General features: G+C 38.4%; 5 protein-coding genes across 13 annotated transcripts; 3 read left to right on the top strand and 2 right to left on the bottom strand.

Annotated features, from left to right (window-relative positions):
- Positions 1-642: 642 nt before the first annotated feature.
- Positions 643-18,465, top strand: LOC131306581 (pleiotropic drug resistance protein 3-like). Of its 7 annotated transcripts, XM_058332903.1 has the most exons (25): positions 643-902; positions 2,478-2,939; positions 3,317-3,440; positions 4,210-4,295; positions 5,750-5,834; positions 6,553-6,712; positions 6,816-6,892; positions 7,775-7,828; positions 7,930-8,020; positions 8,208-8,509; positions 8,589-8,870; positions 9,004-9,317; positions 9,573-9,733; positions 9,815-9,918; positions 10,258-10,411; positions 10,542-10,670; positions 10,795-10,868; positions 10,972-11,304; positions 11,424-11,714; positions 15,396-15,479; positions 15,605-15,738; positions 16,828-17,052; positions 17,269-17,440; positions 17,590-17,844; positions 18,123-18,465. In XM_058332903.1, exons 1-25 carry the CDS (start codon positions 874-876, stop codon positions 18,387-18,389), a joined length of 4,449 nt encoding a protein of 1,482 aa, XP_058188886.1. In that variant the 5' UTR covers positions 643-873; the 3' UTR covers positions 18,390-18,465. The 7 variants fall into 7 exon arrangements, with proteins under 7 accessions (XP_058188886.1, XP_058188887.1, XP_058188885.1 ...); XM_058332904.1 differs by having other exon boundaries at positions 9,573-9,918; positions 17,590-17,682; XM_058332902.1 differs by having other exon boundaries at positions 9,573-9,918.
- Positions 18,466-19,550: 1,085 nt separating this feature from the next.
- On the bottom strand, positions 19,551-24,046 carry LOC131306580 (pentatricopeptide repeat-containing protein At1g43980, mitochondrial-like). Its single transcript, XM_058332900.1, has one exon. The coding sequence runs from the start codon at positions 23,961-23,963 to the stop codon at positions 22,044-22,046; it is 1,920 nt and encodes a 639-aa protein (XP_058188883.1). The 5' UTR covers positions 23,964-24,046; the 3' UTR covers positions 19,551-22,043.
- A 6,197-nt stretch (positions 24,047-30,243) lies between these two features.
- LOC131306579 (uncharacterized) lies at positions 30,244-33,468 on the top strand. Its single transcript, XM_058332899.1, has 2 exons — positions 30,244-31,100; positions 32,987-33,468. The coding sequence occupies exons 1-2, from the start codon at positions 30,403-30,405 to the stop codon at positions 33,054-33,056; spliced, it is 768 nt and encodes a 255-aa protein (XP_058188882.1). The 5' UTR covers positions 30,244-30,402; the 3' UTR covers positions 33,057-33,468.
- A 2,601-nt stretch (positions 33,469-36,069) lies between these two features.
- Positions 36,070-47,040, top strand: LOC131306578 (TOM1-like protein 4). Of its 3 annotated transcripts, none has more exons than XM_058332897.1 (10): positions 36,070-36,315; positions 37,391-37,549; positions 38,899-38,977; positions 40,466-40,564; positions 40,660-40,773; positions 42,090-42,235; positions 43,322-43,403; positions 44,586-44,671; positions 44,766-44,957; positions 46,208-47,040. In XM_058332897.1, exons 2-10 carry the CDS (start codon positions 37,440-37,442, stop codon positions 46,806-46,808), a joined length of 1,509 nt encoding a protein of 502 aa, XP_058188880.1. In that variant the 5' UTR covers positions 36,070-36,315; positions 37,391-37,439; the 3' UTR covers positions 46,809-47,040. The 3 variants fall into 3 exon arrangements, with proteins under 3 accessions (XP_058188880.1, XP_058188879.1, XP_058188881.1); XM_058332896.1 differs by having other exon boundaries at positions 36,186-36,315; positions 37,375-37,549; XM_058332898.1 differs by lacking the exon at positions 36,070-36,315 and adding an exon at positions 36,415-36,566.
- Positions 47,041-52,638: 5,598 nt separating this feature from the next.
- On the bottom strand, positions 52,639-53,871 carry LOC131306577 (uncharacterized). Its single transcript, XM_058332895.1, has one exon. The coding sequence runs from the start codon at positions 53,755-53,757 to the stop codon at positions 52,867-52,869; it is 891 nt and encodes a 296-aa protein (XP_058188878.1). The 5' UTR covers positions 53,758-53,871; the 3' UTR covers positions 52,639-52,866.
- Positions 53,872-60,948: the final 7,077 nt, after the last annotated feature.

The raw sequence follows: 60,948 nt of genomic DNA, 5'->3' as shown, positions 1-60,948 counted from the left end.
TTCAAACTCAAAAATAATTGAAATGAAAAATAATTTTTTAATTTTTTTTTCACCGTATTAAAGATCTCAATGAGATCTTTCAAACAAAATCCATATTACATATTTTTAGATTTCAATAAACCTATAATTTTTTAGCTTGAAATTACCTTCTTAAAAAATAAGTACTTATTTAGCGTTAGAGAAAAAGTTAATTTTCCCGTTTCCGTGCAAGAAGCCTGGACCTGTTGGTTTTGGGTGGTGTTTCAACTAACCTCCCTTTTTAAAAAGTTTTTTTTCTTCAATTTTCAAACTTAAATATAATGAAAATGAAAAATAATTTTTTGATTTTTCTTGCACCGTATAAAAGATCTCAATGAAATCTATCAAACAATATCCATATTGGCAGAAAAATTATTTGCATAAACATATGATTTTTGGGTTTGAAATTACGTTTTTTTTTCAAAACTTTCTTTTTTTGAAGTTGGAACACCCCCAAGGTATTTTTGATTTGGACGAGAGTAGAGATAAATAGAGTAATAATTGAAAATGATGATAAAGATTAGAAAGAAATAAAAGAGAAAAATGAAAATAATAATAGAACTGAAATAAGATAACGATTAAAATTCAAAATTCAAAACCATAAAACCAACTGTGTCCTACGTCGACCCTAGCTAGCTAATTCTGCTCCAATGGGGAAGACACGAGCCAGAGATCACATCCCATTGGGTTACCGTCTCCAATGGGGAAGATCCGACGCCGGGGACTTTCTTGCGGCGGAGGAGATTAGCTCCAGGGTGGACGTGGAAGTGGTCACCGAGAGAGAGCGAGAGAGAGAGAGAGAGCAGAAATCGACATGGGCATATTTTCAATGAACAAAAGAAATAATTCAGCTCAATGGTCCCACCATGCCTTGATTCCGACAGGTATTTGTAGTTAGTTTATTGCAGAGTAACCTACACTCTATTGAAATTATGCATGCATGCTTTTCATTTTTAACTCTTTGACTCTTTGTTATGCTGAATATGGTGATGTGTCATTGACTCAGTAAAATAGATTCATGTAGTCAGAACCGAACGGGTTGGGCACAATGCCGGACACAAGGGGGTGCCCGGTCCCTTCACAACTCCAAATGTTTCCACTTGGTATACTAGTTTTTAAGGTTATCAATCATTTTTAGACCGCGCGTAGCCTACGACGTTGTAATGAAAAATAGGCGGCGCATGCTTGCCAGTGGAGATCTGTTATAGAAGGATTGCACGAACTTGCTTCTCAATTGCTTGGGGCCTTGGGCTGCCTGTGGGTTTTGTTCATCTTGCCGGTGGTATCACTTAGCCAGAAGATAGTGTAGTAGCGCCTATGGCGCAAGGCGCAATCGCGACGGTGTTGTGATGCCAAGGGCTTGTGGGCTTAGGTTTTCTTGCGGCTTGTAGTGCCCGACTTCAGTCTTGGATCTCCTTTGGCTACACATATATACATCAATCTCGTCTCTTCCTTTTCCTTAGACCTCGCAAGTCCTGCTAGGCGCAAATCTTGGGTCCGCTATTGATTGGGCTTAGGGCTAGCTTTGGTTGTGCTAAATGTGTCTCCCAGTCTTCGGATGCATTGCTCTTCCAAAAAGTCTGTGTGCACATATATTGTTGGATGCACTTGGATCCCATAAAATAATAAGGCCCTACTTGCATTCAGGATACAAATGTGTCCGAATCTGTGTGCTTTATCCATGGTCATTTTTTTTAATTCTTTATTCTAGGACGTATGTGGTTACATCATCATACTTGACAATTGAATTATGTGGGTTATACCATCAGGTAACGTATGTGCGCATCTATATGATCGTTTAGTTTGCGGGATTAAGCCTATTAAACCTGGTTGCCCAATTCAAATGTAAGAGATTGGATGGTTTCATAAGTTTTGTTCTCATCTATATGACAGTTTAGTTTACGGAATTAAACCTGGTTGCCCAATTCAATTGTAAGAGATTGGATGGTTTCATAAGTTTTGTTCTCTGACTTTTGAGTTCAAGAGTTGTAAGAGATTGGATGGTTTCAGAAGTATTGTTCTTTGACTGTCCTCTCTGCTTGATTCCAATAGTCAACTGTCACAAAATCTTGTGTATTACTAGGATTTAGATATGATGGCCCCACCTAATTCTGGTTGCGCCTAAATGACTTGACTAAGTTTCGGTTGGAGTAAGTAATAATGAAAATATTATCTGCTGAGATAGAAACTGTTGGATCTATTCTTTTTTGGGCCATAGGAGCTATATACAGTATAGCATCTTCAACTTATTTGTTACGAAAAATAAGCATATTAGTAGCCTTACCTCACAAATCCTTTCAGTTTAAAGTAAAGATAGTTGTGTGCACACACGTGATCAACGAATTTTTAGACATTTATTTCTATATGTTATTCATATGTGCTTGTATATGTAGCTCTATAAATTGCGTGCATGTCTACTTGTCCTACCATCCCACCTGAGTCCCTGCCTATTTGTGCAGTATGGCTCAATCGGCTGGTTATGATGAGATAGAGTCACTGGGAATTGAGCTAGCTGAGAGAGGAAGTAGTTTGGGATCATCGTTCCAGCACCATACCTCTAGTTTCAGAAGCATTGAGATAGAGCCAGTGGGAATTGAGCTAGCTGAGAGTGGAAGAAGTTTGGGATCATCGTTCGGGCACCATACCTCTAGTTTCAGAAGCTGCTCTGGTTTGACCTCTGTGAAGGATGACGATAATGAATTTTCCTTACAGTGTGCTGAGATTGACAATCTGCCTACAATTGAGAGGTTGAGATCACCTTTGTTTGATGATAATGATGGGAGCAATGTTAAGGGAAAAAGGGTTGTCGATGTTAATAAGCTTGGTGCTCTAGAACGACATATGTTTGTTGAGAAACTCATCAAACACATTGAGAATGACAACCTTCGATTGTTACAGAAAATGAGAACAAGAGTAGATGAGTAAGTCTTCTTTTCCGATAATATATCTTGCACATCAAAGAGCTACATATATATACATATAAAGGATCTCTGATTGCACATGCATTTGGATACCTTGTTGTCTTTATTATACGTATTTTCACTTCTTGATGCAATACAATGGAATGGATATTTGAAGTTCTCTTCATCAAGCAATGAGGTTTTTAGTCTTGAGTTTCAACTCTTTTTTTTTATTTTTTTACCACAGCATTACGGATTGTTCATACAAACTGTTTATTCCTCATTTGTGCTGTTGGTTCTTCTTTTTCATCTCTAATTGGCTGCATGGACATACTTGTTCATGATTTCTTTTTAAGCCTCTATTGATGGGTTGTTGGGACTTTAATTTATTGTGCTAGGGTTGGTGTAGAATTGCCGAGAGTGGAAGTGAGATATAGCAATCTACGAGTGGAAGCAGAGTGTGAGGTGGTTCATGGCAAGCCTCTCCCGACTCTATGGAATTCACTCAAAAGCATTATTTGTGTAAGTCTTTCATTTCTTTACGTGAATTTAAAGCTAATCATAGTCCTGTGTAGGCATGAATTTGGGTGGTTTTCTCTACCTGCCAGTGATTTCTGTGCTCAAGGTTGTAATGGATATGAGTTGATTCTGCACCAAAAAGCGACAATACTTTATCTTCGAGCTACTTAAGGCACTTTTTAACAAACCAAAGCTACAGGCGCACAGTTTGGCAAGCAAAGCAAATGGGAATCAATCAATCAAGACGCTGCATATAAAGAAGTGATCTATGATTATCAATCTAGTTCATGTTAATTAGTCAAATCTTGCTGTTAGATCTACCTTTTGAGAAAATATTAAAAATTTGGACAATTTCTAACTTCAGAGTTGCTGGCAGTTCAATATAAACGGCCTAGACTTGATCTGTATAAAATTATCATTTCAACCAAATTTATACAAATCATTGTATGCAAGCGTGAAAGGAATTCATGTGCAACTGAATCTTCCCTCACAATTATGTTTCCATTTAAGACTAGAGAGGCTAGTGCTTCAGCCAAGTATTGGGTGGTTCTTAAATCTACAGTCTTCAACTACAAACTCAAAGGTTTGTGTATGTATAACTTACTCAAAGGTTTATCATTTCTTGCTTGACTGGCTATTTTATTACCATAAAATTAATATTAAATGGGTCAATGTCTTGTGCAGTTAATGTCCAAAAGCAGCACTTAGTTGAGTAGATCCGTCTTAGTCCTTGTACAGGCGTAACTAATATTTGTTATTTTTTTCTTAATAGGACTGTGCTAAGCTACCTGGTTTGAAGTTGCAGGAGGCCAAGATAACCATCATTAATGATCTCAGCGGTATTGTTAAGCCTGGAAGGTGCGATTAATTTGAAGCATAATCTCAGTTGATTTTACTTGATTTGTTTTGCCCTAGGAATATTAATATCCCTCCAAAGTCAATGGGTATATAATCATAACATGGAGCTCAAGAAATTTAGAGCTTCTATCGGGTTTGAATCAATTTAGACTTGTGATTTTGTTGAGTAAAACAACTCAATCTACACACACACTCAAATGATGCTAATTTGGAAGTTCCACTGCATTGATCTATCCATTCCTTTATATCCCAAAACTGAATAATGGTGCATAATTTCAATATTTGGAGTTTGGACTTTTTGGATGCATAACAATAACCAAAGAAATTATGTGGTTGAATTATTCATTAAATTCAAATTACCTTACCATGGGTAAACAAATGTATTGTGGATTTAGCTTAGCGTTATGTGCTTAACATGAGTTCCATACTCCTTGTCTTCATTGTTGGGTCCACCCATGCGATGGGTGACTCATTGTAACTGATTTGGTAAAGAAAACCAAATTTACTGAAGAATTATTCATGCCTTAGGAGTCTTCATTAGGAAGACAATTGAGAAGACTAATTGGTTAAGGAAATTTCCAAGAAAAGGAATATTGTCAAAAGAGTTTTGTCAAGTTGGGAATCATTGTAGGCAACCCAGACTTAACGGGAAAGGAATCCCTGGGGCATGGATTTCGTCGAATTGGTCCCACATTGCATAATTATCCCCTCGAAATCTAGTATATGAGCCTTTGTCAGCCTCTCCACTCATTGCCAATTAGTTTTGAGTTTGATGCTTTAACATGGTATTGGAGCTAGATTTTCGGAGGCTCTTCCCCTTTATTTGTGCCATAGCTGCACTTTGCTTCATTGTGATCCGTATGTTGTGCCAGTTAGGGGTCGCAGGGAAATATTTGGCCTACATAGGTTAATTATCACCTTGAAAACTAGTATATCAGCTTAGGTGGTCCCTCCACTCATTGCCAATTGGTTTTGAGTTGGATACTTTAACATATAACAAAGGGTACAAGGGTGTGAGAGGAAAAAATATTGGTGAGCACGGGGGGTAAGCGAGGTCTCTAACTACCTTTGAGCGGAGGGAGTTCTGTAGGGATGTGTGGGTTTACGGACTTTGTCCATCTCGTGTTGTCATCTTTATTTTTATCATAGTGAATATATATATATATATATATATATATATATATATATATATATATATATATATATATCTTGGAGTAAGCAAGTGGGGCCGAACCACGTAACTTGGTGTTTCTTCCGCTCGCTTGGACGAGATTTGCGGTTAATAGTCCCAGACATTTAGTAAGTGTTTCCTAATAATATTTTTGTGTGTGTGGAAAGATACATGTGTAAGGTTTCATAAGCATAAGAAGAAATCCTTTCCATCCTTTTTTGCTTGGAAATTTTCCTGTTTTACTAGTCTACTCAAGTAGGCCTATGGGCTATGGTTGCTGCAGGATGACTTTGCTCCTTGGTCCTCCAGGATGCGGAAAGACTACTTTATTAAAAGCACTTTCAGGAAATCTGGACAAGTCTCTCAAGGTTTTTCTTCTTTCTAATAATTGGTATAGTTAGTGAGAGAAATGTGGAAGATCTTTTATTAATAATCAAATGAACAATTATGACCCACGGGTTAATTACAAGTGCAAATTTGCAAAGTTTACAACATAGGGAAAGCTCACAGTGGCGACTGCTTTACAAACTTGTGCTTTTGGTTTCAATTTTCTGTATCTTCTTTTAAGAAGTTGCATTGGTGGTTTGCAAGCATTGTCATAACATCTTATAAAGTTGTCTTGAATATCACTTTTCGCACACTCATGTACAAAGAAAAAAACATTGGATGCCTTCATTCAAGTTTGTGATGCAAGTTTGGATACAAGAAAAAATGATTCTGGTGGTCTCATGTCTAGCATCTGTCCCTCATTTTGTCTTGCTTTGCGTTATGGGTAGCTTTCAACTCTTAGTAGATCAACAATGGGCAAAAATGCCCTCCTGAATTTCTTGTGTCTAAAGTGGATGATGAATTGCATAAAAGTTGTGTTATTTTACTGGAAAGTTATTCTACTACCCATAAGAGACCAAAAAAAAAAAAAAAATTCAGTTGTTGTATTGATTAATGTGCTCGCATTGTGTGTTTGGCCAAACATTTTACACATCATTGCTTGATCAATTGAGCTCTAATTTGGTATTTTTCAAGAGCTTCCTCCCTTCATCTTCCCTCATTTGAACTTATTTTTTATTTGTTAACTTGCCTGCACAGGTTGCAGGGGAAGTTTTATACAATGGATACAAACTGGAAGAGTTCATTCCCCAGAAAACTTCTTCTTATATAAGTCAAAATGACCTACACATGCCTGAAATGACTGTAAGGGAAACACTTGATTTTTCAGCTTGCTGTCAGGGGGTTGGAAGCCGAGCAGGTCTGGAGTCTGGACTCGAGCAAACAAAGGATAGTTGATTTGTTGATTGTTTCATAACTTACTGTACTTATGACACTTGAAGTAAATTATATATGCCTGCCAGAGATTATGGTTGAGGTCAGCACAAAGGAGAAACAAGCTGGAGTTGTTCCAGACCCAGATATCGATACTTACATGAAGGTGCTATTAGTTTCTCTCTTCCTCTCTCCCCTTGTTTCTGGTGTTGCCAATATGTTTCATGAGGCATTGAATGTCCAGAGCCTCCACTTCACTGTTACCCTGCGATAAGCTGCAACCTCCATACTGGCTTTTATTGGTTATGCAGGAGTACAAAGATAATCACTTTGCTTGGTTTGAAGTTTTTGATGTAATGAGTGGTAATGAGTGGAGAGAGATAGAGAAACTTATTGAGAATCGTATAGAGAGTAAAAAAGTTTCTGAAAACTTCAAAAAGAACAAAGTGATATGAATGATATTTTCTCTGTTTGTTGATGATCGGAGTCAAATTCTCTCTCTCTCTCTCTCTCTGATATTTATTCCAATAGTTTTCACAGAAGGCTTGAAAGTGTTGCACTCCAGTGCCTAATTACATTCTCCACTTTCAATGATGGAGTATCAGGAAGACTGAAGGGAGATAAAATCGTTGGTAGAAATTTGCGAGCTTAATCTTCTGGGAATGAATTGTGTTTAATAATTATAATGTAACAAGTTGATCTGCAATGACGGGGTTAAGGGCAGAAATTGAGTTATGTTACGGCTAATGATTGGAAGCTCTTTACAACTCAATAAGGACCTTAAATTAGGTACATATCAATAGTTGGGTATATTTTTGCGGGCTGGCATGATATGTCTGCATTATGTTGTCCCTAATTGATATGAACTAGTTGGTGGGCTGTTTCTTTCATTGACGCACATCCAGATCTTTATCACACGGATTAGAAAACGATCTAAAAATTCAAGCTAACTTCACATAAAAAGTTTAGGTCGTGAATTACATTTCTTATAACCTTTATTTTAGTGGTTTAGCTTATCTGTTTAAATGTTTATGGTTTGTTTTACCAGGCAATTTCTGTAGAAGGACAAAAGACTACCCTCCAGACTGACTACATGTTGAAAGTAACTTTTTGCAACTGAGTTTTCCTTGATCTTCTTCTGTGTTATTGCTAGGAAAATGCTTTACCCATTGATTTTCTCCGATCATTTCCTTGGTTACTCAGATTTTAGGACTTGATATCTGTGCCGATACGCTAATTGGAGATGCCATGATAAGAGGTATCTCAGGTGGTCAAAAGAAAAGATTGACTACAGGTAGTCTTCCTTATTTTTTTCTGTTGTACATGGATTAGGGGGAGTTTGAATGCTTGAGTTTGATGCAACCAAACTCACAACTACATCATGTTTGCCATGGTGCAAGTCCTTGGAAAAATATATTGCCACCTTTCAAGACTTGCATTTAATATGTAAATAAGAAAATAGTTTGGTCCGTGTTTTGCAGGTGAGCTGATTATAGGTCCTACAAAAGCTTTGTTTATGGATGAAATATCAAATGGCTTAGACAGTTCTACGGCGTATCAAATTGTTGCTTGTCTTAAACAGCTAGCACATATATCAAATGTTACTATACTTGCGGCACTTCTTCAACCAGCACCAGAAATCTTTGATCTCTTTGATGACATCATCTTGATGGCAGAAGGGAAGATTGTGTATCACGGACTTCGTCGTCATGTTCTAAATTTTTTTGAGGATTGTGGGTTTAGATGTCCTGAAAGGAAAGGGGTTGCTGACTTCCTCCAAGAGGTAACTTTATTGTGGTTCATCTGTAATTCTTTCTTGATCTCTTATTTTCTTCAATGGCATTACATCTTGACCATTGCAGGTAATATCTAGAAAAGATCAAGCACAATACTGGCACCAAGCTGAACAATCTTGGAGTTACATTTCCGTTGATTTGTTTTGCAAGAAATTTAAGGAATCTACTTATGGGGAGAAGTTAGATGCAGAGCTATCAAAGCCATTTACGAAGTCTCAGTGCCATAAGAATGCCATTTCGTTCAGCAAGTATTCACTTTCTAAATGGGCGCTCTTTCAAGCTTGCATGTCAAGGGAATATCTTCTCATGAGGAGGAATTCATTTGTTTATGTATTCAAATCATTTCAGGTCAAGATCGACAATCTCTTATTCCCTCCCCTTTTAGTTTCTCGCAAAATACAACATTTAACCTTTCATTCTTTTGTGTGCTAGAACTCTTGATTTTTTTTTTTCCCTAAGCTTCAATTCTTCTTATTTGCAGATTGTTATAATAGCAGTTATGACAATGACTTTGTTATTGAGAACTCAAATGGGTGTTGATGTCATTCATGCAAACAATTATCTGGGTGCTTTGTTCTTTGCTCTCGTGGTTCTTTTTTTTGATGGGTTTCCGGAGTTGTTCATGACTGTTACAAGACTTGATGTCTTCTACAAGCAGAGAGACTTATACTTCTATCCAGCATGGTCATACGCAATCCCGTCCACAATTCTCAAAGTTCCTCTTTCATTGTTTGAAGCTCTGATTTGGACTTCTCTTACTTATTATGTGATAGGATACAGTCCTGAGCCTGGGAGGTTAGTACTAGACATATATTGTGTATTCCTTTAAGTATGAAATTGATTGGAGGAAGTTACCCCTATATTTTTCCACAAATATTTGAATCAACTAATTAACAATAAAAAAGGTCAATTTTCACTGATTACACATTTAGGTAAAAAGGTTCATTGGTACTTCCACACACACGCGCACATGCACACGCACACACACGCACTCCTTATAAAATATTAAACTTATTGGGATTGACTTTCTGCCATTCCTCTGTATCTTAGGTTCTTTCGACAGTGGATTCTACTTTTTGCTGTGCACTTTGTTGCAATATCCATGTTTCGTTTCGTGGCATCTGTTTGTCGTACCATGGTTGCTTCTGTAGCAGTCGGTAGTATGTTGATATTATCTGCCTTTTCATTTAGTGGCTTTGTTATCCCAAAATGTAAGGTTCATCACCTCTTTCAAATTGAAGTTTTGGAAAGTTATTGGGGAAAACAAAGTTCAAACCTCTTGTTGCTTGCAGCCTTTATGCCAACTTGGTTGAAGTGGGGATTTTGGGTTTTCCCATTGAGTTATGGTGAGATAGGCCTTGTTGTAAACGAATTTCTTGCTCCAAGATGGCAAAAGGTTAGTATCTACCCAGATGCAAGATTTGCTGCGTCTTCCAATTAACAATATTTTCAAGTTCCTTCTTTTTTATGTTATGATATGATAAGTGAATTTCATGCTCATACAGTGGTTAATTCATCATCTGTACAGTGGTTCACTCATTATTCCAAAACCGCATACGTATAGGGCCATTTTTATATAGTATTAAACAATATTCAGTTACCACCATTAGCAACTTCATCGACAACAATGGCAGCAAGTGTCTCAATTGATTGGATAGGCAACAATATGGAAAGAACACTAGGTTTCTTCACTATATCAGCTTATTCGTTCTATGATTATTCTGTTTTTCTGTAGACACTTTCAGGGAATACGACAGTAGGGAACGAAACACTTGAAAGCCGTGGACTTAACTTTAGTGCATATTTCTTCTGGCTAACACTTGGTGCTTTACTTGGGTTTGCAATACTCTTCAACATCGGGTTTACCTTGGCTTTAACCTTCTTAAACTGTAAGTTCATCATTGGATTACATGATATCAATATTATAATAAGATAATCATATGTGCTTGCTTGATTACATGAAGTCAATATTAGAATAACATAATGATATGTTCTTGTTCCACTTCTAAATGAAATCAGCTCCTGGTTCTCGTGCTATTATTTCAAATGAAAAGCTGTCCCAGATTAAGGAAAGTAAAGATTCCTCCAATGGTGCCGATAAATTAAGGTCAAAGAGCTGCCAGAAAACTGGGTCAAAACCTCATAAAGGTAGTTTTTTGCATTATTCGTCAATCTCTTCTAATTACTTTTGAAACAATGCATCAAATTAACTTCCTTTGGTTATTATCATTCAATTTTATTTCTATTGCAATTGACTAATCTATTTTTACAGATCGGCTTGTTTTACCTTTCAAGCCCCTAACTTTAGCATTTAAAGATGTTCAATACTACGTTGAAACTCCTTTGGTATGCACTCACCAAATCTCTTAGTTATGTTGGGTGGTTGTTAGATATCTATAATTGTCAGATGATCTTACCTCCTCTGATTTTCCAATTTGATTGATCTCAGGCAATGAAAGAAAGGGGTTTTACCCCGAAAAAACTCCAACTACTCTGTGATATTACTGGTGCGTTAAGGCCCGGTGTTCTTACAGCATTAATGGGTGTGACTGGAGCTGGTAAAACAACTCTTTTGGATGTTATTGCTGGAAGGAAAACTAGTGGCACCGTTGAAGGAGATATTAGAATTGGAGGATATCCTAAGGTTCAAGACACTTTTGCTAGGATTTCGGGTTACTGTGAGCAAAGTGACATTCATTCCCCACAAATTACAGTGGAAGAATCCGTCATTTATTCTGCTTGGCTACGTCTGCATCCTGAAATTGATTCTGAAACTAAATTTGTATGACCTACTTTTCTCACGTACATATCTGTAGATTCTATGTATAGATGTTGAATGTTCCCTTTGACTCTTCTGAGAGGTTTAAATCACTTTTATAGCTTATGCATTTGTCTTCACAGGAATTTGTGGGAGAGGTCCTGGAGATCATTGAGCTTGATGAAATAAGAGATTGTTTAGTTGGCATGCCAGGTGTTAGTGGTTTATCAACTGAACAGCGAAAGCGGCTTACAATAGCAGTGGAAATTGTTGCTAACCCCTCCATTATTTTCATGGATGAACCTACAACTGGATTGGATGCACGAGCAGCTGCAATTGTTATGCGGGCCGTGAAGAATGTCGCTGATACGGGAAGAACAATTGTTTGCACCATTCACCAACCAAGTATTGACCAATTTGAAGCATTTGATGAGGTAGGAAACCAATTAACAAATTATGTTAACAGTATTTGGGACATGAATCAACTTAGATGTTGAACTGGAATTGAGAATTTGGACCTTAAAGTTGTTTCATCGCCAATTGCAACTCATAGAATTTTGTAACTCTATAGCTTAAGTATGGCTTAGAAAGCTTTCTAAATTATCCTGAATTGACGAAAAAATTGGAAAATGAACATCTACTGAAAATGGAGCAACAAGGAGACAAGCTCAACAATCTTTCCTCCCAACAATCTACTTTCCTCTTGATATGAAGCCAACTATTTTTTTTTGGTGGTGGCGTTATTATTACTATTGTTAGACTTTGTCCCACCTTGGTTAATTATAACCTCCAAAACTAGTATATGAGCCTGGGTGGCCTCTCAACTCATTGCCAATTAGTTTTGAGTTGAATGCTTTAACAACTATCATTATTATTGTGAGACTTAGAGCATATACATCGGAGGAAACAAACACCAAAAGTTAAGAAATTTGAGAGTTTAGTCAAGTTTTAGGTGCTTTAGCAGAACCTTCAAATGTAACCCACCCGTTAAATTTCTATCCTCTCTCTTCATGTGTATCAAATGATTAATAAAACAAATGGTTACTATCCAATCAGTAAGTATATAAGAAAATTTTAAATTGTGAATAAATAAATATTAGTACAAAAAGATGATAGCAAAAAATTTAAAAAAATTACTTATCAAAAAAAAAAAAAAAAACTGTAGATTATACTAGAGTGCATGCCACAAATCACCCTTCAAGTAAGGTAGCAAAGTACAATATCGGAACCTAACTTTTGGAACTTCCGCCAAAGATGCTCTTAATATACTTGTGGGCCTATCCTCCAACAGCTTGAGCTTTTATCGCGAACTTGTCAACACCATATTCCTCTCTTGTAAGAGGTACTGGGGTTTCTTTACATCCAACATTAGTTATATGATAGATTGTGCAAGTCCATGTGTTCGTATTAGCCGTTCTTGTTGTTTCTCTTGTTTGCAAGCTCAATATGCACTGATAGGCCTACCCTTACTGTCACACCCCAAAAATGAGAAGTGACCGGCCGTGTACCACAAGGCCAACTCATGGAACACGTAGCCTAGAATAAAATAAATTGTCAAACAATAATGATTTTTTTTTTATTAAATAAATCCAAAACCAAATAAATCTCAATCATAAACATGGGGCAAAACCATCCCATGAACCAGCCAATAAAAATTTACCATCAACAATATAGTAATCCCATTTTACTCAAAATCTATACAAAGTGCAGAAGCGATGATTAAAATCTTTATACTAAATGCAACATCCTATGGAGGTCAATAAAAAGAAATCCCCGAGATGCCGCCAGAGTCCTTGCCTAACTCGCCAACTTGCCTGAAAGAGAAGTTGGAATAAATCCGTCAGCTGACGAGCTCAGTGAATAGCAAGTATGTATAATAAATAAAGTTGAAAGTGAGGATTAAAATAATTTACCATTAAATCATAATTTGGCATACGAGGTGTCCAATAGAATAATAAATTAATCAATGAAGCATTTAACCAAATAAATATTCTTGGTGGTGATCACAACAATAACTCCATCAACAATGGAGAACCACAATCAAACAGTACCATGGCCAAAATAAATCTCATCAAAATTGGATCCAATATCGAACTTAGAGTCACCAGGGTTGGCAGCCCGTGGTACTTTTCCCTAAGACGATCCGGCGAAAGAAAGCCGTTGAGCATTAGGGTCACCGGCCTAACACGGACTTTTCCCCAATGGCCAGGGTCACCAACACGAGAAGGAATAATTTCCCTGGACTTCCGAAATAAAAGTTCCCATTAATATCCACCAAATTCTCACCAAAAAGAATATTAACAATTGATTTTAGAAAATTCATCGCATGCCAATTTATAGAACAGCTTATAAACAGTTTTGAGTCTCCAAATAACATTCATATAAATTTCTGAAGGAAATACTTTTAAGGGACACAGGGATCTTTCGAAAATACGTAACATACATAACTACTCACCTGGATCCAAAAGTAATGCAATCGAACAACGCAAAACAAGTCTAGCCTGAACAAAGAATCATAGAAATATAATTATAACTGACTGGGTCAATATATCTCAATAGCAAAGAAAGACCACCTAAAAGAATATTTTACTAACCTAGACTAATTACCCAAGTTTTTAGACAACTAGCAACCCAAGACTCTAATTTACTATAACCACAGTAGCAACCAAAATCCACCCACGGAAACTCCAAGGATTTCTTTGTTTTCAAAAAAAACAATACCATGAGTACGTACCTGTTACCCCTTCAAAATACTCACCTTTGTTCACCAATAAATATGTATAAACCTCATGTACTCATATCAGTTCAAAACCATTCATTCGGAAATTACTATTGCAATTAGTATCAAAATAAGAACTCTCCACGACCAATACTAGAGCACCATGCACTGCCACACCTGACACCACACAACCCGCACATCACGCACGCCCTCCTTCTCTCTCTCTCTCTCTCTCTCTCTCTCTCTCTCTCCACACATCCATGGACCCGATTCCTTTTCAACAGAAAACAGAGAGATCAAGATGGAAAATAATATTACCTCAATTGAAACCCAAAGAAATCTTCTTCCAAGTTTTGGCCGCTGTGCTTCTCAAAAGTCAGAAGTTCTTTTTCCAATATTCTCTCAAGATATAACCCTAGTAGGTTGTGATTATCTCTAACTTTATAAAACTACCGTCTAACTCTCAAAATTCCTAATTTGTAGTTAACTGATTTATTAAAGTAATTAAACGTGGAACTAAGCTATTACCAAATATTAATTAGACTTATACCCTCAAAACTATTATAATGACAATTGTACCCATATTGCGCGCAAAATAATTAATTAAGATTCGACCATAACACCCAAATATTAAAATGGCAATATAATTAAATAAAAATGCTAGGGCGTAACACTTACCTCTTTAACTTTTGAGGAACAATCTGTCTGTTAATATTGGAGGGGAAAATCAAAAAATCCTAGCTCTAAGTTCGTTGGTGGGTATGTCTAATTAACAAAATGTTGATAGTTAAACAAAATTGTGGAGCACAGGAACAACTTGTTACATAGCGAAATTATAATCCTTGCTATATGTTAAGAGTGGTGCACTAGGAAAACTCGCAACTTTTCCTCCATTAGAATCAACGCAAAAATGGAATGTAATTTTGAGCAATATTCTCTTGGATGGAAGTGCATAGTTACTTTTCACAAAATAGGAAGACGTATTTGTTTAGATCGATTGCGTGAAGATTTGAGAGTTTTATTTTGGTTGCTGGTTTCTTGTTTTGTCTTCTTGTTGTCAGTAGTCTAGTCCAGTCAGACTAGCATAGAGCTAGAACCTTTGAGATGATTAGCAAGTAGTCCAATAAGCCAAATGCCTGCTTATAAGCTGTAAAGTATACATGATTAGCAAGTATTAGCTTATAAGCCAATACCAAAATCTTTCAAATTATTCCTTTCTTTAACAGTTAATAGCAATAAATTCTAACTTCACCCCGTCTATTGATTTTGGCGCTTGTGAAATCATAAATGATCAAGACACATTTAAAAGTTGTTCATGGGGACCATTCAGTTCATAATTTTCACTATTGAAACCATGAACAATTTATGTTTGATACCTACTCGGAATCTATTGCAGTTAGTTCTATTGAAATCTGGCGGACATATTATCTATTGTGGACCAGTGGGTCACCATTCAAACAGTGTCATCAAATACTTTGAGGTTGGTTTGCTACAAAAGGGAAGGGGCATTTTTGACATTTTCCTTTCACTACTTGTACAGGTTATGCATATGATGTCAGAAAATTAACTACGATTCACCCAATTTCTACCATTTCCCTCTAATAGGATATCTCTGGAGTTCCAAGGATTAGAAGTAATTACAACCCAGCAACATGGATGTTAGAGGTCACTTCCACAACAACAGAAGCTAATCTTGGCATCAATTTTGCCCAAGTTTACAAGAATTCTGTCTTGTATCAGTGAGTTCAACTGCTAATCACTTGTTTAATTGTTTCGAGTTGTGATGGTCATTGTGGACTTGCTTGACATGTCTGGAATGCAAAGTTTCTCAAAATAAGCATTGTATGAAGTTGTTTAAGCATGTCAACACATTTCCTAGGTTGTCTGCCAAACTTTTAGCTTTCTGTACTTCTCGATGATTTTACATATTTTATGGTCATTGAACATATTGGATAGCCAATAAACCGCCGCAAAACTCATACCATTAAGACTGTAGGTCTGCGTCCTTATGGTGAGGGGGTTTTGGTTTTGGTTTTGAAGCAGGGATTTTCGATTACTACCAACTCTATGGGAGAAGCAGGAAGCTCATACTTTCTGTTGACTGAGTTGTGGCCGTCCGACAATGCATTGTTGTCCTTTCCTTACCTTCTCATTCTTTGCCTTTTCATTTTCAGTGCCTTTTCTTTTGTGTGCCTTTTTTTTTTTTTTTACCCCAATGGTTGTTGGACCGTTCCACCATTCATGGTCATTGTGGCAAAGACTAGACTGTGGTTGATTGTCATTAAAGCAGTCTAATCAGGCATTATACTATGGTAAGCTTTAACATCAGTCCTTGATATTTACTTATTGTGCATTGGAGGAGTGCTAATTGCTAAGCTACAATATGTGGATCAAATAATGGGCGGTACATGAAGGGGGAGGAGGGAATAGTTAGCTTTAAGGACTTCATTTATGTATTTTAACCTTAAACAAAATATTGGAATGGCAGATTGAACATCGTGCTTTAGAATAGATGTACACTAAAGAGTAAAGACAGTGGGGCAAATAAAAACACAAGTCAAGATACAGTGCCACATGGATGCCAAATAAGAAAGAGAGTACAAATTTGGGCGCATGTTACTTTATGTCTTATATATGTTATGCTGTGACCCATTCACATTTACATGAAGTTTATTCCGAGGATGGACTCATTAATTTGATGCGACACTTTGTTCATGGTAGCGTTATCATAACGAAGGAAAATATATTGTTCATGGAACTACTGCATTAATTGTTTTGACACTAGTCTTCACTTCTATAGGACTCATTTCTGCTCATTGCGATTGTAGGAACAATAAAGCACTTGTGGATTCTCTAAGTACTCCTTCCGATACAGAAGAGTTGCATTTTAAAACCCGCTTCTCACAAAATACTTGGGGACAGTTCAAGTCCTGCCTTTGGAAACAATACTTGTCTTACTGGAGAAGTCCTTCGTACAACTTGTTGCGCTCCATGTATTTGTTGTTCACATCTTTGCTTTATGGTATTCTATTTTGGGATCAAGGGAGGAAAATGTAAGTAAACTAAATTGAACATTGTTGACAATAAACGAGAAGTTAAGTAGGGAATTAGGTATTTCCTAGACAAAGAATCACCATAAGATTGGTCTGGTTTGCTAATTCCCTCAACCTATAATGAGTACATTAATAGGTTCCGGGATTAAATTTTCATGCTCATCAGTTATCAGTAGACTTCTTCATGTTTGACATAGAAATCACTTTATTGGACAGAAATAACCAGCAAAGTCTTTTCAATATTCTTGGGGCAATGTTCTCTGCTGCAATGTTCTTGGGCATAAATAATTCTTCGTCAGTTTTACCATATGTGTCAACTGAACGATCAGTTTTCTACCGGGAAAGGTTTGCAGGAATGTATGGCTCATGGGCTTATGCACTTGCTCAGGTAACCTCTTAAGTACCTAAAGCTTAGGTATCTTAGTTGAACTATTGCCATGTTGCCAACGTTTTTGGTACTACTTGAAACCTAACGTCTTAATCAGCTTTTTATTACCAGCACTTTCTACACATTTATATACCTGCTTAATTTTGTAGGTCACAATTGAGGTTCCATATCTCATGGCCCTAGCAATTGTTTTCTCGACCATCACGTATCCGATGATTGGGTATTATTGGTCAGCTTATAAGGTTTTATGGTACTTCTACGCCATATTTTGTACATTGATGTACTTCACTTATCTTGGAATGCTGATTGTTGCAATTACACCAAGCTTTCCAATAGCGGCAACTTTACAGTCACTGTTCTACATGATTTTGAACCTGTTCGCTGGTTTTTTGATTCCTCAACCAGTAAGCTACTGACTTCTACTTGGTTTGGTACACTAGTTGTATTTTGCATTATTAGGCGGGTGTACATTTTATAGTGGTGAATTAATGGTCATAGCAGATCTAGGGGGGGAAAACATCATGTTCACTAGGCGACTCGGTAAAAATCCGAATTGAAACATTATCTTCCATGATCACCTTGTAAAATTTAAAGGACATTACCAGTTGGTTTTCGAACTTCCTGTTATTTCTGTTTCTTTCTAATGTTACTGACCTAGCTGTATTTATATTGCCTCTTGCAGCAATTTCCCAAGTGGTGGCTCTGGATGTATTATCTAACCCCTACATCTTGGACCCTAAATGGGATGTTCACTTCACAGTATGGAGATGTCCACGACAAGATTATGGTGTTTGGTGAAACTAAAACCGTATCTTCCTTTTTAAAAGATTACTTTGGGTATCACCATGATCAATTACCCATTGTGGGTGTTGTTCTCACTATTTACCCCATTCTTTTTGCTTTTCTATTTGCATCCTGCATAGAGAAGAAAAATTTTCAGAAGAGATGAATGTTGTCAAACCATTTGATTTGTACTTCAAATGAACAGATTGTTACTGTAATGACTTATGGACTTCATATTAAGATGTGTTGTACTTGGGTTTAGTGTTATTCACTAAATCGCAGTGGATGAAAGGCAACTAGAGAAAGAGAGAAATTAGTTGAAGTGGGAGAGTAAACCTAAGTGTGCATTTGCAGGGCTGTGACCATGGTGGGAAGTCGCCGGAAAAGCCATACGTCAAGAAATCGCAAGAGAAATTTGTACTGAGAGAAAAAGGCATATACCCTTAGGCACAACAAGCTCCTCCATTCCGAAGATGAGGACTTGGGGGCTTGTTGTGCCTAGCAGGGTAGTCGTGCCCAAAAATTAGGAATGGTCCCGAGCCAAAAAATGTGATCCAAACCGTTCACTATGTAGAGCTTGACATAGACTAAACTTGGAAGAATCAAATCGATCGGATATCAATGAACAAACGACATTTTGGGAAAGACAATGGCAGGTGAGGATGATGGAGACCACCCAATGTAAAGTCAGAAGGAAAACGTGGAGATGGATTTTGAGTTTGCTTACATGGACTCTCCACCCTTCTCCTGGTTATCTTCTCCTGCTTCCATGTATTTTGTTTGTTATTTTAATTTTAAATTTTTTTGGATTAATATAACTAGGATGATTTTTCCACTCGAAAAAAAAAAAAAAAAGAATTAGGAGTTTTTGAAGTTGATATTTCATACAAACGCACTTAGAAAATTATTTAACGTGTTTTGACTAATGAAAGCAATTTTGCGTCATTTTGAAAGTTGAGGGTAAAAAAAAACATTTTTTGAGTGCTTTTATACAACCAAGCCGCTAGTGTCAAAATCATTTTTCAAAAAATAATGCAATATCTTATTCGGCCAGCTTAACAAAATAAACATTACTACCATTTATTTTTATGAAGACACAAATGGTAAGAAAATTTCTTGTAAAATCTACCACATCATCTCTTCAAAGTGGCCTTTGAGTTGATGAAGAAAAGTCTGCAGAGAGTAGATAACTGAGTTTGAACCATTGAGTAAAATTACGATATAAAAAATAAAAAAAAAAGATTCGTAGGTCATTAGATAAACCCACAAGAAACTAATATAATTAGTAATTACCTATAAATAAATATAATACAAAAACCCACCATTTCTTGGAACCGGAAAAGGACTCCACATATCAGTATGAACTATTATGAAAGGGTAAATCATGACATACTTACAACCTCCGCACTCATAAATGTCACTAACAAAAATATAACCCCAAATAGCTAACTTTAAGTTGAAGTTTTCAAATGTTCGCTAGAGGAATGACCTAATCTAGAATGTCGAAGATAAACAAGACAAGACAAGACATCTAATCTGAAAAGAAAGTCCATAAGGTAGTGGAAGACGACTCGATAGCGATGTGCAAGCGTTTCATTTTATAGAAATCAGTAACTCTACACCAAATCTCAATCTGCTTCTTGGACGCTCAATCCAGAACAAGACTACCATAGAAGAGAATAAGACATAAAAAAATAAGAAAAAGAAAAAAGAAATCAGATAATTGACTAATTGAAAGAATGGTTACAGATAATTGAGAAGCATAGAAAACAAACATGAAAAGCAAAACAACGATGCACTACAAAGAACAAAACCAATAGAATCAACGTGCAAGGGGAAGCCATTTACCGTCGCAATACAAATGGGGGAGACAGGGAAACACAGAGTTATTGAGTGAGACAATGGGAGTCATATGATGGGAAGAATCAGAATTAAAAAATCATGTGGTAGGTGAGATACCTGTGGTATAAGAACCATGTAAATTGTTAGCACCACTGAAGCTTGTGGATGATTCCTTGAGTAGTAGCCACGAACTGCTCAAACAATGGAGGTGAAACACCCCCAGAGGTAAGAGAGAACAAAGGGCGAGAAAGCTAATCTGATTCTGACCTCTAGAGGATGACACAGTAATCAAGGGAGAAGAACGGAATCCCTTTGACTGCAAAGCTTCAGGCGTGCATTCTTTCAATGTCCCTTTTGATGGCAAAAATTGCGCTCATCCACAGTAACTCGAGGCTTGGTCTTACCCGTGACACTAATAACATGCATTTGTTAGTCCGACATGGTGGCCAAGTGCAAATGCAAATCTAAATCTGAAGCTGACACATTTTTGAAGAAGATGCAAATGGAGGGAAGAAGATGACCGTCAGGTGGTTGGCGACAAGATAATAACTTGCAGGGACAGCAGTGACGGCGCCTAGTGCAAAACGAACAAGCTGTACGAATACCTGCTCTGGTACCATGATATAAAGCAAAAGAGAACCAAAAGTAACTGTCTACAGCAAAATGAGATTGGTCTTATGTAAATACAAAGCCAACCACTAGGTTATACATCCAAACCATAAGTTACTCTAAGAAACATAAATCCAAACTATCCTCGCAGAACCAGATAAATGACAAGAACATAAACATTAATCACAATACGTGCACAAACATAACGTCATACATTAGGGAAAGTCACAAGTGCGAAACGAACTCTTGTAGGGTACCAAACACCTAGCTCAGAGTTTCCACTTACATTTAAATAGTGTTAAGAATAAGTTTGGCTGATTCTTAAAAACTACTTAACCATGAACATGAGGTTAAAACAATTGTCCTCGAACAGAGTGCTATAATCAGAAAAGATTCAAAACTTGAATACTGGAGGATAACCAGACCCAGAAACTAAACTCGTAAGTTGCTCGTTGCTTCACTGGTTGGAGATAGCTTGCATTCCAGAATGCTACAAGCTTGCTTTCTCGGTCTTTGCGCAATGTAGGAAGACTCTTTGGTGTGCTTAAAACTTCGTATAGTAACTCAAATCCAGTAAACTCTGCTCTTTTTTTAGCTGACCAGTGAACTATGCTAATAATGAAATGGGTGCATATTTCCGAACAAGTAACAATCATTGCATCAGCATTTGAGACCATGATTGAAGAGCAGCCCAAGAGCCACAGTAAGATTGACCAAGTATGACCAAGCGGTCAAACAGTCTTTTCGCTTGTAGAATAAGGCTGCACACACCCAATCCTTCCTTCTCCAGCGAGAGCCTTGTGCACTAAGTAGCCCTTTAACATCTGAGGCCATAACTCAAGCATGTATCAACATCAGATGCCAACTCTTTTGTCCAAAAACTGCATCACCTGAATAACCCAAACCACCCTGAAAGTACAAGTCTGACTGATGCCATTGCCAACAGTACCCTTAGGTCCATTCTTGAACTACTACACGATTTACATGCTTCTCCACACTAAAAGACGCTTAATTGCATCTTCATTTAGACCTGTATTTTTTCCTCAGTCTTGCTGAGCAATGGACAATAAACAATTACCCAAACTGACCAGAAACACGAAAACTAGCAAAGTCTTCTTCCAACTTCTCTGTCCCAAAAGTTGAACTTTCTAAAAGCACGGATGAAAATTATGCATCCCTAGTATGTGATCAAAATGAAATAATAACCCCCAGTTGTCACATTGAATTACAAACGGATAAAAACAACCCCAACTGTACCAAGACACCGTAATTTACTGCTTCATTGTATCAAAAAGAATAAAATATATGTATCAATTTATAAGACAAGTAACTTTCTACTTCGTTTCTAGTCTATTACTCTTTCTTCCCCTTAAAGCTCACTTTCACAGTGATCATAGACAGAACCTTCAATCGCCATCTCAGAAATAAGTAATGCAAGCATCGAATAAATGTCTTTATCTTCGTAACGAGATATATGGTTTTCTTTAAAAACGAACGAGTGGTTTCTTATCCCAATCCAACTGCATCCAATAACCTTCTTTTCACTGCTCTCTTTCAAGGCCTTCCTCACTCGAACCATGCTCTCCCATTTGCCCCTCATCTCATAGGCCCGATCGAGTACCAGATAGGGTAGAGATGAATGTGGATCATACTCTATCAACCTCTCCGCTACTCTTTCGGTGAAATTCAAATCTCCATCAGCCCCAATACCTTGAAGAATGGATGCCCAAATTATAGGACTGGGCTCATGAGGCATTGCCTCTACAATATCCATGGCTTCTTTGAGTTTACCTGCTCGAATCATCATATTCACTACACAATGATAATGCTCATCCCTTGGTACTATTCCATATGCCTTCTCCATTGAGAAAAAGACTCTCTTTCCTTCTTCTAAAAAGCCCCCATAGCTGCATGCCAATAGAACCCCAACTAAAGTAATTCGATCCGGCTTTGGACCTATTCTAAGTAGTTCCTGGAAGAGGTCAAGGGTTTCAGCTACTCTCCCATTCTGAGTCAAACCTAAAATAATTGTGTTCCAAGATATCAAATCTTTTGGATCGATTTCAGCAAATATATTTATGGAATTGTCAATCAATCCATATTTGGCATACATTTCTACAAGTGAACTCCCAACCACCGCATCAGATTCCATACCTAATTTGAAAACCAAGGAATGGAGTTGACTCCCCTGCTCTGCTGGAAGAAGAGAAGAAGCAGAGCTCAGAACACTGCTGAGCATGAATTTAGTCGGGCTGAGGTGATCTCTCATTGTAAGGACAAAAAGTTGCAAAGCATCCTCTCCAAAACCATGCCTTGCGTAGCTCGAAATCATAGAATTACAAACAGCAGAATCCTGTACAATTGTTTCTTCAAAGAGCTGAATTGAATCCTCCAATCTGTTGCATTTGGAAAATAGGTCAATGGCAGCACTTGATACAATGGTGTTAGAAAGAAACCCGAGTTTGACGCAGAAAGCAAGTATTTGCTTACCCTTTTCCAAATCTCGCAAGTTGGTACAAACACTAGTCACTATCGATACTGTAAACTTGTCAGGTGAGTATCCAACAGATACCATCAAACAGAACTGATGCAAAGCCATTTCCCCGTGTCCACATTTCCAACATCCCGAAATCAACGAGTTCCAAGACACAACATCCACCTCCTCCAATGTTAGAAACACTGCAAAGGCATAATCCACAAGCCCGAGCGTCCCGTACATGTTAATCAAGGAATTCCCAACCACCACATTTGACAACAAATCCACCCCACTTCTCATCATGCTACCATGAATCTGCTTGCCATAACAAGCACTCGTCACGCACGATGCCATAATCGAGAATGTGAATTCATTAGGCCTCATACCCTCATTCTGCATCCCCCTAAAAAGTTCCAATGCACTATCAAAAACCCCATTTGAAGCATATCCTGAAATAACCGAGTTCCAACTCACAACATCACTTTTGGGTATTTTCTCAAACACATTACGTGCACCTTCGAGGTTTCCAGAGTCTACATACACCCTCAAGCAAATGTTCCAAGAAATGGTGTTCTTGCTGGCTATGTCATCAAATGCTTGCAAAGCAGCACTAAAGGTTCCGACTTTGGAGTACAGATCGATGCAGCGGTTACCCAGAAAAGTGTGGCGGTTGAAACCGACTTTAATCAACTGGGCATGGGTTGATTTGAAAAAAATCAAAGATTTCAGTGAGAGGCAGTGGTCTATGAGGTTGGAGTAAAAGGAGAGTGATTTTGTGTGAAGCCCATGAGATTTAATACGAAAAGGGTACATACAAATACTATACTACCATCATCAAAGATAAGTGCTTTTCGCTACAAGCTCAAAGCTTCGCGCAAGGCAACTATATAGCGTATCACCCAAAACGAAAATTAGGCAACTATATAGCGTATCACCCAAAACGAAAATTCAAGAACTTCTACGATTGCATTGACGGGGTTACGTGATGCCCCTACACCCCTCAACGTCACACATTATTGGAAAAAAATTCAGTGCTAGGTGGGTACCACGTGATTCCTGCTCTGTACATCCGAGCCATCAATTGCATTTTTGGATAGCTCGAAATTTTTTTTTTTAACAGAGATGGCTCGGATTTGGAGAGTTAAAATGAGAGAGATTATTGGGGTGAAAATAGAGAGATAAAAAGGAGAGAAATTGTTGGGGGGTGAGGAGAGAGAAAGAGTTTCATTCTGAGCGGTCCAAAAATATATCGGACGGCTCGAATGTGCCGAGCGGATATACCCACCTACCACTGAAAATTTTGGACGAAAAGAAACATATACTTCCTCCGTTGCATAAATGTCCGAGAATTCGCGCATTTTCAAATAGTAATAAGGAACATAGTTTGCAGCCAGCTACCAGAGAGGGCGTCATTGACAAACACGCTTTCGTTATAAACTTTAAAGAGCACGCGTATAGTTAAAGCATCCATCGTGGTCCTCCCATGACACTGAGAGACTCGAAACACAACCCCTCTCTCTCTCCAATACCATCAAAACCTGGACTTCAACCCCACAGAATACTCCGAACAAATTTGTTAGTCACAATGCAGAATACTCCGAACAAATTCCGCACTCAACTCATCTCATGTTCTAAAGAAAAGAAAGCCATTAACTCCTCTGTTTCTACGGAGTATTTTTTAACTTTTCGCATCTCTACTGCATTTATAGATTAGTCTCTTGTTCACAAGTCTTTCACGCCAAACATCTCTTATGAGCCCACACAGTAGAGAAATTTAAAAAAAACAAAAAAGAAAACACTCCAATATGGAAGGGGGAGGAACAGTACGATCTGGATGTGGCAGATTTTTTTGCTACTTCAATGAATTATTGGAGTTCTTCATTTCGTTTTGTTTAAATTAAAGCGGTGGAGCTAGCTAGCAGTGGAATAACAAACACTTGAGTGCTCAACTTACACCTCTCCACTATTGTCCCCTTTGCTTAACTATTGCACTTCCTTGTTCTTATTATGATATAATAAAACCAATCTGGCCGGATATTAGGAAAAATTATTCAATGTTGCCTGAGTATTCAGTGCCTCTAGGCATGATAGGTTAAGTGCTGATTGGGTTTGAGCTTTCACAGTCTATGGAGATCTACGGTACCTCCATATATTTTGTTACTTGCACTAAGGGGGTGTTCGGACAAATAAGTCAAAATGGCTTATTTTTTGTTCTTATTCAAATTTTTTTCGTATCACTCGGCTTATTGTCATTTTTTTGGGGATTATTGCATTCTCACGACAAGAGGAATCTAAAAAGTAAAAAAATTTGACCGAAATCCAATTTTTTTTGAATAAAGACGAAAGTAAATCAATAAGCCAATTTTTTCGTCTTTATTCAAAAAAAATTAGATTTCGGTCAAAATTTTTTACTTTTTAGATTCTTCTTGTTGTGAGGATGCAATAATCCCCAAAAAAATGACAATAAGCCAAGTGATACGAAAAAAATTTAAATAAGGACAAAAAATAAGCCACTGTGGCTTATTTGTCCGAACGGGCCCTAAGTGTTCAGGTCAAAAGTGAGTCTATGATTAGTCAAGTCGTGTCGTTATTAATGGTAGCAGATCCCTGCCCAGCTCCAAATTGCGGGTGGGATGTGCTTTGTCACCACAGATACTAAGGAAGGTTGTTGGGATCATGCAACGAGGAAGTTGAATCTCTAAGAGAGAAAGATTGTAAGAGCATTTCAAGTGTTGACCCAAAATTTTACCCAAATTTGGGTCAAAACTCATTTTGAATCAGGCTCGATCCAATGGCAAAATAATCTTTTATCCAAATATATTATTTTTTAAGTATTCAATGGCAATAATGTAAGTAATATAAGGAAACAAATTTGATTTAGGGTAGAGAGTGACTGACTGCTGTGAAAAAAGAAGAAGAAGAAGAAGAACTCGGCCCACCTCTATAACCACCGCCAACCACCCAAATAGTCTATCACTTACCACCACCCACAGAATTCTGATCCATATATCCCCACTTCTTTTCCATCTGTAGGAACTCGTCCTGGTGGCGGCAGCCATGAGAGAGAGAGAGAGAGTTGCAGGTATCCAAGCTTGAGAAAACCGACGCCATGCTTTTAGAATGACATGAAATGAGCCGTTGAAAAGAGAAAAGAGTTGTTAGAATATTGGGGAAAAAAATAGGGAGAGACTTGAGTTGTTTGTCTCAAATTTGAGGAAAGAAATGGGTAAAACCCATAATGGGAAAGGGTTTGGGTCAAAAATTGGAGAGGGTTTTTTGTGGATTTTGTCCAAATTTTAAATTTGGGTCTTAAAATAGATCAAGGTTGGAAATGCTCTAATACCCCAGATTTGGAAGAAGTGAGTACTTAGTCTCATATTGGTTGGGAGCTTTTACTTGCTATATTCAACATCCACCTAAGGCAACATGACACCTTTTAAGGTATAATTTTTAAGGTCAAGTGTCCAGGCCGAAAGGTAATCAACGGTCAGTCAGGCCTAGTCGTTACACCACTGATGTCAATTCTTGAAGCCATAAATAGTTGCATTGGATTGAAGGTAAGAAGGGATCATTTAATTGTCTTCTTTTTAAAAGTTCTTGTCTTGTGGTTGTTACATTTCAATTGTTTGGAATGTAACAGAATCATATATACCTCCGTGGATGAACCTCGCAAGAACTCCTCCTTGTCCATCACAATCGCCTTAATTACTTGATTGACGAATATGTTGGCAAGTCCATAGGGAAATTTCTAGATAAATTGCTCATGCATGACCTCAAAACTTTATTGAATAATAATATTTACAAAGATTTCGAATAAAAGCAGTAGCATTGATTTTACGGTGGACTTGCTAGCTGGATATGATATGGGGCGTGTGTCTCTGTCTGATGGAAATTCTTTGATATTGCCATCCTGTCCTTTTCGTTACGTATTTCCAAAGACTAATAATACTGCCATGGAAGAAGTAGAACCAAAGATTGTTGTTGTAGCACAGTCAGTACTTTTGTTTCATTTTTACTTGGTCTTCTAAACTACTCGATCTGATTGATTCTTTTTTTGATGATGAGAAATGGGAAGAACCTACTCTAAGCTACATGGCTTACATCCAATCCAGTGAAAAGGGATCATGATTCACCTCCAACCGTCTGCGGCCGTAAACGAACCGAGCAACTCGAGAGTTCGGTTTGTTAGCTCAGCTCGAGCTTTCAGCTCGTTTAATAAACGAGCCGTGGAGCTAGGCTCGTTCGACAAAAGCTCGACTTGTTAAGGGAAGCTCGGCTCAATTAAAGAAGCTCGTTTAGTGAATGACTAAGCTCAACTCGGCTCGTTCGACAAAAGCTCGACTTGTTAAGGGAGGCTCGGCTCGATTAAAGAGGCTCGTTTAGTGAATGACTAAGCTCAGCTCGTTAAAACCTCAGTTTATTAAGGTTAGAGCTCAAATTTTTGGCTCATTTAGTCAAATGAACCGAGCTTGAACTCGACGCGGCTCATTTACAGCCTTACAACTGTCTCATTTACGGGCCGTTTGCCGGCCGGATTAAATCAAGACCGACAAATCAGTGTAAAATAGCAATTTCACACGTGCTATCCGGTCAATATCAATGGACCATATATAGCTTCGCTTAATTTCTCGATCCTGCCGAAGTTTGGTTTTCCTCTCCAAATACGTTGCCTAACAAACAGTGAGTGGTTAATAAACTACCCAACGACAAAATAAAAAAGTGGGCAGTAATAAATTAAAGCAGCCACCTTATTGATCCCCCCAAAAAAGCTGCAACCTTTTGCACCAAATTTTTTGGAGTAAAAGCAAAAGAGGGTGGAATGGGATTTTGGTCACGTAATCCTTTAAACAAGTCATACGTTCATATTTTCAAGCACTACGCTCGCGCTCTTTAACATCGCTCTTACAAATTTTAGTGTAATTTGTGATGTAATTCGAAACGCTTTTTTCATTCACGCTTTCGCTCACACACGCAACCGCGAATTATTTGACTTATAATAGGATCCTCTCCCCTAGGAGGTGGATACATTTATTTTGAATAATCAATACATTTATTTTTTGGAGCTCATTGAAAACATTAATGATGTTAAAAATCATGTCAAGAAAACAAGAAATCTGAATACATTATGTCTTGTAGGAACATACAAATGAAGAATGAACAAATCAACATGATTTTAGAGAGATTAAATATTCCTGATGATATTTGTTTGATTGATATAATCTTAAAACATGTTTATCTTCAAAAAAAAAATACATTCAAATGAATGACTTTTTTTTATTGTCGATGTGGATCTAGAAAGAGCCTACAAATGAATGAAGGATCAGGTCCACCACACACTTAAATTGAGGATCTCATTCATCCAAAAGGGTATACACTCCCTAAAATCAGGACTTTTTCACTTTCACTTACTGGGGTGGGGTATTTCTAACAAAAAAGGTGAAAGGGTTGTTGTCTAATTGGTGAAGAGTGTAGATTCAACTTACTTGGTTAATTGTATTAAATGATGGAGTAGTTTTGGGTTGTATGACATCAAAACTGCATAAGCAAATTACCACATCCACCATGAGAGAAGAAATATCAGAAAAGTTGGAAAGGGACAAGCAAGTCTTTTCCTTCCCTAGAAAAAAACAAAAAGAAAGAATGAGACAGACGAGATGAAGAAAAATGAGCCCACCCATCTAGAAAGCTTGACTTTATGAAAAGACTAAAACACCTCCCGCAAATTAAGTCACACCATCAATACAAAAAACATAATGCTAACCACAGCCCAATAAACAATAATTAATGTGTAAAAAATAAATTGATATCTACAAAAAATATGTAGATGTATGTAGAAAATGCATTAATATTGATGAAAAGTGCGTTGAACTTTTTCTTTTGTGTTTTTGGAATATTACCCGTGCATCATCCATTATTTAGTAAGTTGAGGTTAGCAAAATCGAAACAAAAATACTAGATACAAACATGAACATAATTTTCCAGAATTTACACAGATTACACCTGCAGATTCATATGACAATGATATTCTGACAATAAGAGGTCATACTATTAATTAATTAATGGGTGTTTTGATTTCAATTGTTTACAATTCTGTGGAGTTCTTTTTTACCTGTTTGTACACCATTACTCAACAAATAGTCAAATAGTAATCTTCATAAACAAATGATTCATTGACGAAATTTAATGAGACGAGAAATATTGAAAAGTGATATATAAAATAATCATTCAAAATGGTTTGATAGTAACATAAACAAATTGACCAGCTAAAGTTTCCCCTCCCCCACCCCGATTTAGATGGTAATTTATGTCAACCACGTCATTAGGCATGAATTCTTCTGTTAAACATATTTTTCCCCACATGGTTACTTTTAAAACCAAAAATACTGCCGACACATTTACCCTTTGGACGAGCAAAGACTGGTAGGAACCAGAGAGATTAGTCTTGTGATGCGCGCAAACTGATCCGGAAATCACTATTCATTCCAAAAAAGAAGAAGAAGAGATACAGATGTATTCTGCCCACACGATGACATGATATAGGAACCCAGCTCCTCCTCTCCCATTTCTCTCTCTCCCGTCCCCGTCCAATTTGCAATTTGAAATTTGTGGGGCCATCATGGACCCAGAACAACGACCAGGACCGTTTATGTTGTAGATGTCGTCGATAACTTCAACCCCACCAAAAATCATCTTTATCGGATCCCGTTTGATACTTGATTGTTTCACCTTTATATTGAAAAAAAAAAATACCGTTGATTTTGGATTCAACCCCATTTTTGTATGTATTTTTTCAATTTAAATGCGTGCTGATCAAGTATGGATCAAGATGATTTTAGTGTGGTTGAAGTTCTCAAGGAAATCTGTATGGATCAAGATGATTTTAGTGCGGTTGAAGTTCTCAAGGAAATCTATAACAAGAACAGTTTCGAGCATTGTTGTGGGTTCGAAATGGACCCCCAAAATTGTAAACTGAATGGGCACCGGAGACAAAGAAATGGGAGAGGAGCCGGTTCCTATGATATATTGCAAACTCGCATCGGACGGTTTTGAATACATGATTATATATGTGCACTGACATCTACGTCAATACAGTTTGCTCTTTATCTAAAATAAAAAAATCCTTAATAAAGCAAGTGACAAAAAACCAATTTGGTCATTGATCACAAACCCACCCCACCAACCTCTCAGCCCCATCATCTCCAATTCACCTCTTCATCCCTCCCAACAACCCAAAAAAAAAAAACCAAAAACCATGTTTGATCCAAAACCTGATCTCCCAAACCTCCATGCTCACACCTTCAACCCCACCTCACGCATCAACGAAAGATGGGCAGACGCGAACATCGAATCCCGGGTTCGAAAAACATCAGAAAACTATCAGAGTTACCGGAGTCACAGGGCAGCAGAGGATGATACAGAGGACGATTCGGGTTTTTCGTCGCCGCCGTTGTGGAAGACGAACTACAAGCACCTCTCGCCGAACTCGAGGTCCCAGGCTATAGCCAGAGGCCAATGGGAGCTCATGGAGATGGTCAAAACCATGCCCGAATCGTGTTACGAGCTTTCGCTGAGGGATATTGTCGAGCACCCTATCAGAGCGCAGTCCGCAGAGGACCGTTTGGTTGATGATGAGAAAGTCTTGGCGAGAAAACCGTCGAGGGGGGTTAAGAGAGAGGAGAGCAGAGTGAAGATGGTGAGGAGCCGGAGCAGAGAGAATAATCACGGCGGGGGGTTGCTCTTGAAGATGGCGTTTCCGTTTAGTCTGGGGTCGAAGAAGAAGAAGAAGAACTTGGCGGGGACGAATAGTTTTTCGAGGGTTTCGCCGCGGCCGGAGGGGGTGGATAGGGGCGGGAAAGGTGGTGAGAAGGAGTGGTGGAAGAAGAGGTTTTCGAGCGAGAGCGGGGGAGGGAGTGGGAGTAGCGGCGGTAGCAGCAGCAGCAGTAGCGGCAGGTACGTTCACTTTTTTTAGAGCTCGTCGAAACATCAATCATGTTAAAATCACAACTTAATTGGGTATATGGATCAGTATGATTTTGATAAACTATTTATCTTGAGATAAATGAATTTCAATTCGGAGCGATAGTAGCGGTGGGTATGTTAATCTTAAATGTTCTGGTTGTCCTTTGAAAAGCATGGGCTACGCTTTTTTGCTCAAATGCTCTGTACCTAATTTCCCATGTACTAGTAGTATTCTAGTACATAAATTTGCCATTGGATCACGTGATAATTTCTTAATTCCTGAAAATGCATTGGGACATCGGTACTGGCAAAATTAGTGCGGACGATTTGGGGAGTATTCGAGTTCAAATATTTACTAATGAGAATTTCTTATTTCTCGAAAATGCATCGGAGTTCCGGTGAAATTGGTACACAGGACTTGGGGAGTATTTGCCTTTGATCGAAAGCTGTGAGCAATCCAAACATTATGGCCTCCTAGAGTGAAAAATGCCATATGAACACCAAATTGGGCTTGTTTTAACCAGCGAAACCAACTTACATGTTTGTGTCGTATCCAACTCGGAGTAGGAAAATTCTGAACCGAGGCTTTTGTCACTGGGTACAATCTTTTTAGCAGCTTTGGTGCAAAGTTCATGTTGATTCTGTTGCTTTTATGGAGTAGTTGCTTTCATGTTCGTTTTGGGTTTTGAAGGAGGTTTGAGTGGAGAGTGTATCGGGGACCGTGCGCAGGGCTTTAAAGCCCCCAAACGAACAAGCCAGATTGGGGTTGCTTTTGGATCTGTAGAACAGTTTGTAATCTCAAAACTGGGGTTGCTTGTAAGAAAATCCCATCTGACAAGGAAAACAACACTTGCGAAACCCAGAAAAATGTTTTGATTATTACTAATAATCACTAAGTATTCTTTTTTCTTTTTTTGCTAAAAGGAAGATTCGTTAACTTCATTACGAGTACAAAGTTCTGGGGTAGGTAATCCCCATAGCATCAAACATAAGTTGCGAAGTAATGCAAAGTACGAGGAGATGAGAAAACTGGAAACATGTCATTAGGATGACTTGATTGAATCGTAATGTCTTGAGGAAAACTAGATTGCTCGGTAAGGATGTCTGCGCATTGATTTGCTTCTCGGAAGACGTCCTCAACTGGCGGGCTTACCCATTGTCTGGAGCAGGTGCCTGCATTCGAAAACAAGATTACAAAAATTATGAGTATCCATATTAGTGTCCTTGAGTAAGGGAATAATGGCTTGAGCATCAATTTCAACTTGAATAGGGAGCAAATGCAAATTCTTTGCCGGTTATGACCCCTCCTAGTTCTATAGCAATCATTGAATTTGGTTAGGGAAGTGGTTGTATAATTTTGACTTCCATGGCACTAATGCCAAAACCCTAATTACACTGAATATGTGCTCTAATTATATAGATACCTATGTCTATTAACCTATTTTATTGCAGTGGTTACCTATCCTAGCAACCTTCTACAGTGAACAAATTTGATCAAATCATTGGACTTGGTAGACCCAACTTGATGCTTCAGAGCATTGGCAGGTCACCAACTCTTGTAATGGGCAAAAAGTAATCAACTAGTTGATTCTTCAACTATCTCTTGGTTGCATATACTTCACGTGAGACTAGCAGACAACCCGTGTGATGCACGGGATGTTGAAAATGATTAGAAGTTACATGTATCATTTCCTATCGGCCTGGGATACAGCTACGAAAAAAGTATAATGAAGAATCTGCTTCATAATGGATAGATACGCTTGGTTCGGGTATCCTTCACATTTTCAATTGTTCGTCCCATTGGGCGTGTAGAGTAAATTTTTTGGTTCGCCATCAACTAATTTCTAATAATTGTAATGGTTCTTGATCTTTTGCAGGAAGAAAAGTGGTTGCTCACTCGGTTGCTGGTCCTTCCTCACTAAGAGAAACATGAAAACTTCAAAGTGAAAGACGTCGTTATACTACTCCTGAGACTCAATAGAATGCTTTAGGAATATACCGCTAAAGGCTAAAGCGAGTGTGACGTAGCACATGTGAATTCCCTTGAAATTTTGGAGGAGGTTGGTTGTTTTCTTTCCCATCTTTAATTTCTTATAATCTCCTTAAGGCTCTGTTTGCCAAGATATTGTTCTTCAAAGCGATGCTTCAGCCTGTGGATGTACAGCTGCAATCTGTTTAATTTCTTATAATCTTATTAAGGCTCTGTTTGCCAAGATATTGTTCTTAAAAGTGATGCTTCAGCTTGTGGATGTACAGCTGCAATCTGTTCATATATTTTTCATGCTTCTGTGTCTATGGATGGACTGGAATTTCTGCAGAAATTGCACGAGATTATGATCAAACTTCAGTTTTTATGGCACCCGAATTCTTGAATGATACTGTAAAGTGAGTTCTCATATTGTATTAACGATTTGTGTAGTGGTAGAAGATTCTTCTTTTTTGCTTTAGATTTAGCACTACCTTGCTAAGAACAGTAAAATCATCTCTTAAAGTGTGTTGCTAGTTGTGAAAATGATCCGTCGAGTGCTTTTTCAACAATCATATAAAGGAGAAGGGCCGGTGGTGGGCATTTGGGGAAGCCAGAAAGATCAGGTGTCTTCATTCAAGCAACGGTATAGAAGAATAATGAATCAATGTGAGAGGTTGGGGTTGGGGAAAGAGAGCCGAGTTGATCAAACATTCAAGCAACGGGACAGAAGAATAATGAGATGATGTGAGAGGCCGGGGTAGGGGAAAGAGCCAAGTCGATCAGGCTTGACGACCGGAAGCAAAACCAGATCCGGATTTGGCTGAAAAAGAAGCAACGGTATGTGTACCATGACCATCACCATTGATAAAGAAGAATCTTTCTAAATCATTTAGGGACAGCGAGGCCTTCAAGCATTTCGAAAGCTGCTCAGGTTGTAAATGACATAGCGTTCCTGATAGAAAATGAAGAATCGTTTAAGAAAGAACGAATATTCAAGTTCTTTTTCGCAAAGACGTTCCGCCCCGACGAGTCATCTACTTAAAAGGACCCTTCCTAGCTCAACCAGGGAGAGAGAGTGTTTGACCAAAGCCAAAAAAGAGGTTGATCCACATCATTTCCACGCTGCTGTATTTGTTCACGGCAGCCCCTGCTTCCAATGATCTTGTCTTCACAGGAACAACAAAAACCACCATTCTGCTCTTTCCTTTTTTGGGGCCTACCTTACTACTAGTCTATACAGCTCTCAGGGAAATCTATATATTTTGTTTATTTTAAAAATCACTTGCGGGATAAACTTAAAATGGTTGTGTTTTTAATTTCAACAAGAAGCAAAAGTAAATTTTATCTGTTCTGTATGATTGTCCAAAAAATGGCACTGGAAAATATTTTTAACCAACGAAACAATTTTATACGTCTAAAACAGTTCACACTCTTTCATAAGTTTTTCACGCATATTTCAACACTCTTTTAATCTTAATCATAACAACTGGCCCCCGTGACTTATAACCAAGTAAAACATTAGATCGATTGGACGTCGGTATGTATCTAAACGCAACATATATATTAGCAAATAAGTATGATTTGATTAAGCTATTATTGATACCCGATCAACTTTTTTTAACATGAACATACGGAGTATATATATTGAAACTTACGAAATAAACTGCTCAATCATAACGAGCCCTCGTGAAGGACCACACGCGAAATACCATTCTACAACCACACCCTAATTATGCATTCAAATGCACAAAACACGGAAGCGGGGGGGCTGCTGTGCCCGATTCTGGGCCCACTCCGATCTCGCTCCGATGATCGGAATCGTTCACTTTGTAGAGCTCGTCGAGTACAACAACCATGCAAAAAATCAGCTTAATTGGATATCGTTAAGTGCCTGATCAGAGCCCATATAACTCTCGGTCCATGGGTTACAGATTTGATCCAGTGTTTCGGATCCATTCTTTTCAAGATAAAAAGGTTCCGGTCAGGCACTAACGATATCCAATTAAGCTGATTTTTTGCATGGTTGCTCTACTCGATGAGTTCTACAAAGTGAACAATTTTGATCATCGGAGCAAGACCGGAGTAGATCCAGAAACTGGGCCCAGCAGCCCCCCGCCTCTAACATGTCTACAACCACACTCAGCTACGCACCCAAATGCACATGGCTGTCAACCACACCCAAGTTCCAACTTCATGCACTCAAACGCACAACACACGCATCTGTTTACAACCACATCAAACTTACGCACCGAAATGCAATTGACTACAAGCACACCAAACTTGGGGTCGGATTCCGTCCAGTTAGTTCGGACCGATTCATTGTTTTGCATCCGAGCAGTCCAAAAGTGTTTTGACGGTTCAGATTTGGTCTGGATATTTTGGGTATTTTGTAATAAAAATAAATCCAAACAAATCTGAGCAGTCAAAACACTTTTGGATAGCTCGGATGTAAGCCAATGGACCAAATTGGTCTGAACTAAATGGACTGGATCCTTTAGCCCCGTTCCGCTAAATAAGCCAATTGGCTTCTTTTTTTTTTGTCATTATTCAAATTTTTTGGTCAATTTTTTAGAGATTATTGCATCGTCATGACAAGAGGAATCTAAAAAGTAAAAAATTACGATCGAAATCAAATTTTTTGAATAAAGACAAAAATAAACCAATAAGCCAATTTTTTAGTCCTTATTAAAAAAAATTAAATTTCGATCATAATTTTTTATTTTTTAGATTTCTCTCGTCATAATAATGCAATAATTTTCAAAAAATTAACGAAAAATTGACAAATACAAAAAAAATTAAATAAAAATAAAAAAATAATCCAATTAACTTATTTAACCGAACACGATATTTCCCACCTAACTTATGCACCCAAATACACACTTATGCACCCCAAATATACAACAGGTAGGTGTGTTGTGCGTTTGATTGCGTAAGTCGGGTGTGGTTGTAATTTTTTTCTATCATCTTGATCCCCACCGTCCACCCCATTGCCTGTATAGAAAATTGTCACCTCGTGTGTGATCTGCATCCCCGATAGTCAACGCCGATTCCACCCCGGTCGGCCGTGTATAAAACTCGCTTATTAGGAGAGGAGAGACATTTGCTTTCCTACCCATCAAGAAAAGTACCAAAAACCCATTTCCTAATCTCTTCCTTCCTCTTTATAAAAACCCAATTCATCTGCTTTTTCTATAGACTCTCTCTCTCTCTAGACCGGGCCGTCGGTGTTGTTCAACGGTAAGACTTCTACACTCACGACTCCTCTCTAATTCTTGATCGTTATTTGAACTGGGTTCTTGGGTTGGCCCCCCTTCATGCTCTAGAATTGGAGGGTGTTTGTTTGTGGGGTTATACGGAAGTGATCATAATTCTAGGGCTATTCAATCATTGTCTAGAGATTTTGGTTTCTGACCTGTAATTCTTGTGGGATTCTTGATCTGCAGTGAATTTTCCTGTTAGTTTTGGGTTTCAAGCCCTAATCATCGTGGGTTTGTGGCTTGCATCCTTAATTTAGAGAATTTTTGAATCCGTGTCAACTGAACTCTAAATGTGCTTCTTACTGCTCTTGAATTGAAGTGTGTTTGCAGTGTTGTATGGTAGTGATCATAATTGAGGAAATATTTAATCTTTGACTGATCAGTGTTTGTCAAATTTTCCATTTAGTATTGGTTGTTTCGCCATGTTGGGTTTTTGTTTTACATTGATGAGATAGAGAATTTTCTAATCCGTGTCAATGGAACTGTAAATGTGCTTCTTACTGCTCTTGAATTGAAGTGTGTTTGTAGTGTTATATGGAAGTGGAAATTTTTGATCTCTCTCTGATTAGTGTTTGTTGACCTGTGATTCTTGTGGGTTTGTTGATCTTTGTCAATTTTCCAATTAGTTTTTGTTGTTTCTTCATTGTGGGTTTTTTGTTTACATTGATGAGATAGGAAGTTTTCCAATCCGTGCCGATCGAAATGTTAATGTGCTTCTTACTAGGGTTGTATGAAAGTGATCATAATTCTTACTGCTCGTGAATTGAAGCCTGTTTGCAGGGTTGAATGAAAGTGACCATAAATGGGGAAGAATTCAATCCTTGTCTGATTACTTTTTGTTTGTTGACCTTCTAATTCTTGCGGGATTGTAGGTCAAATTCTCCTTTTAGTTTTGGGGTTTTTTCAATCCCTAGTTATTATGTTTTTTTGGTTTTCAGTCAAGATATAGAGATTCTAATCTGTGTCATTTGAATTGTAATTATAGTTATAAATTGTGTATGTTTGCTTGTGTATAACGCTTTGATCGATTTCACCATAGATTTTTTGCTGTCTAGGACGATCAAAGGTGGGGACTCGGGTGAAGCTGTTAAACGATAGAAGGAAATGGCTAATAATGCGGTGGCATGTGTGGAGAGGGCAACAAGTGACATGCTGATTGGTCCAGACTGGGCAGTTAATATCGAGCTATGCGATATCCTTAACATGGATCCTGGGTATCATTTCTCTCAACAACTTATACATGTTGATGATTACTAATATGATTCCTACAGTTTTATGTTTGTGGGTGGCTCTGATTTTTTGAAGTTGGTAATAGTTGGATATCTTGCACATGTGCATTTCATTAGTGCTTGCAGCTGTTGAATGCAATGACTTAAATAAATGGTGCCAAGATGCAGATATTTAGCAGAGAGGGTAGTTCTTGTTCAATAATTTGATATTTTGTACCTACACAGAGAAATCTCCCAAATCCTTGATGTAGGATGGCCTTGAGAAACTTGGGCCAAGCCTGTCCGAATTGGTTTCATGGTGGGCTACTGGGCTCAAGTCTAGAGAAGTCACTTAGTGAAACGAATGGGTTTTGGTCTTGGTCTTAGAAGTCTAGTTGTAGGATTTAAGGATTAAACATGTCTTGATTGAACATAAAGTGGACTTGGTTGTAATGGGATTTTTAAGTTAGGCATCTTAAGATTGAGTGTGTGGTTGTGTTACACGTTGAAGATTAGTGCAACAATGAATCATGCTACATGGCTACTATACTTGACTGTGAAATAGAGTAATGGGATCTTCAGGGAAATAGGTTTTAGAAAAGAGTTTACTGATTAAGGGGTGGGGTGATGTTGGCGCTTCTAGATAGCTTTTATTCTATTCCTCTCATTGGAGAACAGGACTATGGTTTGGCATGGTTGTGCTTGAGGTCCGGAAGGTGGAAGGTAAAATCAATAATGAAGAATTGACTACAAGTAGCCAGAATAGCCCAGGAAGCTTCGGACACCCAAAACAACCTGTGCCACAAAAGCAACACCGATGGGCAGTCGAGAAGAATATGGTCTATGTACTCTTTCAGGTGTCCTACACATGATACACCAACTGGGGAATGGTCGCAATCACAAGGAAGTGATGGAAATTGATGATATCCTGAGCGGTTGGTTGATGCTTATTGCTTGATATTTCCTATGGATATCCTGAGCGGTTGCTGTCTGGTTATCACAACCCCACTTTGCCTCCGCCCACCTCCATTGTCTATTAGGATTGGGAGTTATCTCGTGACTAAAGCCGGCTGGGATTAAAAACTAATTCGCTTATGTTGTTTTATTTGAATGATTTGGGATTGTGAATGATCTAGCATCTTTTAGCTGTTAATTTGTGCTGTTAGTCCATCTCTTCTATTTGAGAACTAGATCTATGCACTGTCAATCCTGGATATTGCAAATTTGCATTTCTGTTTGTTTCCTCTTTGTTATTTTAACCATTGTTCATTTCAACATGTCGCCCTTGTGCTAAAACCGTAACGGATGTCGGCTCAATCCGAAGGAAGTTATGTTTGATTGGATTGAAATTGTAGGCAAGCAAAGGATGCCTTGAAGCTGCTCAAGAAGCGTCTGGGAAGCAAAAGTCCTCAAATATCGTTGCTTGCTCTTTTTGTAAGTGTTCTCTTTGCTTATATTTCCTTAGAAATAGCTTTTGTTTGTATGTTAGTTTCCTGGTTGGCCTAATGGCCTATTTGGTATCGGGATCAACTTTATTACACTTGTCAGTTAAAATACCTGGTTCTGCCTAAGGGGACCTCTTCCCCAACAACAGACTTTGTTTAATAGGAATAGACTGCAACGGAAAACGACCTTCTAGCCCCATTGTTTCCAAACACACTATTTTTTGGATAGAGATGCTGTCCGATGGAGAAATGAACAAAAAACGAGTTAAATGATCTGGAAATTGCTGTGCTGTTTTTCATCCTAAGGCACCCCCTAGGACGTGATGGCATTACATGCCACACCAAGCTATGGTCCCTACTAATAGGACCCTCTTCTAACTACTCAAGATCTTGGTTACTGATCTTGGCATTGAATCCTAAACAAACAATTTGCCAAAATGAGTGACCCCTATGCAAGCGAGCCATCCATCTTACAAGTTACAAGTGAATTGTGGTGTACTTAGATCCCTTAAGACACCAACTAGGGAGAAGTTCTTTCTCAATCTTGCAACGCCCACTATACCTGTGAACCTCTTTCTGAATAACCCATGCCATGATGTTGAGAGCAAAGACTAATAAAGCTTTCCTTCAACACGACTCCTATTTGTGTGTGTGTGTGTGTTCGCATGCGCACAGCTTTACATATATGCCTTTTGGTCTACAGGCTGCTGGAGAATTTAACGCAAATCTTGCTTGTGTACTTGTTGATGTCCGGCCGTTAATGTTCTCTTTTTGGGTTCAAGTATGCTTTTCATGAGTACATTTTGAATGCCCACTATCCATGTAGAGACACCTTGCAATAGGAACCACACCATTCTCTTGATTAACTACCTGGATCATTTTGAAGTCATGTTGTTTTGACACAAAACAAGGCATGTCTATTTGTAGTCGAGACAGTGAGGACTTCCATCTCCTGTATTTTCTCAGGAGCTTTTTCTTTTTATGACTACAGATTTTTTTTTTTCAATTCTAACACTAAATTCATAGAGTCATAATATTTTATTTCCAACTTTAACATAAATTTACACACATGGATTACAGTGGTGGTTCATGACTTGCATATTTTTTTGGTTTTGTTAATGATGTTAAGTCTTAACTGTTTTGTAGAGGCGTATTCTGTTGTTATCTTTCAGTTTGAAAATTGTGCAGCCCTACGCCTTGTTGGAGGTCTGACTTTGACACTTCAATCTTGCCTCATCTTTTGAAATTCTTGACCACTTGTTCAAGCCGAACAAGATTTGCTCTTGACCATTTGCTCTTTTGAAATTCTTGACCACTTCAGTTTGTATACCAGATTCACAACCCTCTAACCTCGCCATGTATTGACTTTGGACTTGTTAACGTTTGAGTCATACTGTTGTAGGCATTCTTGTGTAACTACTTTTTTGTCTTACTGTTGGCCAAAAGACAATTTACATATTGGGAATTTCTGATTCAGGTATTGGATACTCTTAGTAAGAACTGTGGAGAGTATATTTTCCAGCAAATTGTTGAGCGGGATATTTTACATGATATGGTGAAAATAGTCAAGAAGAAGGTGCCAATATCTGTTTTCCTGTCACATGTTGAGATTCTTTTCTTCTGTTCAGATTCTGTGTATGGTCCATTTTAACCTTGTATTTTCTTCTGCAGCCTGATCTGAATGTGAGAGAGAAGATATTGATTTTGATAGATACATGGCAAGTAGCATTGGGAGGGGCCAGAGGAAGACATCCCCAATACTATGCTGCATATAATGAACTCCGGGTAATTGTTTAACCATTGCATTCTTTCGCCTTGCATTCTTTATGTTAGCATATATGTTTTCAGTGAGTAAAAGTTACAATGAGTGCCCTCTATGTTGCAGTTTCTAATGCTTGAATATTATTTCATACTCTAACGTTAGAGTATTGTTTGTAGAAGTATTGCTTGGATTCGAACTTAATCAGTTTAAATCAAGCTGTAATGCATCACAACGCTTTTGGATTCAATTCAGAACAAAATGTTTTAGTTAATTGGTCGAATTTGTTGGAAACTGGATGGTATGCTTATCCGATGGTCATATTTTCAAACATTAAGTAGTTTTTGCAAACCTTTTGCTGACCTAAAAGTAGCAATGTTTGGTTTGTCTAAACAGAATTGCAAGTTGTCGCAATGTGTGAACTATCTATTACTTGGTAGTGGTTATTCCTGTCTTGTCTTCATGGATCAAGACATTTTAGTGGGGTGCATTGGTAATAAGACATTTTCCATATGTCGGACAAGGTTAATTGTGGAAATGTTGATTTTACTCTATGGACGCCAAGGCTCATTAAGAATGAGACAAAGAATAGTGCGCTCTTTGTAATTTTGTATTGCAAGGATAGATTGGTGCCATTCCATGAGCTGGAGTCGAAATTCTCTGCTGAACATAACTACATAAGCCCTATCTTAACCTACATGTGGACTTTTTCAAAATGAAAGGAAAAATAAATGTTCCTTTTCTCTTCTTGTTTCATTGTGCATTTTCCTATTTTTTTAGGGTGCCTGCATGAAGATGCCAGTTTTCTCTGCTGGGAGGACATTTTCGTGGTGATACTGATGCAACATGCTTATCACCAAGTCCCCCCACGAGATGCAGTCTTCACACCCTCCTGCTTTTCAATTCCCATTGAAAATGAAATATAATTTGTTTTTCGTTGGTCAGAAAACGATACACCTTTTGGTTTGTGTCGTATTGGAAGAGTAAAAAGAATAAGTAAGCACATTCCAGTTTGACTAAGGATCCACATCCCTAGCGAGGCAAAAAACAGAGACCAAGTCGGCACCATAATCCGCTTGGGATGAAGGCAGTAGTATATAAATGGCTCTCTTGTTTTAGTCATCAAGATCATTATATTTCTGTTTATTGCTTAGTGATCAAGACCTTAATAATGTATACTGCATCTGGGGTTGGCGCACCTATTTGGGTGCTTTCAAAAACAATTCTCGTGTTATACTACTCTGATACATCCAGGTTGTGGTTCCATGTTTAAAATTTATCTTTTGGTCTTCTCTTGAATTGATTGGGCTTATTTACTCAGCTACTGTATTGTAATTTGCAGGCTGCTGGAGTAGAATTTCCTCCTAGAGAAGAAAACATTGTACCATTATTCACACCTCCGCAGACTCAGCCAATAAGTTACCCTGCTGCAGAAGATGAGGCACTTGCTGTTCAGGCCTCTCTTCAGTCTGATAATTCTGAAATGAGGTATTGCGTTGATCGTACATCCCATTCTATTGGTTTCCTGAGCTGCAAGCTCCACTTCCATTCATGTTACCTTCAACATTTGCTTTCCTTGTCTGTTTTTTTGGAGACTGGTGGCCTGAGGGGTAGGGGAGGAATTTATAGTTCCAGTCTCACTGAATATGATTGGTGTTCTGATTCCAGTCAAGTTCTGATTACGATAAATGTGTTTGAGATGTGAAGAAGAAACCATCATTCAGGTTTTAACAAGTGTTCTACAAAATCCTACGAATGGCTTCTGCGTGTTTGAGAGTAAAACAACCCATTTACTTCTGAAGGTTTTTGCATTTTTTTTTTGTCATAGGCAAAAATAACATTTTATTAAGGGAAAGGGAGAGGGGAATCCAACCAAAAGTTGGAATACATCCAATGGGAACAAGCCCATACACCCGAAGGCCTAAAAGGCCATATAATACAATGAAGCCCAAAAACACCCCAAAAGGGTACAAAGCCCTAGAAAAAGGCCAAAAAGCCCAGATATTACAATATAGCCCAGCCCAAAGAACACCCAAAACCCTAACCCTAACTACTGAACATTTCAAGCTCTGCCCTCCATGGTTTTTGCATGGTAATTGGCATTTAATAGTTATTTGATATCTTATATATTGCTATTCGATTATAAGAAAAGCAGTACAAAATCCATAGTTCTTTTGTCACTTTCGTTTATATGGAGCTGTCTAGCTATGGACTTCTCCCACAAAACAATCTCTTATGTACTTTGATGGGATTACATCACTTCCATCACTGCCCTAGCAAACAAGTGCTAACTCGACTGCCATGGCACAACCATCCTACTGGAAGTTCAATCTCAACCCCCTTAATGCTTGCTGCCTTTGCCTTCTTCCAAGTTCCAACCATCAGGGCTCAAAGATCAGTATTCTAGGGGGATAACGGTTTCAATGTTTGGTGATTTATAGGGAAAAAGTTCTGGTTTGCGTTCATACAGTTGCCAGTTTCTTTAATTAGTCCGATTATAAGCTACGTGTTCTTTCATTTCCCCCCATTTTGTGTGGACTCTGTTTCTATGTCTTGTAATTTGTTTTGTCGCAGCTTGGCAGAGATTCAAAATGCTCAGGGTCTAGCAGATGTTCTAATGGAGATGCTCACTGCCTTGGATCCTAAGAATCGTGAGGTTAACAACGTTTTTCTTTTTTTTTTTTGTAGGATATTCATTTCCTTTGCTTCTTTTTGGTATAGAAACCTGAGACGAGTGACGTGGTTACTTTTTTTTACATGAAACCATCTATTATGGAATGTGTATTTCGTTTCCAAATATTTTCGTTTCATGTACTCCAAAAGCTGTCAAACTGTATGTTTCCAGCAGTTTCCAATAAGGGTTTTGTGCTAAATTTATCTTCTTTAGCAAGAATGCGCCCCCTTGATGATTTTTATTCAAGTTCAAGATGTGTACATATTGGTTGATGATAAGTCGTATGAAGTATTCCCATGAAGGTAATGTGATAGAAATTTAGCTGCATATCTAAATTAATTTGGTATGTCTGTATGCTGCTAATATTGACCCTCAATAAAGTTTATCCGCTCTTTTTTTTCATCCCCCAATGGTTATTTTAAGAAAGACAACTGGGAGAATGAAACTGTATACGCTGAATGACCAAAAATAGAAACAACGTGGTTGATTTCATCTTCTTTGGTCATCCTTGGACATTTTTCAGTTAGAAACAGGGAAAACTACCCATCTCCAACTGTCATTAAGGATTCCTCATAAGTCCAAGAAGAAGCATTTATCGGCAAAAATGATTAAAAAAAAAAAGGTCTGATCTCTAAAGAGGGAAATTGAGGAAGAACAAGAGGTTTGAATACTCACTCTGGCCTATACTATTGATATGGCTGGTTAGACATTGACTGGTCACAGTTCCTGGCGTTACTAGAGTGAACCATCGTCATACAAAGTATTTGGTGATGGAGCGCATTTAACGACATTTTCATAGAACGAATATGATTCACACAAAGGACCTCCTAAACATGAAGTTCAATAGAGTTGGATAGGAAAAGCGTCTATCTATTCCTATTATTGCTGGAAAGCCTGCAATGCGGTGCCTATACTGAGGATGTCATTATTCGACATAGGGAGAATCTTTGAATTAGGATGCTTGTCTTCCATTGAAATATCTGTAATATTTGTTAGGTTATTACATTGTAATAGTTCTGAACTCAATTTAGATACCCACTTAAGTTTTTAATTTTTTCACTACTATTTAGTATTTAACACAAGGGAAAATCAATCATTCTTTTGTTGCGACTTGTGAGAAGAAGCCGAGTGAATATTTTCTTATTACCCTGGTTGTTTCCGCAGGATCTAAACCAAGAGGTGATTGTTGACCTTGTTGATCAGTGCCGTTCTTACCAAACACGTGTCATGAATCTTGTGCACAGTACTGCGTGAGTATACACACATTGATATAAAAGAGGGTATCATCCACCTCAGAACAATTGAATTTATGTACTGAAATTTGACTATGGTGGTTCACTCTAGAAATGAAGAGCTTCTGTACAAAGGATTGGCATTGAATGATGACTTGCAACGTGTTCTTTCTCGGCATGACGATGTTGCAAAAGGAACCCCTACCGTTGGGGTAGGAATGCGAGAAAACTCAGTTGTTCGTCTCATGAATGTGAATCATGAGGATGATGAGTCAGAAGATGATTATTCTCAGCTAGCACCCAGGTGACTTTACATTCTACTTCTCATTTCTGTCAAGCTCATGAATGCAACGTCTTCTTCCATATGCGTGCTTTCATGCTTGCAATGAAAGATGACAGATGAAAAATAATATTTTGCGGTGAATGATGGCCCTCTGGGGCATGTCGTATTCCCAAATCTGTCTTTCCTTTAATTGGGTACTTATTTGATGATGTGGGAACTTATCATTATGGAAGAGGATTAGGTGGATAACACTGTTAGATTTCTGGGAGGGTTCCAACTTAAAACCAATTGGCAATAGATGGAGTAACCTCTAGAATATATTAACCAAGCTTAGGTGGCTTAGATGAACGATGTGGGACAAGTTTAACACTCCCCCTCACGTGCAGCCTAGATGCACGTGGAGGTGACAGACCAGGAGCTGACTGACTGACTCGGGCGACAGAGATGATAGAGACTTTCCCACGAGGTGAGGCCATCCAAGACTTAGCTCTGATACCATGTTAGATTTCTTGGAGGGTTCCAACCTAAAACCAATTGGCAATAGATGGAGTAACCTCTAGAATATATTAACCAAGCTTGGGTCGCTTAGATGAACGATGTGGGACAAGTCTAACAAACATAAGCATGGTATATTTGGAAGTTCCTATTTCATGGGGCATTTGTGTGGAACCTTATCGTCATCAGTCATCACAAACACATATGAAGTTTTAAAAGCTACGCGGGAAAGTTTGCAGACACCTTACCTGTTGCACAGTATGTAGTTGCCCGAGCTTGTTACCGCCATATAATTACTAGACATATGTGCTATTCCATCACATGTTTAATGCACTAAGCCCAATATAAATTTATAACATAGTACATTAAACACTTGATGGAATAGTGCATATGTCTAGTCATTATATGGCTGTTATAAATTTAGTATCTATGCAGACACATATTTTACTTTTATTATAGCCTTGCTTTATCCTGCTTCAGATAATAAGTTTTGGAATAGCAGCATCTCAATGCATGGTCATAGATACGATAATTTGCATACGAACATTTAGAATGGCAGCACATGCATGGTTATATACAGTAATATACTATGAGTTTTCATGTTTTTAGTCCTGTTAACAGTTTATGCATTTACCCCGTACAACACTATTTTTGCTGTTGCTTTGTATGTCGGTATGTTTTGGTATAGGATTATCCCTCTACTGCATTTCCGTTCCCTTTTTTAACTTGAATTCTAGTCTTTGTATTTACTAGTTCATTTAATCATATCATTTCAGGTCATCAAGAGATACTTTGCAGGGACTGGGGCGAAACACAACAATTTCAATGAATCCTGAACCCATCCGAACCAGCCCAATTCTTCCTGCCCCACCCTCTTACAGGAAGTCAACCACAGATCCGTCAATTGACTTTTTAAGTGGCGATGCCTATAATGCTGAAAGACCTGTCCAGACTCATTCAAGCAGCACAAACTCCGTCCCACCACCAACTCCCCCACTGTCTTCTTCCTCCTCCCCTCCCTCCGAATACATAAACCCCACTGCTTCCATGTTTACAGGTGGTCCTGCAACGGATGACCCCCCTCCAATGCGCAAATCCTCCGATGGGTCGCCTACGTCCCTCCCACCCCCGCCTGCCAAGTATAACCAGAGACAACAGTTCTTCGAGAAACAGGTTTCTCTGGGTGGTGGTTCTCCTATGGGTAATGGGTCGGGTTCCTCTTCTGACATCTTAGTTGGACCGACTCAGAACCTCTCTCTTAATCCATCAACTCCGACCAAGCAAGAGAAGCAGGAAGATGCATTGTTCCAAGATTTGGTTGACTTTGCTAAAGCCAGGTCCTCTTCTTCGTCTTCCAAACCCAATCGGTCGTATTGAGTGGGGTGTGTATTACCTATGGATCATCTTCTTTTTTTTATTTCCCAGAAAAAGAGTTTCGGATTATTTGTCGTGGTGCTGTTTTTTCAGTATTATTCATAGTAGTTCTTGGGGGGTTATACTATTAAGACTCCTTGAATAAATGTGGGTGGGTACTTGGTTATGACCGTTTGATATCAGTTATGTAAATGATGATTTTTTCTGTTTGATTTTGAGGCGACTGTTGTTACACACTATTTCTGGTAGATGGCTTCTCTCTCTCTCTCTCTCTCTCTCTCTCTCTCAAACACACATATTCAAGTTGTGGGTCGGGTAAGTTCCTCTTATTTGGTTTGACCTGGAGTCTCTCTTAATCCATCAACTCCAACCAAACAAGAGAAGCAAGAAAATGCATTGTTCCAAGATCTGGTTGATTTCGCTAAAACCAGGTCGTCTTCTCACCTCCCGAACGCAGTCGGCCATTTTGAGATGGATGTTTCAACTATGGATTGTTTGTTGTGGTACTGTTTTTCAGTAATGTTGGAAGATTATTGGGTTTCGTCCCATAAAACTCTTCGGATACATGTGGGTTGGAACATACTTTGGCTTCGAAGATTGGGGACCTTTTTTCTTATCTCTCCGTATTCGGCCCTATGAACAGACTATACGAATATCAATTTCACCGTCCGCTAGTAGGTCTCAATTAAAGTCGACATAAAACTTCGTATAAACTGACTTAATATAGGAATTAATAGCACGCAAATGAGAGTCGAACCGAGACCAAAGATGTTCCGAATAAGATCCGAAATATTTAATTTTGGGGTTAACTTTTACATTATTCCCTCAGGAATATCACTGCGACAACTAGGTTGTTAGGAATCATTGTCGGTAACCCATGATTTGTGAAGCAATATTCCAGTTGGGCCCACTATTCCACTCAGATTGACCTCCAACAAATCCACCAGATTTCGCTATACTACTTGCTAGTATTATATTTAGAATATAATATTTTACATTTCAGAAGTTGATTTTTTTTTGGTTTTTATAACCTTCCCCTAAAAAAAAAAAAAGGAAGAAGTCAAAAAGAGATTGATATTGTACCTAACATGAATCCACTGCCCAGATTGAACTGAAAAGCATGTAGCATAAGCTAAAGAAAAACATTTGCATCCAAATTCCAAACCATAAGGCATAAAGATAATTCAGGAGTCGCGCCCAAATACGGTACAGACACCTTGTTCTTATCTCGAACGAAGTAAATGTATGTTAAGCAACAAGCTTCAACTAGGGAATGTTTTTCTCTTAGCAAAAACAGAGGAGAAGGCGACCAGGGTGTAACAACTACCGTTCCACCGAGGCAAGCGGCCAGTAGACAGAAACTGTAAAGTAGGGTTGAGGGCGTCGATAGTACGACTTACATAGGCGGCCTCTCTAGGCCAATTCTGTGAGAGTAACCCACCGACCACCACCAAATTACCATGGTTTAAACTATATACGGAATTTAAGTACTTCAACAGAACTGGCAAAAAAAGTGACAGTGATGCATTACTATTACAAACTTTAATTTCAACACAGTACAACTACAAACACACACTATGACCTTTCGCTTTCGATTATGGCAATCGATCTCTTACACTTCCAATTCAAATTACAACATCAACCGAGAAAGCTTATTTGAAAAGTCGGTTTTTTGTCACACACAATATCTTGTCTAAGAACGACGTACACAATCAAAAGTATAGGGACGAACGCAAGATTTTAGTACCTATCCTCCACAAAAAAAAACAAAACGCAAGATTTTAGTAAAAAGTGCAAGGAACTAAAGGTGGAATTCCGGTGATAATGACCAGTGCTATAGAGGGGAGAAAAATATCACTTCCCAATTACTACTAACAGGTTATAGCACTTGCTTCATGATATATTTACTGATGAATTATGCATTGGGTTGCTTGCTTCAACTTGTGAAAGATGATGGCAAAAATCCGGCGCTTTATGCTTCCTCTTACCGGAGGAAGCATCACTACACGCCTCTGGTCGACATAATTCACAAGTGACATTTTTTCAGTGAGAGAGAGAGAGAGATTTAAGAAGTGAAAGTTTTGGGTAGAGAGGCGGGGGGTGGGGAGAGAGAGAGAGAGAGAGAGAGAGAGAATTATAAAGTGAAAGTTTTGGGTTGCAACATATATATAGGAAGGAATGTAGGAAATGGGGAGGAGGTAAAATAGCGCAAAAGGAGGAAGTAAGCTGGTAAGGAAACTTCGTTGGGAACTTCGTTGGCGCCGTGGGCTTTCACCGTATTTGGTAGTTTAAGCCTTTATTTATGGGGACTTCTTTCCTGGTTTTTGCTGTTTCCTAACGTCTTTCACTTCTTGCGGTTGTACGTGCCGCCATGCCACCTCACGTGGTGTCTTTTTCGGGAGAAATTTTTCGTTGCTGGGTGGGTGTATTCCACCACGTGGTACCCGCTTGGCACATCTGTGTCATCCAATACATTTTTGGATGACTCCGATTGAAACTCTCTCTCTCTCTTCTCACTCCAACACTTTCTCTCTCATTTTTCTTTCTCTAAATCCGAGCTGTAAAAAAAACACAATGAACGACTTGGATGCGCCGAGCGCAAACCTTGTGTTACCTGCTGCTCAGCACTGAAAATATTCTCCTTTTTTGGGGAGATTCGATCCATTCCAAATTCTACTTTTTAGTTTCATTTTCCAAGGTACACAATACAAGGAGATTCATACACGCTCTTAAAAAAGAAAAAAAAAAAAGAGAATATAAAAAAAAAAGAAAATAAATACTCCGTCACACTTATGATTTAATTGGCCATGTTCTTTAATTTAGTTTTAGTGGCTTTTTGGCGTTTTATCCTTATTAAAAAAAAACGCGTTTACTAGTTTTTTGCCAAATTTTTGTAGATTATTGATTCGTTTTGATAGGAGGCATCAGAAAACCAATTTTTTTTTTACTTATACCCAAATATTTTTTGAAAATATTCAAGATAAAGCCGGCTTCATCTTGGATACTTCTAAATGTATTTGGGTAGAAGTAAAAAGAAATTTACTTTTTTGATTTCTCTCATTAAGACGAATCAATAAACCACAAAAATTTGACGCAAAATTAACAGATGTGGAAAATTTTTGAATAAGGACCAAATGCCCAAAAATAACAATTAAATCGAAGGACTTTGACGTAGGTGATAAGTTTCGTCCTCCTCAAGAAGGCCAATGGGGCAGACAACCTGGGCCCTCAACGCCAAAGGTGAGAAGATTAAGACGGCAGACCTAACTCCAGGAAACACACACACACAAATTCAAATACTACTTACGAACATTCGAAATAAGAATTAATGCATTATGCATGTACACCAAAAATCACAGAAAGAGGAAACAATCTAAGGCAACGAGAGGATTATATGAATATCATCCATGGGGATGACATCGACATCTCTCGCTTGGACGGAAGTTCTTCTAGATCTCCGACTACAATTTCATCAATCCGGTAAATGCTGGTAGTATTTCTCTCTATTCATCAAATAACCGTGATTTCTAGCTAGCCAAACTAACCTCCAACAAATCCATTTGATTTACTATACTCCTTGCTAGTATTATTTATTTATTTATTTTTATCATTTCAGAAGCTGATTTTTCGGGCTTTTATAACCTTCTCCTCAGTTACCAAGTAAAAAAGACATTGATGTATTGTAACAAAATTGAATCCAGTTGCCCAGATTACTTTGAAAGTAAGTATATAAGCTAAGATCAGTTGCATTCAAACCAGACGGCACAAAGCTAGAAATTCAAGATCGAGCCGCAGCCAAATAAATACACACATATTTTGTGTTATTCTTTCAAACAAAGTAAATGTATGTTAAGAAACAATTTTCAAATACGAAATTTCTGCTAAGCAAAAATCAAAATGGTGGTGTGGGGGAGGGCGACCAGGCATAGCAGCTAGCCCTTCCTCGAGGGTGAGATAATTAATTAGGAGTACTTCAAATCCGTGGCAGAACCCAGAAATAAACTAAAAACGATAGCAACTACCGCCCTACCTGAGACAAGTGGCCAGTAGGCAAGAACTGGAGGGCGTGATCGAGGGGTTTGGAGTAGTCCTCTGGTCGCGAAGCTATCACCTTGGGTGGTTCAATTATCTACGAATCAACTTGATGTACCATTGGTCAAGTTTTTCTAAATAAATTTGTTGCTGATCAAAAAAAAAATTATATATGAAATTCAAGTACTTTAATCAAACTGAGGAAAAGGAGACGATGATACAATTATTTTTACTAATTTTTATTCCAATACATACTACTACAAACACACACACACACACAGCTAGCTTCCCAAAATGAAAGATTATTAGCCCCTGCAACAACATAAACATCACATGCTTCTACTATGAGCTAAATACAGATAGCACCACCAAATTTCACCCACATCTCCACTATGACCTCTCACTTTCAATTGTGGCAGTCGATCTCTTATGGTTAGATGTAAATTGCAACATCACCCGGCTATGGACGGAGCATTATGAGAATGCCAACATGAAATTGGCTTTGTGTCAAACATAACATTTGTCTATGAACACAGTCAGAAGTGCAAGGGCGGGTGTTCGATTTCAGTAAATGTATAAGGAACTAAAGGTGGAATTTCGATATATAAAAAGAAAAAGAAAAAAGGAGGAGTGTGAATTACTAAATCCATAAGTTGCATACAAACTTGATCAGAACTATGTGTGATAGCACTTGGTTATAATGAACTGATGAATTATGCATTGGGTTGCACGCTTCAACTTGAGAAAGATGATGGCGAAAATCTTGCGCTTTACGCTTCCTCTTATCGGAGGGAGCATCACTACACGAACACGCCTCCTGTCGACATAATTCATACGGGACATTTTGAGAGAGAGAGAGAGAGAGAGAGAGAGAGAGAGAGAGAGAGAGAGAGAGAGAGAGAGAGAGAGAGAGAGAGAAAGAGATTTATGAAGTGAAAGTATCGGGTTGGAACATGTATATAAATAGGGGAATGAGGAAAATGCATGTGGTGGGGATAAAATAGTGGAGTACGAAAGGAGGCAGTCAGGAAACTTCGTTGCCATCCTCGGCTCTTCACCATATTTGGGAGTTTATGGACTTCTTTTGGGCTTTTTGCAGTTTCTTTTTTCGCTTCTTGGGGTGGTGGTTGTACCACCATCTCTGACGTGTTTTCTTTCTTTGGCAGATTCGGCCCATTACAAATTCCTAGTGTTTCATTAATCATTATTGAGAGAAGTTATTCACGGCTTCGCCCAATCTCAGACGATTCGTTCAAAAGTGTTTTGAATGATCTGGATTAAAAACAATCTCTTAATGGTAATAGATTAGTTTTGAATCCGGATTAAAAATAATCTATTACCATTAAGAGATTGTTTTCAATCCGAATTGTCTTAAATATTTTTGGACGGCCGAAATTGAGCGCCTTAAACTTTATTTACGGCTCCTCTGTAAATAAGATTTTCTCTTCATTATTGAGCATCGATAGTTACATAATAATATTATGTGATTTTCTTTAGTAATTCAGAAGACATGATGCTAAAATAGTAAAATAGCTTGTCAAAGTTTTTGTTACTATAAAGAAAATAGTGCGGTCCATTCTCTCTCCAGTGAATCGGTACTACTGCGTATAAGCTAGACCAGATATTCGATTATCAATGTGTGAGAAAACCCGACCCACTCACCAAAAGCATGACACTGTAAACGAGCATAACTCTGCTAACCAAGAACCGAACAAAACCATTGAGACTTGAACCATATATAGGTGGTGAATCCATGATGTAAAGTTTTTTTTTTTTTTAAATAATCGGATGTCCGGGCTAGAGGCATGACACGTAAAAAGTCAAAAAAAATCACAATTACATACAAAAAATGATTGTAACGCTACGTAAATGAGCTTCAAATACTGAAATTACACAAAATCCATCCTCAACAACCACTAAATCCAAGAACTTGACCTATGTGACAATTTCCAACCTCCTCAAGCAAAAACACACACGAAAAACAAAAATCAAAACTTTCAGAATATGAACGCATTATGCACACCAAAAATCACAGAAAGATGAAACAATCTAAAGCAATGAGAGGATTATCAATGTCCTCCATGGGGATGACATCAACGTCTCGCTTCGACGAAAATTCTTCTCCGACCGCGAATTCATCGATCTTTGAACCGATCCGATAAACGCTATTCTCTCTATTCATCAAATAACCGCGATTTCTACCCGAATTATTGCACGGACTTGAAGGCCTAATGTTCTCTCTTTTCGCGGATAAAATCCCGGAGCTGACCGCATTTTCCTTGGCCACAACAGAGTTATTGCAACAAAAGTCCTTGTGCCTATTTTTCAAATCACCCCTGTAGTTATGATCCCCACCGAATCTTCTGCTTGGTGACGGAGACCTCAGATTCCTACTTGGAATCGAATTCGCGTAGTTGGAAATCTCGATTTCCCTTCGAAAGCTCTTTTGTCGCGAAAGAACCGGCGAATTCGCACGAGCTCTCTTCTGCGGAATTGAGCTGAACTGCCTTGATTGTGTTGAGTCAGGGGAATAATTCTTCACTGCCGCTGGCTTTTTTAGAACTCCTCGGACCGGATCAACGCGTATAATTTGTGGGTTTTCCTTGACGCACGAGTACAAGAACTCGTTCGAGAACGACCTCTCCTTCGAGCTGACAACGGAGGACGATATCGACGATGACGACAGCGACGACGTTAGCGAACACGAGTTGCTGGTGTTCCTAGTGGTGAAAGAAACAGAGGAAACAGAGGAAGAAGCAGAGGTGGGAGAATTAGGATCGAGGGGCTGTTTTTCAGTTGAGGAGAAAGAAAGAGAAGAGGCTGCGGGAGGAGCTCGTGAAATTACCAGCTTGTCCTCTACATGGCTGGGCTCTACTTGGTGCTTCCTCTTGCGCTTGCATTTGCTAATGCAGGACCCCATGGATATGAACTGGGGGAGAGAATGGGAATAAAATTCTTTATTACTGCTATCAGATTGTTGAAGGATTGGTTTTAGAAAGTTGCAGAGGTATTTATGTACTGGGAAGGGAAAGGCGTAGTGGTGGTGGCTTTTGCTTTTTGTTGGTGGCTCCCTTTTTTGAGATTTTTGAATTTGGTTGCCGGGAAGAAATCCGTTGCGTAACGGTTATAATAGGGGAAAGTTTGATGGTAGGTGCTTCCTTTTTCATCATGTTTCGCCAACTTTTGGGGAGACAGGGTAAAATTAGTAGCAAAATTTAAGGCACATGTAATTGATGAAGGGATTTTGAACTAGATGTGTCACTACGGAAGGACGAACCTGAGGCAGCACGGTATTGTGCACGATCCGAACTCAGATCGTGCATTTAACGGCTTGGATTTCATCTCGGTAATGGACGTCCGAGAGCCGTTCATTGACGAGATGAGATTCGAACCGCCAGATGCACGATCCGACGGTTTGGATCGTGCACAACAGGCTCCCCCAATTCGGGAAGGACAACATTGTGTTTTACCTTTATACTGGGACATTTCTTATTCTTTGTTTTTCCGGTTTCTTCTTTAAGATCAACGGACTGTTTGCGGACCGGATTAGTTTTGAGTGGATATAGTGTGAGGAGAGATATCATAAAAAGGCTTATATATAGATAGGGGGAACATGTTATAGATTATTTGTTTGAGTTATTTACAAACTATGGGGTATGTATATGTTTGTTTTGTTTTGTTTTGTTTTGTTTTATATTGGGGTTGGATATAGAATTAAAAGGGGACGGTGAGAATTTCGTAATTACAAAGCCGGATATGATGGCGGAAATAATAAAGATAGGGGGAGATAGTGTTATTATATTTATAGGATATTATATCCCTTTTCTATATTTGGGTGGCAAATAGAGGGAGATGGTGTTATTATTATATTTATAGGATATATCCTGTTTCTATATTTGGGTGGCAAACATTGAATATAAATAGTTTAGATATACTATTCGGAGTATAGTTTATTCGCTCTCTATATATCATCAATAAACGAGCCATCCAACAGACTATAGTGCTTGGGGCACATAGGATTGGACCCAGATGGATCCGAATATTGCATTAGGGGCTAGATATGGTCCAACAGATAGGATGGCAATGGGACGGGACAGAGTCGGATTTAGCGCCCCCCAAACCCGCCCCATTCTATATCAAATTGGAGTCGGAGCGGGGAAAATCAGGGAGGTGCTAGAGTTGGGGAATAATCGGGTCCCCATTCACTGTAATAATTTGATTGATTTTGTTCTTTTTAAAGTGTTTTGACAAAAAAACAAAATATTGATGATTGATGAGAGTTTAAAAAAATAGAAATAAAAACAAAACAAAACATAAACTAATGTTTTATTAATTGGTAATATTGCTCTTATCATATGGAAACAATTAAATTTATTTTAGACATATACATACAAAAATATAAATACCATCAGAGTCGGTTCGGGTTAAAACGGGGCGGGGAAGCAAATACCATTCCCGCCTCATTTGCTTATCGGATCAGAGGCTAGATATGGTCCATATGCGAGTTGTTGTTGCTAATTGAGGACTCATTAGGGACTAGCACACTTGATTGGAAGCACATCGTATACACTAGCCGTGATAAAAAGTGGACGTAGTTATTACGGAATGTATCAATATTCAATTGTTATCACCACCCGTCAAGGTTAGTAGGGATGGATCCGACTGGGTCCTATCCTCAATCAAAATATCTATTTAACGTGTAAGATACATTAACACAACAAATAACTTCAATGACCAAAATACCCTTGTGATTTCTGCAATATTATTGAGCCATGGGGAATTGTGGGGGATAAAGTTTCAAGTCTCTCTGCTGCTCAAGCTGGCTTTGGCTGCTAGTGTTTATCACGTTTGGTCGGAAAGAAATGCTCGAATTTTTTGGTACAGGGCTACAAGTTCGGATGAAGTTTTTGCTAGTATGGAATATAATATCAGATGGAGGGCCTGTTCTTGCAAGCAAATCCCAAAAATTCAGTGAAGAATCAGAGACTTAATTTAGTTGTGTTTGAAATATCCCTACTCGAATTTTCGGGGCTGCTTCTCACTAAAGTTCTGTTTTTGTTAGTTTCAGTAGGGTGTAGTAGGGTCTGATTGTACAGTTTTCTGTATTGGGGATTTTTTCCCTTTGTTTTGTTGCGTACGTGGTTGGTTATAAAATGATCCATTTACCAAAAAAAAAAAAAAAAGATAGTTGATTTTGCCATTTCCCAATTTGTTAATGTCACTTCCATTTTTGTTTTTATTAGGTGAATTTACTGAACACCCTTGCATTTTATTTGGAAAGTGAGAAAAAGCTGATATCATAAAGTGCAATAGTGTTTTAGTAAATTCACCTAATAAAAACAAAAAGGGGTGTGACAAAATCAGTTGTCAAAAAAAAAGAAAAAATTATCGAGCCTGGAAAATGCTGTCTCTCACAATGAAAGGGAAAATCTGCTGAGAAATTCACATATCCACCCTGTTTGCTAGCAGTTGTTGATTCAATACTGAAGTTGAGACAATTTGAAGAGGTCCAACCGAATGTTCCTGATTTGATTGTTAGGTTGTACCGTGTGGTCATCCGGTTAACGTATCTGATGCAGAGATTCATTAATTTGCATACTCACCTTAACGAACAGGTGAAAGTTTGTGGCTAGCACAGATGAGGGATTGTTCGGTCGTTAAAAACTTGGACTTGATTTGACAATGTCGAGGATTAAGTTCCCATAATTCCTTGTTGGGGTTAAATTAATTAACACACTTCTAGCAATATTCACAAGTGATGAGACCTTAGCTTCGCTCCTAACATAAGTGTGGTGAGATTTTCTACAAATAGTGTTATAGTGTGACAGGGTAATACTCCATGGCGAAGGTGACGGAGTATCATATCTGCCTGGTTTAAATCCAATACCAAATGAGCTGTCAATCAAAGAAAGTTAAAAACAAAACAAAACAAAACAAATGAGAGCTAATTTCTTATTATCACTTTTTTTTTGCTTGATCAGCACTCAAGTATTTTTTATTTTTTTACACAAAAAAGTTCTTCATGCTTTACATGTGGTGGATTTCAAATTTCTTAGAAATCACTTTAAAAAAAAATATCACTTCGTGAGGGCATAAGAGTGCATGGACGAGCAATGTATCAAAGCAAGTATTAAGGGATGTGAATGGGGCTGGGCAGGGCGGAGTCGGATTTATAGTCCTCCATCTCCGCCTTGTTTTATATCGAGGCGGATTCGAAGCGGAGAAAATCAAGAAGATGTCGGGATTTGGGAAATAATCAGATCTCTATCCATGTTTGTAACTTTCACTAACTATATGTAAAACGTAAAAGCAGCCACGGAACAACATTGAAAGCCCGGCCCAACTTTTTTAAATTTAAAAAGAATTTTTTTTTTTTGTAGTCAAAGCGCGTAAGCTGACCCAAAAACTTGAGTTATAAAATGAGTTGCGTGACTATAAAGTGAAATGTTTTTTACCAACATAATCCCTGAAACTTGAGAGAAAGTTCGGAAGCTTCCAAGGAAACTTCCCATCTTTGAATTGAAATCCTCACTTATATCTCAATCATAATTACTGGCATAAATCAAAAAGATGAATTTTTGTAAAGTGTTTTTTTGCTTAACTTTTGGCGGTCCAAAGTTAAAAGGTTTGGCATCTTTATTTGCTTAAAATCATGCCGAATATGCACTCAATTGCGTCCGCGTTGATCCGAATGGTAAACAAAGGAGATGTGAAACTAAACAAGTACACAGTCTTCTTGGTTTGTAACGACAAGAACTGGAAAATCAAACAAGATATATGCGCCAACTTTAAATTAAGAAGCAATTGCTTAGGTGAGTTGGTAGGTGAAGTTACTCTCTTGCCCTCCATCCAAAAAAAAAACCTTTAAATTAAGAAACACAAGCTATAAAAGTTTTATAGACATAAAATAAATAAATTGACTTCAATAGTTTTTCTTTTACAAATTTCGATTGAAAGTGTGAACGAGCATAAAGAGGTGTGGGCAGCAGTGGGTGCGATCATGTGGAAAATCTGGAAGTGCAGAAATGATGAGGTTTTTAATAGAGTAGCAAGGGGTGGAGACCGGATGTAGAGTGTACATCTACGGTCTTAGAAGCGACGGAATTTTTGGAGGCAAACCATGGATTGAATGCAAGTAGGGGCCGCTCGCAAGCATTACCTGCAGAACATTACAACAGATGGGAAAAAAACCCATGCGAGGGTGGTTTAAGATCAACTTTGATGGAGGTCTGGACAACCGGAGCAAGACGTACGAGTGGTGCGGGTATCATTATATATAAGGGATGAATTTGGGGTTTTCCGAGCAGCCAGAGCAATTCATTATGGAAATTTGATGAGTCCAGTGGTGATAGAAGCTTTGGCAGCAAGAGATGGGTCTATTATTTGTGCAGGAACCGGGTTTAAGATGTATCCAACTAGAAGGTGATTCCCAATAAATTATTAATCTTATCCAAAAGCAGAAAGAAGTCAACACAGAAGTTGGGGTGATCATTACTCATGTGAACAAATTGAGGGATTCGTTTGATGGATCAATAGTGAGTTTTGTTATGAGAGTTGGCAATTCGGTGGCGCACTTGATAGCCAAGAATGCTGTGAGAGGGAACGGAATTCGTACTTGGGAATTTTATCCCCCCTTGGCTTTACTCCTCTCTTTAGGAGGATAAGGGCCCAAACTGATGTATTGTTTGATTTCTTGATAATATTATTATCCTAATCATTGACAAAACAAAAATCAACACAATTTTTGTGTTCTTTTGAGACTCACCGAGAAAGTTAAAAATACTCAATAAGTTGAGAAAAGGTTCGCCGACGAATGATTAAAAAGAATAAAAAAGTATTTAGACATCCGTCCAAATCTTTTTCATGCAATAATATATAATATACGGGACGGTTCCGGGAACACTTAAAAAAATCCTTAAAAAAACACTTCATAGTTCCCGATCGAATTTTGATGATCCGGGCCGCTCAATGTGATCAAAACGTGATTTTAAGGGTGCTCGCGAGAAATCAGCAAAAAAAAAGACTGGGAAGGGCTTCATCCGAACAGTTTTTTTATTGAACTTTATTGAACGGTCCAATAAAAAACTGCTCAAATCAAGCCCTTCCCGGTTAGTTTTTTTGCCAGTTTCTCGTGGGCACCCTTAAAATCACGTTCTGAACACATTGAGCGGCTCGGATCATTAAAATTTGATCGGGAACTATGAGATTAAGATTTGGAGTGTTTTTTTAAGGGTTTTTTTTAAGTGTCTTGATGAGCAACCAAGATTGTATAATCTTGGTGCTTTAGTTCCCTAATTTGTACCATTTTGATTCCCTTAGATATCATTTGTATCTCATTTTGCACGTAAGGGTTTGCTTTGGTTGTTTCAGGTAATACGCGGTGCTAAGGCGGTTCTTAACGCCAAGGATCGTAGTCGGAAGTATCATAGGGTTCGAGGCAGTGAAGTAATGTTCCACAAAGCCCGTCGGGTGATTAATCTAGGCCAAAGAGGGTGTCGGGTCGCTGTCGGGCTGTCGAGGCCAAAGCAAGAAAAATCTGAAGTTCTGCCTCCTATGAACCGGTACTGGGATTTGGCCAGTACCGGTTCATGATGTCCAGAGTTGAAGTTTTCCAGCTTTTGAAGACCTATGAACCGATACTGGGATTTGGCCAGTACCGGTTCATACTGCAGATTGCAGCACGATTTTGCTGCTTTTTCTACTTTCTACTTTTGGAATGTTTTCCACTTTTGGTTACTTTTGAGATATTTTCTTGGGATATTTTGTGAGAGAGAGACCACCTTGTATAAATAGGGTCTCTCTCTCTCTCTCATCTAGGGCATCTTGTCACTTTCCACTTTAAGTCCTTTAATTTTCTAGAACTCCATTAATGGCTTTCAAGCTTTTCTAGCTAATTTCTTCAAGAACTCCTCAAGGTATTTGTCGTTTAATGTTTTCTCGTTTATTAATGTTGTAGCCGCGGACTAGATCCTTTATAAAATCAACTTTATTTTCATTTCTATCGGTTAAAATTCATGTCTTACTTCTATGCTTTGGTTTATGCTTTAAGTATGTATGAGTAGTCGTTTGGCCAAGTCTTGGGATAATCTTTCCCGAGGACTTAGGTGATTATTTGGTTCTCAAATATTAGGGTTTAAAAGCATGATTTACGGAATAGAACTTAACTTGCATTTTTTGTCCAAGCAAAGGGGTGTTAACTACTTGGTGAGGCGTTTGCCAAACAGTCTTGGCGAGCGGCTCCCTGAGGGCTCGTGGCCTCCTATGTGTTCGATAAATTCGTCAAACAAGTTAGTCCGCCTCCGTTTAATCACATCTTTCATTAAACGTAGTCATAAAAGTTAAATTCTCCGGGCGTGAGCACGCGGTCGTGACTCTCGCCTGAGTTATTCTGAGTACCGGTAACCTCCTTTGCCAAGGGTTAGAAGATCCTTAGACTTGCCTATTTTAAGTTAACTAAGCTTTTTCCTAGTAAATCGCCCGGGCGATTTTCACCAACTCTAAGCAAAACCAAGTTGGTCGTCTTGAACGCCGCACTCTACCATATAAACCTACAATCCAGACTAGCTATATTGCGAATTTCCTGTGGTACGATCCCGGTCTTGCCGGTTTACTATGCTATCGACGACCTAGCCCTACGCTTGGGGTTTTTCTCAACCTTATTTGAAGGCGAGGTTGGAGGTTAAGTATGTCTTCGGAACCGCCCCGATATATATATATATAGAGAGAGAGAGAGAGAGAGAGAGAGAGAGAGAGAGAGAGAGAGAGAGAGAGAGAGAGAGAGAGAGAGAGTCCTCTTAAAATCACGTTATAAACATATTAAGCGGCGAAAAATGGGAAGGTCTTTATTTTAACTAAAATAAGGTGTATATATACACACTTCTAATGCGGGCGTCCGCATTCAAGCAAGTTGCGGACCACACAATTTCTCCCTTTTTTCGATTGAGCTTTGATGATCCGAGCCGTTCAATGTGTTCAGAACGTAATTTTAAGGGTACTCGCGAGAAATCGAGAAAAAAATGACCGGAAAGAGCTTGATTTGAGCAGCTTTTATTTGAACCGTTCAATAAAAAATAAACAAAATCAACTCGGATGAAGCCCTTCCCGGTCTTTT

The sequence above is a fragment of the Rhododendron vialii genome, chromosome 11a (genome assembly GCF_030253575.1).
Source record: "Rhododendron vialii isolate Sample 1 chromosome 11a, ASM3025357v1".
In the NCBI taxonomy this organism is placed as follows: Eukaryota; Viridiplantae; Streptophyta; class Magnoliopsida; order Ericales; family Ericaceae; genus Rhododendron; species Rhododendron vialii.
The sequence above is the reverse complement of the archived record's forward strand: the minus strand, read 5'-3'. Positions and strand labels throughout refer to the sequence as shown.

Excerpts from the sequence above, each read along its gene's own strand:
- LOC131306581 (XM_058332902.1), top strand. The coding sequence starts at position 874 with ATGGTCCCACCATGCCTTGATTCCGACAG. Across the intron at positions 9,318-9,572 it reads TACAGTCCTGAGCCTGGGAG|GTTCTTTCGACAGTGGATTC; the intron begins GTTAGTACTAGA and ends TCTGTATCTTAG. Across the intron at positions 15,480-15,604 it reads GTGTCATCAAATACTTTGAG|GATATCTCTGGAGTTCCAAG; the intron begins GTTGGTTTGCTA and ends TCCCTCTAATAG.
- LOC131306579 (XM_058332899.1), top strand. The coding sequence starts at position 30,403 with ATGTTTGATCCAAAACCTGATCTCCCAAACCTCCATGCTCACACCTTC. Across the intron at positions 31,101-32,986 it reads AGCAGCAGCAGTAGCGGCAG|GAAGAAAAGTGGTTGCTCAC; the intron begins GTACGTTCACTT and ends GATCTTTTGCAG.
- LOC131306577 (XM_058332895.1), bottom strand. The coding sequence starts at position 53,757 with ATGGGGTCCTGCATTAGCAAATGCAAGCGCAAGAGGAAGCACCAAGTA.
- LOC131306580 (XM_058332900.1), bottom strand. The coding sequence starts at position 23,963 with ATGTACCCTTTTCGTATTAAATCTCATGGGCTTCACACAAAATCACTC.
- LOC131306578 (XM_058332897.1), top strand. The coding sequence starts at position 37,440 with ATGGCTAATAATGCGGTGGCATGTGTGGAGAGGGCAACAAGTGACATG. Across the intron at positions 40,774-42,089 it reads CTGCATATAATGAACTCCGG|GCTGCTGGAGTAGAATTTCC; the intron begins GTAATTGTTTAA and ends TGTAATTTGCAG. Across the intron at positions 43,404-44,585 it reads TGGATCCTAAGAATCGTGAG|GATCTAAACCAAGAGGTGAT; the intron begins GTTAACAACGTT and ends TTGTTTCCGCAG.